Source organism: Rhinoderma darwinii, chromosome 4, assembly GCF_050947455.1.
Source record: "Rhinoderma darwinii isolate aRhiDar2 chromosome 4, aRhiDar2.hap1, whole genome shotgun sequence".
Lineage (NCBI taxonomy): Eukaryota > Metazoa > Chordata > Amphibia > Anura > Rhinodermatidae > Rhinoderma > Rhinoderma darwinii.
The window spans coordinates 282,272,828-282,344,916 of record NC_134690.1 but is presented as its reverse complement, the minus strand read 5'-3'; the positions used below and the strand labels follow the sequence as shown (position 1 = coordinate 282,344,916).

The window sequence follows — 72,089 nt, the reverse complement described above, 5'->3', positions numbered from 1 at the left end:
CGCCTCCCACATGGTTGCTGCCTTAAAATCTTCTGTCCCCTTTACCTGGGCATTAGCCCTACTGATGACGTGCACACATTGAGTATGGCGAACTACCCACACTACTTCGGAGACTTAGACCTATGCTGGAAGATTGGGGAAAATATCATATTTCATGGCAAGGCCAGGTGCATCCACTGAAAATGGTATTTCTTCTCTAACTTCTTTATCTTTTTAGTGTGCTCCCGGTCCCCATTCCTAACCATTACCTCCGAATCCCCCAGCGGTTTATCAACAAATTTGTATTGCAGGGGCCAGAAGGGTATTCCCAGGGTCAATTGTGTTCTCTATACCGACATAAAACAAAAGGTGGGTTAGGAGTTCCCAATGTGACAAAATATTACCAGGCGGCCCATATAGCCCAGCAGGCTCTATACCACTCCACTACAGAACCATGCTTGTGGCTAACGCTTGAAGTCCCTGAATGCCATCCTGAATGGACTTTTATGGCTTCTGCCCTCTCAGAGATCTTTTATTTCCAACCCCATCTTGACACATTCCCTATGAATCTGGGACTTGGGTAAGTATTCAGTCAAACCGGAAGTCAGGCCCTCAATGCATTCCTAGGAGAGCCATAACGAAGCTCCCATAGAAATTCATTGAGAGCCTGAGTCCTGGTTTACTGAAAAGCACAGTGATTCCAGACAGAGTGAATATCATGTGGGCAGCGCTGGACACGAAAACGACACAATGCAGGGATCGGTAAGTATTTCTGCACACAGCACCCCACTGAAACACCAATGTACAAATGGAGGGGGCAATAATAGAAAAAAGTGGAATGCTTCCTTAATTTCCCATGCATTAGCGCTGCAGGGAAAATTAACATTTTTGGCCAGGTTTCCCCGCAGATAACACCTGATTGCTGGGTGCCCCAGCAGAGGGGTACATTGCAATCCTTTAAGCAAATTCTCTGGCATTAATTAGTTATGTTTAAAAAAATTATCAATTAACAGTAACTGCTGAAATTTTGATCTGCCACAATAAATTTTCTTGACCCTTCATCAACCATTACTGTATGATTAGTAAATTAACGACTGATCATTCCATGTACAAATAGAGGTTTTATTTTTTGTTATGGATTTTAACCTTCTGCCCAGGATTGGGAACCATTGATAACAATTCCTGGCTTAATGGGAGCCTCACTGCTCTGTTCACTTTCAGGTTCCTATTTGAGACCAAATGTAATGTCATTTGGTTGAACTATGCAGACAGTAGGGCTTCATTTAGAGGAGACGGGGGCATCACACAGTTTGTTGATCAAGTCATTCTTTCAAGGCCTGCAAGGGCTCTATGGCATTTATGGGAAGGAATTATTGAAATTACATAGTTACATAGGTTAAAAAAAAGACCATGTCCATCAAGTTCAAACTTTCACAGATCAATTACACATAATTAATCACTAAATTATTTAGAACCATCAATGCTATTTGTTAAGCATCTAGCCCTAAATGCAGTCATTGTATCTGCCATTACTACCTCTTCCATAGTTTAATTGCTCTAACTGTAAGGAAGCCTTTCATGAATCCCCATAAGTTTAGAAAGTCCCCTGGTCCTTTGTACTGTTCAATTGGTGCCTGCAAATTTTTCCCATATAGGGAATCATTGAGGTTCTGTTTGTACTTTAACCATTGCCAACCAAAAGTTGCAGTGGATCCCTGGAATAATTCACATTGCATTCAGATCGGTACTGTCTGTAAAGTTTCATACACATTAAATTGTTGGACAAGCCTGCCAAAAGTGATAGTATGGAGATCTTAAGTCCACTTAAACAATATAAAGAATGAACTACTGCAAAAACTAGAAAAAAAACTGTTAACATAGGAGGATTAACTATTTCTGACATGTCGCATTGCCATTGTAATAATATTAGAGTGGATGTCCTGTTCACAGTTCTACAGGTATCTGTCAAGAGCATATCACTTTCGCAACATATCCCAATCGGACTATACTTGCCATATTTAGTACAGACCAGAAACAAGAAGAATACATGTACGTTTTTAAAAACTAAAAGGTTACCTCCAGGATGGTCAACATGCAGCTGAGCACACAAGGGCACATGTGGCTTCGTGAACTGTTTAAGGGTTAATTGGATAGACGTTGTTTCATTTAGATAATGGTTGTTCTCACATAGGAGCAAAATCTAAACAGATGTAATGGAAGCAGAAAAGTTATTGCTGTTGTGGGGTGTAAGAAGTAAACAGCTGCCTTGTGCACCACGTGACATCCTGCCAGAGGACTTTCTTCTCTTTAAGTAACTGATTTACTATAGCAAACATTATTTTTAAGACACACTTATGGATAAAAGGTAGGTTGTTATATGGGCTATAATATTTGTGACACTCACACAGGTGTCAGTACAGAAGATGTGCTTTCAACAAGAACACTTTCTCTATGTTCCGAGGAAACAGGCCTTCTATACATGATAACAACATTAGTTCACATGTTTCGGTCCTTTATCTGGTAAGACTATGAAGTACAGATCATAAGTTCCCAGTAGTCAATGCACAATAAAAAAAGAAGAAGGGCAGAGTACGGCCTCATGCACATGACTGTAGTTTTTATCCGTAATTACAAATCTGACACATTCATTTCTATCGACCACAGAGACCTTCCCGTATATTTACGGGTGTGTGTCTCCTCAACTCGCCGAGGACTCTCCGGGCACAGCGCTGCTTTAAGTGCTGTGCTCGGGGAAGCCATTGACGTCATTGTCCATATATGGACAGTGACGTCAGTGTCTACTCCTTGAGCTGAATCCCCATTGCCGATGATCTGGCTGGGGATTCCGCTTCTAGAGGAAACCCCTGAGGTCACTGTCCATATATGGACATTGACGTCAGGGGCTCCTCCTGGAGTGGAATGCCCGGCATGAGTCGGGAATGTGGATTCCGCGCAAGTTGGCACTGACGTCACTGTCCATATATAGACAGTGACATCAGGACTTCGGTATCCCCGGCCTATGCTCTGGCTGGGGATTCTGCTTCTAGAGGCAGTCCCAATGGTGCTATCTACAGGAAGGTGGCACTATCTTCGAGGGGGGTGTGGCACTATTTATATGGACATTGTGGCACTATATAGGGGCACAATCTACAGGGAACACCATGGTGCTATCAACATGGGTACTATCTACATGGGAAGTGTGACACTATCTACAAGGGCACTGGCACTAGGGGCAGCTACGGGGGCATTATACTGTACAAGGGCAGCTAAGGGAGGTATTGTACTGTATGGGGCAGCTTTGGGGGCATTAAGCTGTATGGGGCAGCTATGGGGCATTATACTGTATGGGGGCAACCTGTGTGGGCATTATACTATATGGCGCAGCTATGGGGGCATTATGCCGCATGGGGGCAGCTATGGGGAATTATGCTGTATTTTGTTTGGGCATTATACTGCATGAGGGCACCTGCATGGGCATTATACTGAATGGGGCATCTGTATGGGCATTATACTGCATGGGGGAATCTGTGTGGGCATTATACCATATGGGGCATCTGTGTGGGCATTATACTGTATGGGGGCATCTGTGTTAGCTTTATACGGTATGGGTGCATGTATGGGGCAGTATATTGTATGATGGCAGCTATGTTGGCAGTGTACTGTATGGTGGCAGCTATGGGGGTATTATACTGTATGTTGGCAGCTATGGGAGCGTTATACTGTGTTGGGATAGCTATTTGATATTATACTGTCTGGGAGGCATTATAGGAGCATGATACTGTGTGGGCTAAACCGCGTGTGTATGGGCGGGAATTGGGTGGGATTAGAGGCATGGCTTAATTAAAATCGCTGCGCTGTGCGCGCCACATCTGAAATCTCTCTTTATGATGCCTTAAAGTTGGGAGGTATGTAACTACTGCGGAAAAACGTTTCTCGTACACTGCTGAAAAAACCCAGCAGAAAAGACATGCGAAAATCAACATTTTCTACAGAATTTCATTCCTCAGCATGTCAATTTATGTCACAAAAATGCAGTGAAATTACCCTTCTGATGCAGAATCCCTTGGATAGAAAATTAAAGCTACTGTCCAGTATTATGTTAATAAAGCTTAATCCTTGTATAAAAACAACCTTTCCAACTTCCTAATACAGTATACTGTATACAGTGTGTGTGTGTATATATATATATATATATATATATATATACTGTACATATATATTTATTTATTTATGTATATACTGTACATATATGTTTATATACACACACACACACACACACACACACACACTTGTTTTCCCTTTGTTTGACCAAGGCTATAACATAACTGCTGTGCGTACAGTTAATTCCCTGTGTATGTCTTTAACAGTGTGACCTGATGTCCAGTGTTGGCGAGGCATGATTCCAGACTAAATTACAGTAAGTTGGTATCATCAGAAGATTGTTTGTTGTCTTTAACAAATAAAAATACAGCTGTATTTGCACGCCATGTAAACAAGTGCCGATCAGCGATTGCTTATGTATAGGGACGAGCAATCTTTGCTCCGTTCGCTCGTCCCCATACATTTTCATCATGTCGGCAGCTCATCTCCCTGATTACACAGGGAGATGTGCTGCCGACAACGATTATTTTTAATGCTGCATAAAAAAGCAGATCATCGGATGAATGAGTGTTTTCTCATTCATCGGCTGATCATTGCCCGGATAAAACAGGGCAATGATCAGGAACGAGCGTTCATATGAACACTCGTTTTCCCGATCATTGGCCCGTGTAATAGGGCCTTTATTTATGCTTCAGCCTTTAGACCATGGAGGGCACAAACTGCGGCCCACGATGCTGTTCTGTGTGGCCCCCTGTCTAAAAGACACAGATACTTGTTTGTGTCCTGATACTGTAGTTCAGAAAGACAAAGCATCCTATGGAGGTACTGTATGGCTGACACAGTTAAGGGGGTACTGTGTGGCTGTATGATTTCTATTTTAGGCAACTTAAAGTAGCAATCCAGGTACAACTGTTAGGGTATGTGCACACGACCTATTTTCAGACGTAATTCAGGCGTTTTATGCCTCGAATTATGCCTGAAAAGACGGCTCCAATACGTCTGCAAACATCTGCCCATTGCTTGCAATGGGTCTTACGATGTGCTGTTCAGACGAGGTGTAATTTTACGCGTCGCTGTCAAAAGACGGCGTGTAAAATTACGCCCGCGTCAATGAAGTGCGGGACACTTCTTGGGACGTTTCAGATGTATTTTGCGTTTGCGTGTGATCTTACCCTTACTGTGCTAAGCCTTGTGCAGACCATGGCCATCAGTTTTACCCAGATTTCTTCTTTAAAGTGGTATTCCCATCTAAGACAGCCTATTGATAAACCATAGATGTCTGCTAGGTTCAGCACTCCATAGAGGAGGAAATAAGGTGTATAGGTGGCTATCCATGTGTGCGTGTGTGTGTTTTACCATTGTTCTTTATGCAAGTTGTGAAATGCTCAGCTGTTACTGTAAATCCCATCCCTTTTCGCCTCTCTGGAGTCAGGGGAGCCCTATTCTACTATTACAAGTGGAACCCCCACCCTTTAAGAGACATTTATAACATATACTGTCGATATGTGATATAGATATATCTTATGAGAATACCATTTTATTACAGCACTTAGAAAAGGTATATATCTCACAATGGCAAAACAAGAGGAAAAAAAGGAGTCGTAAACTATCAATAATACGAAAATGAAAAAGTCTCAATCTTTATTAGTACAAAAAAGTACACAATACAAAAATATACAATTAAAAAATTGTAGAGGATCCAATATGACATTGGACTGTATAAGAGCCACAAAGGACCAATGTAGTTAGCAGGCTATTTATGAGACTAATATATAGAACAGGTATGGTCCAAAAATTTGTAGTGTAATAGTGCCATGAACTTTTCTGGAGAATACAAGGTATAAGGATGCAGCAAATGCCAGATGACAACAATGAAAATACACAAGTACCTATATAGGTATGAAGTACACTAGGAACACGGTAAGTAGGTAAGTAGGTAAATAGCATGTTCACAAAAAAAAGGGAATGAGCAATGAATTTCCCCAGAAGGAAAATTATGTACGACACAAAGTCCCATTACAGAGTCAGAAGCAAAATGCCTTACCCATAAGTGAAGTGTAGTTCAAATAGCTCAAGGAAACGCCCTGACGCGCGTTTCGCATGTAGCTTTATCAAGGCTACACGCGAAAGGCGCGTCGGGGCGCTTCCTTCAGCCATTTGGACTGCACTAATATGACATTGGATCCTCTACAGTTTTTTAATTGTGTATTTTTGTATTGAGTACTTTTTTGTACTAATAAAGATTGAGACTTTTTCATTTTCATATTATTGATAGTTTATAACTCCTTTTTTTCCTCTTGTTTTGCCATTGTGAGATATATACCTTTTCTAAGTGCTGTAATAAAATGGTATTCTCATAAGATATATGTATATTACATATCGACAGTATATGTTATAAATGTCTTAAAGGGTGGGGGTTCCACTTTTTTTCTCTTGTTTTGCTTATGTTATTTTGGAGTTTCTATCTCTTTGATTTTTGTGGAGGTGGTATGCCATACTTAGGAACAACCTAACCCGTGACTTATTGTTCTGTGAGACTAATTGTTTATCATATATCTGACAATGTGGTCCATGGACCAGAAAGGGCTGTGCAACCTGCTTTAGACTCATTTGCTTCAAAGTAAAAATTACTTGAAAATGTGAGACTAAAACACCCAGAGATTTCAGTTAACTGGACATTCCTATGAAAATAAATTGTTATATATTATGCATTTTAGTCATCTTTATTGTCTGTCTTTTTTTACAGGTGGAATAATAAAAAAAAAAGCTTTGCACATCCAGATTTTTACAAAAATACTTAGCTTGGTAGTAGTGTCAGTCTACGTTTTTGGAGTAAAGCCCTGAACCTGTAAAAATTGGCCCTGTTAAAAGGGGATTTTTTTTTTAACATTTAAATAAAGGTTTAAAAGGAATTAAAATACTAAAATATAAAACTATAATTTACTTACATTTTCGATTTTCCTCCATTCCTGGGATATTGGTCTCCATGGTCCCCAGTATTCTTGACCGAGGCAGCAAATTGCATTTGCGGGATGTGTTATTAAAATATATGTGCAAGGGAACGTAAGTTAATTGGTAAGGCAAGCATACTAGAATGTTTATTATCTTACTACATTTAAGCCCATTTAAATCTTTTTTTATACATTGGAATAACTCCATAAGTTGTTTTTTTTTTTTTCATTCTTTCAGCATTCGTTTGCTAGTTATGAAAAATTTTATTACGTTATAAATTTTCTATAAAATTGACAATAAGCTTAACATCATTAGACGTTACAGATCCAATAAATCATCAAGTCTAGTAGTGTTTTCCACAAAGTTACCCATAAATTTTCTTCCAAAGTTGAAGAATTTTCTAACCTTCAACCTGGGTTCACACGACCTATTTTCAGGCGTAAACAAGGCGTATTATGCCTCGATTTACGCCTGAAAATACGGCTCCAATACGTCGGCAAACATCTGCCCATTCATTTGAATGGGTTTGCCGACGTACTGTGCCGACGACCTGTAATTTACTCGTCGTCGTTTGACAGCTGTCAAAAGACGACGCGTAAAATTACAGCCTCGTCAAAAGAAGTGCAGGACACTTCTTGGGACGTTTTTGGAGCCGTTTTCTCATAGACTGTATTGAAAACAGCTCCAAAAACGGCCGAAAAAACGGCACGAAAACGGCGCGAAAAACGCCGCGAAAAACGTGAGTTGCTCAAAAAACTTCTGAAAATCAGGTGCTGTTTTCCCTTGAAAACAGCTCCGTATTTTCAGACGTTTTTGGCGTGTGAACATACCCTTACAGTAGAGGCAAAACTATGGGACCAATATCTAAGGAGTTATTATCATCCACTATTACCACTGTACAATCCTGTACAGCCCTTTTAACAACAATAATGCTCCAGAGGTAAGGAAACAAAGTATTATATGCCAGGGTTTGCATTTCAGCCCTGGCATTTTACTTGGGTACTAATTGCATAGTAATAGTCTAAATGCACAAAAACATCATCAATACATTTTATTGGTGATAAAAGATGGTACATGTAAATGTTTCCCATCTCATGGCATCATATGGACAATCGTTGTACTGATTAAAATAATTTGTGGTTTAAAAATTTAGAAAATGGGCCTTTACTAAAGCAACAGATGATCGATGTGCCTTCAGACTGTGTGCCTATGTGCATTCTGGATCCTTTTCCCTGGCAATATTAGACATAACCAGAGTCTAGTGAATGCAGGGCGAAAAAGACTCATGTGACATCAGTTACACCAGTTTGGTACCTGTTCCATAGCATGGTAGGCATAAAGCATTTATCATGTAAAGTGTCAGTCAGCAGCCCCTCTAATCATTGTTGCTACTAGTTTCAGGTTGTGAACTGTTTTAATCCTTTATGAGCATCTTATAGGTGTTCTTATTTTATCCCTTACTGACATTTGACATATCTGTACATATCTGTACGTCATAGTCAGTAGAGGGGGTAGTATGGAGTGGACTGAAGAACCGGCCTCAGAATCAAAGGAGCACCTAGAGGATTTTGGGGCCTCCTTTATATTAGAATATATTTTAGGCACCATGTCTGGTTTGAAGAGGTCTTGTGGTGCCAAAACAGTGGAAACTACCCAAAAGTGAACATTTGGCAAACTGCACCCCCCAAGAAATTTATCTAGGGGTATAGTTAGCATTTTTACCCTACAGGTTTGTTGCTGAACTTAGTGAAATTAGACCATGAAAATGAAAATGAAAATGATTTCCAATAAAACTTAGGCATAAAAGAGACAAAAAACAACAACATTTGTAAAGCAATTTCTCTTGATTACAGCAATAGCCCATATGTGGCAATAAATGGCTGTTTGAACACACGGCAGGGCTCAGAAAGGAAGAAGCACCATTTGGCTTTCGGAGCTCAAGTTTGCTGGAATGGTTTTCAGCTGCCATGTCACATTTGCAAAGCCCCTGAGGGACCAAAACAGTTAAAACCCCAAAAAGTGACCCCATTTTTGGGAAACTACAGCCCAAAAAAGGATCTAGGGGTATAGTGAGCATTTTGTCCCCACAGGTTCTTTTCTGAATTTAGTCGAATTAGTCCGTGAAAACTTCTATTGTCTTTTATTCTTTTTTTTTGCGGTGTTCATCATGCTCTATAAATTACATATGTAATTTATTCTGCGGGTCGATGCTATTACAGCGATACCATATGTATATAGTTTTTTTATGTTTTACGGTGTCTGCGCGATAAAATCATGGTTTTAAAAAAATGATTTCGTTTATGTGTTGCCATATTCTAAGAGCCATAACTTTTTTATTTTTCTATCAAGGAAGCCGTGTGAGGGCTTGTTTTTTGCGGAACAAACTGTAGTTTTTAAATTTTTGGGTACATGCGACTTTTTGATCCTTATTTATTACATTTTTGGGGGGCTGAAGGGACTAAAAAACAGCGATTCTGGTATTGGTTTTTTTATTATTTTTTTATGGCGTTCACCGTGCGGGATAAATAACATTATATTTTTATAGTTTGGGCTGTTACAGCCTCGAGGATACCAATTATGCATAGTTTATTTTTTTCACTTTTTTCTAATAATAAAGGACTTTATAGTGGGGGAAAAAGGGCAATTTTTTATTTTATTGCTTGGAAATGTTACTTTTTTTATTTTTATACATTTTTTTCCTTTTTTTTATTTTTAAATCCCATTAGAGACCTGAAGATCCAACTGTTGAATCGTTGTTATAATACCCTGCAATATTTATGTATTTCAGGGTATTATACCTGACAGTTCGACACTGACAGGCAGCGTATTAGGTCCTGCCTCTAGCAGGACCTAATCGTCTTCCATAGATGGCAGACTCGGAGGCGTTTGTTAGGCCTCCAGTTACCATAGCAACCATTGGCATCCCGCAATCGTGAGGCAGGGTGCCGATGTTGTTGTAACTCCTTAAATGTGGCGGTCACTAAGGGGTTAATCGGCGGGCATCACGGCTGTGATCCCACCCGATGTCTTCCCTCAGTACTAAAGCTGCTAGTAGCAACCAGTACTGAGAAATGCCGGGCTACGGTGAATGCCTGTGCGCTCCGTTGGGAGCACACGTAAATTAACGGGCTGCAGGCACAAGGACCAGCGCTGCAGCCCGTTAATCTACGGCGGGTGGTCGAGTAGGGGTTAAAAAGTAAAACAAATTTTTAATAAACGTCAATTTAACTGTTGTTTTAAATCACCTCAAACATTGATTTATGAAAATAACAGTTTGGATTCACGGATTTACAAAGCCTTTAAAGCACACTTTTTTTGAAGTGAGTAGTGATTAGAAAGGCTAGAGAGCTTGCCTCAAAGAAGTAAATACAGCATCAAAACAAAATACATTAATATAAAATTATTGAAACATAAAAACAATGAATTAAAACTTAAAAAAAAAATTTGGTGTAAAAAAATTACATACAGTTTAAATTAATTTTTTTCATTCACTGCGAAACATGCCAGGGGGGCATTGTATGTTTTAATTTCCGGGTTAGCTTAGTAGACGCATCCACTAAATGTACTTAATACTTTGACATTCGATAGCCAATAGCCATAATGTCTCCTGTCCCTAGTTAATCAATAGAAGGATTTATGTCATTCTGGTATATGTTTTTAAACGTGCGTTTTTGAATTATAAATAAAGATTAAATTTTATGTGAGAGTAACCCCCTTCTGACATATGACATACAGTTATGTCACAGCCGGGTAGGGGTTGTATGGAGCGGGCTCATGGGCTTAGCCCGCTCCATACAAAATGGGTGTCGGCTGTATGTTACAGTGGACACTTCACTTTAACGAGCGGGATCTCGCTCCAGCGCGATCCTGCTCGGTTAACCCATTAAATGCCGGGGTCAATAGCAATCGCGACACTTAAATCGTAAGAAATAATGGGGCAACCCCCTCTAGCAGCCCAACGACCCCCAACAACATGATCGCAGGGTGCCGATGGTTGTTAAGGTAGCCTGGGTGGCCTAATAAAAGCCCCCATGTCTACCCTCTTTGTGCTCCTATTAAGACCTCTGACAGGGCTTAATAGAAGCCTCTCAGAAAGACGATATACTGCAATACGTTAGCATTGCAGTATATAGTGCAAGCGATCGCTGGTTGAAGTCCCCTAGGGCAACTAGTAAAAATACGTTAAATAAAGTTTTTTTTATGTACAATTTTTTTTTTTTGAAATTAAAGGTTCAAAAACAAACCCTTTTCCCATTTCCCCCTAAAGCATTGTAAATAAATAAATAAACATAATTGGTATCACCGTGTCAGTAAAAGTCGGAACTATTACAATATATCATTATTAACCCGGACTGTGAACGCCGTAAGAAAAATATGTCCTCATGCCGCTTAATCGATAGATTAAGTTATAAAAAAGTTATAGCTCTCAGAATTTGGCAACACAAAATACATTTTAATTTTTACAGTTAGATATTTCCTTGTAAAATTAGTAAAATATAAAAAAAACTATATAAATTTTGTATCGCCATAATCATATTGACCCGCAGAATAAAGTTAACATGTCGTTGTAATTGCACGGTGAATGCTGTAAAAACAATGCCCAATAAACAATGAAGGAATCACAGTTTTTTAATTTTCTACCCTGCAAATCAGTTTTTTCCATTTCCTAGTACATTATATGGTACAATAAATGGTGCCATGAAAAACTACAACTCGTCCCGCAAAAATCAAGCCCTCATAGGACTATATAGACGGAAAAATTAAAAAAGTTATGGTTTTTGTAAGGTGGGGAAGAGAAAATGAAAATAAAAATCTGAAAAATGGTTGCAGCGGGAAGGGGTTAAAGTTAGGGTATTATATTTCCTTTGGGCAGGTAGCAGCTTATTCTTCTCTCCTAATTGAGAACACATGCTCAGCTAATCGTTCATGTACATGGAGGGGTCAGGAGGAATAGCTTTAGGCCGAACTAGTGTTCAGCCTACAGCTAAAGTATATGGCCAAATTTAGGCTGAGTTAGGACGGGACGAATACGCTGCGTAAAAGCACACAGTGTATCTGTCCTGTGCGCCTCAGGTAATTCCAGGCGAATAAACACACAAAACTGTGGTGCAGTTTTTCACGCGGGAAGGTCCGCTGCGAAAAACTGCAGCACTTAGCCGGCCTCTTGCTAGCAGGCCGGCCTCTTGAATGACGTTTCATCCCAGGAGACCGCTGCAGCCTGTGATTGGCTGCAGCCACGGTCACATGAGATAAAGTGTCATCACAGGAGGCCAGCCCACTTACGTCATCCAGGCCGGCTTCCTGGGATAATGTTTCATCCCATGTGACCGCCGCAACAGCCTTTGATTGGCTGTAGCGTTCACATGTGATTAAACGTCATCCCAGGAGACCGGCCTGGAGGGAGAAACACAGACTCCTAGGTAAGTATAAGATTTATTTTTTCTGAGATGCGTTTTTTGCAGCAGAATCGTTGCGAACCCGCCGCAAAAAAAATGCAACAGCTGCTATTTGTTGCAGGTTTTACCTCCCCATTGATTTCAATGGGGAAAACCTGCAATAAATAAGCAGCGTTTACGCCAATATAATTGACATGCCGCGGAATAAAATTCTGCACCACAGGTCAATTTCTAAAAAAAAATTCCGCTCAGTATTTACGCAGCGTGTGGATGAGATTTGTTTTACCTCATCCACTTTGCTGCTTCTGTATTTGCTGAGAATGTTCCGCAACGAATTCCGTTGAGAAAAATCTGCAGTATTTACGCAACGTGTGAACTGACCCTTTCTATTTTGTAAAGAACACTTTTCAGCTTGTGATGTATACACTAGGTGCAGGGTGAACAGTAATCTCATTATCATCAGGGAAGGATTATAAGAAAAAAAAAAACACTTCTATTATAAAGCTGGAGGCAGACAACGCAGGATTACAGCACTGACACTTTCAGATGAAGACAGCTCACCTCCTCCTCCCTGCACACTGACCCCTGCGCATGACACAGAGCATGCCTACAATATACTCACATAGAGGTTAATGAGTTATTTTCTAAACTGTTAAGTCCTGTTTACATACTCCAGTGTTGCCGTTGCTCTGCTCCGTTAGGTGAGCAGAATAACGAAAATACTGGAAGTGCCGGTTCCGTTGCATGACGGACACCATCGGCGCCTGACAGAACCCATCGACTCTAATGGGTTCTATCTGGTTTCCGTCATGGTGTCCCTCATTTTACTGGTGTCCCTTGTTTTACTAGAAACAATAGCGCAGCATGTTGCACTATTGTTTATGGTATTTTGAGCCGGATCTGTGATGGAAGCCCCTAACGGAGCCTCCAACGCAGATGTGAACAGGCCCTAACCTGTTTTCTTATGACAAGGTGCCTGCTGTAAATATCTGTAGCAATGTGTCCTTTTGGCATACTTTTGACAGGTTTGACCTGCATACCTTATTTTTACAGCACTGGAAAGTGTAGGCTACTATGATTTTCGAAACTACAAAAAATTTACATGCGTTAACATTTTTAAATTGAAGCCAGTCCAATAAATGATAGGTGGGGTCCAGGTCTGTTTCCCCCATAGACTTGAACTATACTTGCCAAATCTCCCAGGTGCCCTGCTTTCTCACAACATACTTACTCCATGCACCGCTGCATTGTCTACAGCAGCGCTAAGGAATGACGACGACTGCAGGTACGGGGAGAGGTATCAACTGGTCTGAGGTCTATATTTAGGGGGAAAGGGTACAGATTAATTTCTGGTGGTCTTTCTGCTCTAAGATCTGTATTTAGGAGCTCTGTATGTAGGGGTCTGGTCTGGAGCCGGTATTTGTTTAAGTAGTCTGGAGTCTGTATTTCTGGGTCTAGGGATCTGTATTTGTCTAGAGGGTCTGTATTTGTTTAGGTGATTTGTAATAGTATGGAATGTCTGGGGTCTGTGTTCATAAATGCCGTAGTTTGGGGGCATATCTTATGTAATTGGGAAGGTTATAAAAATAAAAAAAATGTTCCCTGACATCTCCCTGATGTCCCTTCTCAAAAGTTGGGCCCCAATTTATCAGACATTTTTTTTTCCAACAATCTGTTTTTTATTGTTTACAAGAAATACAAAACACAAGTAGGACAAGCAGATTGAAAATGAAATAAGTAAACGCACGGGTCGTGGCAAATATTCAGGTAAAAAACAAAATATACATGTTAGCTGAAGAAATATAGAAAATAAAAGTACATAGAAAACATCTAGCATAATGCAGATAGGGGTATCAAGCATGAATGAACATCCAAGCCTGTAAGAAACCACATAAAAACCTCATGAGTGCGATGTGGCCACTTGGAACTTCAAATGACCAATACAATAGCACCAAATACACAAATATAGAAAAGAAGAGAAAAAGAGAAAAGGAAAGAAGAGAGGTAAGAAAAAAAAATAGTGGGATGCGAGGGGGGATCTAGGAATGAGGTAAATATAAGAAAAAGGGGTCACCGATGTGTCATATCACATTATCTCCCTAATGTCAGGGACAGCGTAAAATAGCAGTTCTATCAATGTATAGTTTTACTGTCTATTGCATGAATTGTGCAAATCTGGGGCTCCTCTTGAAATCGAACCATGGTAGCCAGACAAGTATTACAACGCCAACACAATTCAGATACCGTAGGATAAGCTTTATTGAGGATCTCCGTGCATCGATACCATCTGGTCAAGATTTTTAAATTCTTCTCCTGGCCATGACATGCCATAGGCATCTTGTGAGTCAGAAGAAAAATCTGTGACCTTTCCGCCACTGACAAACTTTCACCCAATTCCCTCTCCCAAGAACGCACATAAGCCAGCGGCGGGTCAGGTAGGCCCCTAAATGGAGACCATAGAGAGTGGAAATTACCTGTGTTGGAGCAGGGGATTGCAGGAGATTTGTTTGGAAAGGCGTAGCACTGAAAGAGGGGAACCCCTCCGGACATCTAGCGGGAAGAAAGGTGTGGAGCTGGGTATATTCAAACCAGCTCAGTGACCTATCAGGATAAGTCTCCCTCAATTTGGCTAGAGAAGGGAGATGCGGGGACTCCGTCATCACCTTGGCCAGTTTTGTGTTGTCTACTGCATTCCATCCCAGAAAGTGTTCCCTCTGTAATGTCGGGGGGGGGGGACAGGATTATCAAAAAGGGGTGTCATGACTCCTGTGTGTTGTGACAGGCCTGACCTAACCATTACCCTGTCCCACAGTGTAAGGATCTGCTGAGTGAAAAAGGGAAAATCAGTCAAGGGAGAGTAATCTCTGGGGAATATCCAAAGTAATGATCTAAGGGAGAAGGGAGTAAGAAATCCCTCAAGGGTCCCCCATTGCTTACTACCGCTGCTGTCTAAACAGTCGACCACCCAAAGGAGAAGAGCAGGCCTGTGATACAGGGCACAATCAGGTAAACTTGCCCCCTCCCCCTCTATTTTGGAACAAGTATAAAAACCTTGGAAGAATATTCATTTTGACCGCATTAATTCGATCAAACCAGGACAGCTGTGGACGATCATACTTTTTTAAATCCTGGAGTGTCCGCTGCAGTAGGGGGAGATAGCTCAAGTTATACAGATTGGGTAGGTGCCTGGAAATATGGACTCCCTAATATGTGAGGGACTGAGACTGCAATTTGAATGAAAATGTCTGCTGTAGATGTTCTAAACTGAGGAAGGGGAAGGGAAATGTTGAGCGCCTCTGTTTTAGCATAATTAACTTTAAAGTTACTGACGTGTCCAAAGAGCTCAAACTCCCTAATCAAGGTCGGGAAGGTAATTATAGAATTGGAAACACATAACAAAAAGTCATCAGTGTAAAGTGCTAACTTATATTGCCTGTCATTGATGGTAATCCCCAGTACATCAGGGCAAGCATGAAGGGACACCGCTAAGTGTTTCATAGCGATGACACATATGAGGGGAGAAAGGTGACATCCCTGCCTCGTACCGTTCCATATGGAGAAAGAAGAAGATAACAAACCATTGACACGAACCCTTGCATTAGGACAGCTATAAAGTGAGAGAATGCGGTTAAGCATAGTAGGGCCCACACCCAATTGGGTCAATGCAGAACGCAAAAACGTCCAGTGAACACGATGGACTGCTTTCTCCGCGTTACGATACCAAGCACCCCGGAATGGCGTGTCTACGCATAAGCGATATCATCAACATTGTCTTGTTTCTGTTATCTTGTGCTTCACGTTTTTGGACAAATCCGTCTTGATCAGCATGGATCAAATCAGGCAAAAGGGGGCCAGCCTGTTAGTTATAATCTTAGAGAACAATTTAACGTGGATATAGGGTCGATAATTAGCACATAAAGTCAAGTCAAGTCCTTCCCTCGTTTGGGTATAACTGTCACAGTCGCTGACATAGTCTGAAGAGTGAGAGGGGAGCTGTCTGATACTACATTAAATACCCTGACCAGAAACGGGGAGAGATGAGAGGAGGATAATTTATAGAAGCGAGCAGAAGACCTGTCAGGTCCAGGTCTTTTGCCTCCAGGGGAGGACTTGATAGCTTCCATCAATTCAGATTCCGTAAACCGTTCCACTGGAGAGGTTAAATTATCTTCAGAGAGAGTGGGAAGGGCCGTTTTAATGATATATTCGTCAACCTTACGTTTGAAGTCAGATTGTAGCATGTCTACAAGAGGGCCTCTCAGGTTATAAAGGGAGTTATATTAGTCCCTGAAAGCCTCTACAATCTCCTCTGAACTATGTTTGGGAGGGCCTAATGGCGGTTGAATAACCGGGATGAAGATATTTAGATTACGCGGATGGAGAAAGTTAGCTAATGCTCTACCACTCTTGTTTGAGAATTCATAGAAAAATCTACGAGTACGTTCTCTCAGACTTTCACGTACCTGGTCTAACCATTTAGGAAGGTCAGTTCTGGCTACTAAAAGATCGGCTAGGGTTTGGGAGCCTTGGTCCTCTTTGTGAGATATTTCCAGATCATGAATTTGAGAAAGAAGATTTGTGATAGCCAACGATCTTTCTTTTTTAAGGCGAGTGCCTTGTTGGATAAAAATTCCTCTTAAGGCACTTTTCATGGCTTCCCATTGAATGGGTAAGGATGTGGTGTCATGAGTGTGATGGGAAAGGAACTCTGATATAGCTCCCTCCACTGTAGACAGACACATAGAGACCTTTAGGAGGTTAGGATTCAATGTCCAATTCCATTCACGTGGGGTAGTGTCAGGCAGGGTCAAGGACAGGAATACTGGAGCATGGTCAGACCATATCATAGGACCTATTCTGGAGGTGGGCTACCAAGATAAAAGCTGCTGACTAAGGAGAAAAAAAATTATCAGACATTTAAGGCATATCCACAGGATAAAATATCTTTGGTGGGAAACCCCTTTAACTTTTTCATTTTTGTTTATTCAAGCAATTTCTGTTACACAACTTCCGTGAATATTAACTTTAATATAAAATAATAACAAAAAAGTTTTCAATAAAATGTTAATGTGAATGTTGATATACTCTAGTGTTTATTAGTCTCAATTCCCACCAATCTCCCAATGTATACACAACATGGCAATAGATATTAATAGCCAAATCTATGCCAAAAGAATGTAAATACAGTGGGAAAATAGGTATACCAATATATACCTGCTCAGCACATGGAAAAGGGACACGGTTTTGGTATCTATAGTGGTATATGGAAGTGTTTGGCATATGCACTGGTGCATAACATTGAATGTACACAGCAAACACTGCAGTGTAAACAAAGCCTATTATATTACATTGTAAAAAACACACACACTTACAAAGCCTAATATTTTGCAAAACAGAAAACACAAATAAATTAAATGGTACCACAACCTCTGCTCTATAGAAAATGTAAGGCAATTACTTAAGTAACAATACAGAGTTTTGGGCAGAAAGGAATTGTTCCCTTTGGGGAGGTGTATTAAGCAGGGGCGTAGCTAAGCGGCAGGCGGGGCATGTGCCCTGGGCGAAACTAAGACGGAAGGTGGGGGCACCAGGGCTGCACCGTCCATGACGGCGGCCCGCTGACTCTCTGAGGGGGCGGCTGCGCCACTGAAACCCGCCGCCGCAACCGCCTCCTGCACTATAGGTGATGAATGGCCGGGTACATTCCGTGCCTGGCCATTCAGCGCCTTTCAAACGGCACGATTACTTATTTGCGACACTTGCATCATTGAAAGGCGCTGAATGACAGGGTAAGTCATAGTGCCCTGCCAACCAGCGCCTTTCATAGACAAAAACGGCAAGATGACGTCATCGTGCCGCTTGCATCTATGAAAGGCGCTGATTGGCAAGGCAGAATGATTTGCCCTGTCAATCAGCGCCTTTCAACGATGCTGCATCGTTCAACCCCAGCAGACCTGCTCAGAAGAGAGCAGGTCTGTGTTGACACCGGACAGAGCGGGAATGGGATTAAGGTGAGTATGTAAAGTTTTTTTTTATCCTAATAAAAATGAGTGACATTATCTACAGGGGGGGGGCTCTATCTACGGGAGTCGGCTCTATCTACAGGGAGCTATATACAGGGGTGGGCTATATGTGGAGCACTATAGGAGGAGCTATATGTAGGGCACTACATACAGGCGTGGGCTATATGTGGAGCACTATTGTTAGGTGAGATATTTGCAGTGCTCTATCTACAGGGGTGGGCTATATGTTGGACACTATACAGGGGTGGGCTATATCTACATGGGGCTATATACAGGGCTGGGCCATATATGGAGCACTATATGGGCAGCTATATATGAGGCACTGTATACAGTGATAGGGGCTATATGTTGAGCACTATATATAGGGGAGATATATGTAGGGTACTATATACAGGGGTGGGCTATATGTTGGACACTATATACTGGGGTGGGCTATATTTAGACAAAAAAGTCTCACAGGACACATAAATATCTGGGTGGGAAGCGAGAGTCTCAACCACCCACTACGTTTATTAGAGATAAGGACTCCAAACAATGGTATATAGAAACTAGAGAAAAGAGTCTGTAATTATCAAATTTGAAAAAATAGAATATCTTTATTATTAACCAAAAATAGAGACTCTAAAACAAGTCTGTTTCTGGATCGACGTTTACATGTACAATTATCAAAAATATGTACAGACAGTATATAGCATGAGAAGTCACATAGTTGTTATATCCCAAATCAGGGATATATCCACACAGGTAGGTATATGTCAGGACAGAAAGGGGGAAGTAAAGAGCTCAAAATAAAAGATTACACCTGGTTGCGTGACCCAGTAGGTAAGGTAGCGCCCCGACGCGTGTTTTGCATGTAGCTTTTTCAAGGGGTGGGCTATATGTTGGACACTATCTACAGGGGGCTATATGTGGAGCACTGTCTACAGGGGGGCTATATGTGGGGCACTATCTACAGGGCGGCTACATGTGGGGCACTATTTTCAGAGGGGCTATATGTGGGGCACCATATACAGGAGGGGCTATATGGTGACACTACCTACAGGGGTGGCTGTATGTTGGACACTATCTACAGTGGGCTGTATGTGGGGCACTATCTACAGGGGCTCTATAGGGGTCACAATCTACAGGGGGATCTATGTAGGACACTATCTACAGGGGGCTCCAAGGGGGGCACTTTCTACAGGGGCACAGTGTGTGTGGGACACAGTGTATGGTGCTATTATAATTAGAGTTGCAGTGTATAGTGCTATTATATTTGTTTATACTGTAGGTGCAGAAATGTTTGGAAAGTGAAAAGCTGAAGACATCTGAGTTGCAAACTGCAGAAATGGGCTGTGGCCGGGAGAAGTTGTCATTGAGGACCGGACGGAGAAGAAAAGAGAAAAAGAACAACTAGAATCTGACATCACCTGTGAGTCACTTACTGTAAATGTTTATTCTGCCTCTAATCAGCACTGCAGTCACTGTATAATCTGCAGCGAGATGATGGGTGGTGTGATATTTCTTTTTGTGAAACATCATCTCCCAGCATATCCTTACCATTGTTCAGGCCATGCTGGGAGCTGTATACAATTTACCGCAAACCTATACGGCAGGGGTTGCACTAAATTGAGCTGTATTTGTGTTGGTGCTGTATATATGTACTGAGCTAGGTTCTGGTGCTGTATATATGTGCTGAGCTAGGTTCTGGTGCTGTATATATGTACTGAGCTTGCTTCTGGCACTGTATATATGTACTGTGCTTTGTTCTGACGCTGTATATATATGTACTGAGCTTGGTTCTGGTACTGTATATATGTACTGAGCTTGGTTCTGGCACTGTATATATGCACTGATCTTGGTTCTGATGCTGTATATAGAGCTTTGTTCTGATGCTGTACATATGTACTGAACTTTTTTCTGATGCTGTATATGTGTAATGAACTTTTTTCTGGTGCTGTATATATGTAATGAGCTTTGCTCTGGTGCTGTACATATGTATGGAGCTTGGTTTGCCACTGTAAATATGTACTGAGCTTGGTTCTGTGGCTGTATATATGTACTGATCTTGGTTCTAATGCTGTATATATGCACTGAGCATGGTTCTGGTGCTCTATATATACTGAGCTTTGTTCTGGTGCTGTATATATGTAATGAGCTTTGTTCTGGTGCTGTATATATGTAATCACCTTGGTTCTGGTGTTGTATATATGTGAAAAATGTTGAATAAATGTGTAAAAATAAGTAAGACTTTTATTATAGGGAAAAAATGAAAATGTTACAAAAAGTACACATATTTGGGATCACCACGTTCGTAATAACCCAAACTATAGAACTGTAAAGTTTTTTTTCCAGCACGGTGAACACTCAAATAAAAAAACTACAAGAACCGCTATTTTTTAGTCACCACCCCTCCCAAAACATAGAATAAAAAGTGAACAAAAGTCGCATGTACCCCAAAATAGTCACATTTTTTTCCTGCAAAATAACAAGGTATTGGCTCTCAGAATATGGTGACACAAAAAATGTATTATTAAAAAAAAACAACATTTTATTGTGCAAACGCGGCAAAACATTAAAAAAACTATATACATTTGGTATTGCCGTAATCGTATAGACTCGCAGAATAAAGTAAAATTGCCACTTATAGCCCACAATGAATAATGTAAAAAAAAAAAAGAATAAAAAATGTCATAATTGCTGGTTTTTAGTCACCTTGCTTGCCAGAAAATGGAATAAAGAGTGGTTAAAAAATCGCATGTACCCCAAAATGGTACCAACTACAGATTGTCCCGCAACAAATAAGCCTTAACACAGCTCCGTTGGATAAAAAGTATAGAAGTTCTGGCTCTCAGAATATGGCGACACAAAATGTGCAGAGTGTGTTCCATAAGCGGATAACATTGGGCACCATTTGTCTGTGCGACACTGGCCACAGATCTATGGACAATTATTTATTTAGCCAATTAATATACCCTCTTATTATGCCCTGATGTACTACGCAAATCTTACATGTGCCCCGACATTATAAACTGAAATACCAGTAAACCCCAAACAGAATTATTACCAAGCAAAATCTGCACTCCAAAAGCCAAATGGCGATCTCTCCATACAGCGTACCAAAACAGTAGTTTACGTCCACATATATGGCATCACCAACAGTTTATGATGTATTTGTCTTCAGTGGCACAAACTGGGCACAACATATTGTGAACTAAAATGGCATATCAGCGCATTTTTCACTTTGCACCATCTGCTGTGCATTAATTTCTTATGAAAAAAACACCTGTGGGGTCAAAATGCTTACTACACTACACCCCTTAAAATGTCCTAAGGGGTGTAGTTTCCAAAATAGGGGTCACTACTATTTTAGCTCCAAAAGCCAAATAGCTCTCCTTCCCTTCTAAGCCCTGCTGTGTGTTCAAATAGCAGTTTATTACCACGTATGTAGTATTCAGAAGAGTTTGCTTTACAAATGTTGGGGTGCTGTTTCTCCTTTATCTAATGTGAAAATGGAAGAATCTGAGCTAAAACTATATTTTATTGGAAAAACTTAGATTTTGGTTCCTCAGGAGCTTTGCAAAACCATTTCAATAAAAGTTGAGCTGCAAAAGCCAAATGGCACTCCTTCCCTTCTGAGCCCTGCCTTGTGTCCAAATAGAAGTTTATGGCCACATTTGGGGTATTGCCGTAATCGGGAGAAATTTCATTTAAAATGTTGGGGTGTTTTTCTCCTATATGCATTAAAATTTCTACGTTTTATTGGCAAAAATTTTGATTTTAATTTTTACGACCTAATTCCAGTAACTTCATCAAAAATAATGTGGGGCTAAAATGCCCACTATACCCCTTGATAAATTCCTTAAGGGGTGTAGTTTGCCAAATGGTGTCTTTTTGGGGTGTTTCCACTATTTTAGCATCACAAGACCTCTTCAAAAAAAGGCCCCAAAATCCACTAGGCGCTTCTTTTGCTTCTGAGGCCTGTGTTTCAGTCCATTACCACACTAGGGCCACATGTGGGATATTTCTAAAAACTGCAGAATCTGGGCAATAAATATTGAGTTGTGTTTCTCTGGTAAAACCTTCTGTGTTACAGAAAAAATGGATTAAATCAGATTTTCTGCAAAATTTGTACATTTCACCTCCACTTTGTGAAACGCCTAAAGGGTTAAGAAACTTTCTAAATGCTGTTTTGAATACGTTGAGGGGTGCAGTTTTTACAATTGGGTGATTTATGGGGGTTTCTAATATATAGGGCTCTCAAAGTCACTTCAAAACTGAATTGGTCTCTAAAAAAATAGGCTTTTGAAATTTTCTTGAAAATATGTGAAATTGCTGCTTAAGTTCTAAGCCTTGTAACGACCTGGAAAAATAAAAGAATGTTCAAAAAAACAATGCCAACATAAAGCAGACATATGGGATATGTGAGCTAGTAACAAACTTGTGTGGTATTACTATCTGTCTTACAAGCAAATACATTTAAATGTATAAAATTGAAAATTTTCACAAATAAACACTGAATGCATCGACCAAATTTTACCACTAACTTAAAGTACAATGTGTCACAAGTAAACAGTCTCAGAATTGCTTAAAGAGGCACTGTCACCAGATTCTCAAATCCCTATCTCCTATTGTATGTGATCGGCGCTGCAATGTAGATAACAGTAACGTTTTTTGTTTTTTTTTAAACGTTAATTTTTGGCCAAGTTATGAGCTATTTTATATATATGCAAATGAGCTTTGAAATGGACAATTGGGCGTTTTTTGTTTCATTATGTACAACTGGGCGTGTATTGTGTTTACGTGTATGACGCTGACCAATCAGTGACCAGTTAGCGTCATACACTCCTCTCCATTCATTTACACAGCAGCGATGTGCAGCCACATACACAGAGATTAACGTTAATCAAGTGTCCTGATAATGAATACACATGAAATCCAGCCTGGACGTCATGTGTATTCAGAATCCTGACACTTCTGAATCTTTTCTGTGAGATTACAGCAAGCCACACGTAATCTCGCGAGATTACGGAGGTAAACAAGATTTTGTTTCCCTTGCTGGAAATCTCAAAGAAAAGAGTCAGAAGTGTCAGGATTCTGAATACACATGACATCCAGGCTGGATGATCATGTGTATTCATTATCAGGACACTTGATTAACGTTAATCTCTGTTTATGTGGCTGCACACGCTGCTGTGTAAATGAATGGAGAGGAGTGTATGACGCTGACTGGTCACTGATTGGTCAGCGTCATACACGTCAGCACGCCCAGTTAAAAACACAATACACGCCCAGTTGGACATAACGAAAAAAAAACGCCCCATTGTCCATTTCAAAGCTCATTTGCATATATATAAAATAGCTCATAACTTGGCCAAAAATGAACGTTTTTTTTAAAAAAACAACGTTACTGTTATCTACATTGCAGCGCCGATCACATGCAATAGGAGATAGGGATTTGAGAATCTGGTGACAGAGCCTCTTTAAAACAATAAAAGCATTCAAAAGTTATTACCACATAAAGTGACACATATCAGATTTGAAAAAAATGGCCTGGTCCATTAGACGAAAAAAGGCTGTGTCCTTAAGGGGTTAATGGGATTAAAAAACAATGCAAAAAAAAAACAATAATAAAAAAAATGTCCCACCCGAATAAAGTCATTACTTAGCATAAAATATAGTTTATTGCCCATACACTACTTAACAACAAAAAAAACTACAGATATTCGGTATCTACACGACCGTAATGACCTGAAGAATTAGTTTGATAGGTAATTTAGCGTGAAATGAACAGGATAAAAAAGAAAAAAGAAAAAAACGATGGAAAAAAATCGCTTTTTCTTTTTTTTCTTGCAGCAAAAAGAAATTACATAACTTACACGCTAAATTTTTTGTACCCCCAAATTGCGCAGGAAAGGAAATACAATTTGTCCCACATAAAACAAGGCCTCCTATAGCCACGTGGCTGCTGAAAAGAAAGAGCCAAAAATGAAAAATTTTAGCTGGTCATTAAAAAGGACCTGTCACTAGATCATATAAGTTGAACTGGTTTACTAACCTGAATAGCACTGTCTCTTCTTATTTTCCTGGACATCCCGTTCCAGCGATATGGCCCACATTTGTGTTGGCTTCCTCTATGCTATTTTGCTGTAGTTAGCAAACATGGCATGAACTACAGTACCCTCAAGCTGCCTCGTGTTCTGATGGTCAGGGAAGCTAGCTCCACCCCGTTGGCTAACTGCAACAAATTAGCATATAAACAACAAAACAGTGCACCATATCTCTGAAATGGAGGGGGGTCCGGGAAAAATAGAATTAGGGTGGCAGCGCTATTCAGGTCAGTTAACCAGTTCAACTTGTATGAACTATTGACAGGTCCTCTTTACGGTCTTTTCAGGCCTGGTCATTAAGAGGTTAATGACTCCTGATGTATACCTTTGACTTAAGCCTGCAACGTATCCCACTGTAACTGCATACTGTGGGACACATCATCCGAAGACACTGACCCCCTCACAACGAGCCCTGGAATTCTGATCCTGGGGAACTTCTGACATCACTGTCCATATGTGAACAGAGACATCAGGAGCTTCACCAGGGCCGGAGTCCCTAGGCAAAGTTGTTCCTTAGGACAACAGTGCTTCCTGCGACCCTGTGCAAGATGCTCTAGTGACATAAATGTCCATGTATGGACAGTTGTCTCTTTGTAACATTCCAACTCATTAGTTTAACGTATATCTGTGACGGATGCCATACAGTAAAAAGAAAATTGAGTCATGAACAGCACTAGATGATCTATTGTGTGGTCAAATGCAGCCTTAAATGCAGATCCATACCATTGAGTTTGCTCTCACCCATACAATAAATGTAGCAAAAAAAGAAGATTGGACGTTGCTGCAAAAAGTTCCACATTTATTCCGTGCACAGTACACCTCACAAAGTTTCGGCTCAACAGAAGACTTTCTCTTGTACAGTGGTATCCGTTATTTTCTCAATTTGTGCAATGTAGTGGAGACATAATAGTAGTTAGGTTCCACCCACCAGTTCAGGGAAAACTGAAAATTAGAGCCTGGAGAGGAAAAAAACGCTAAAAAATGCAGGATACAAGTCACATAATGGACACAAATAGTATTATTCCTCTTGTACACCCATATGACCGCTTATTCTGAAAAGTCATTAACACCTATAGTACCTTTCGGGCATAAGTTTAAGCATAAGACATGATCCAAACAATAATAACCCTATATATGTCTTAAACACACAAAAATAGTTCTAGACATGTATTTGTCCAAAAAATATAAATTTTATTGTTTCATAAATATGGATATCCCCCAGAACTCACACAAATATACATACATAATTAAAACATACTTAGAAATAATCGCTCTAAGACCACCAGCGAAATACCAGCATAACCGTAAAGGTATATTACATGCATGATGTGAAACAGGTGAACACTGAAAGCATATGGTGTGCCTCTATCCCAAATCCCCCTAGCACAATACACAGTCTATACAATAATACACTGCTAACAGTATTATACACACATTGGTGAGGGACGTGGTATAATCTCAATTAACTGTAGCTGGCATGATGGCTGTCAGTGGTCTCAGGAAAAAAACACCTTGACGCGCGTTTCGCACCCTTCGTCAGGAGAATTCTGAAAAGTCCCTTGAAAAGTTAGGTACGCTTAAAAGAAAGCACATTAAAAAAGTGTACAAAACAATAATTTAAAAAATGCACAGAAAAAACCCTATAAGAAATGCTTACAACTTTAGAAAACGGCAGGTGTTTGTTTAGACGCAAAATAAAAACCTCATTGAGAGCTCGGTCTTTAATATTTTCCCATTTAAAATTTTCTGTGCTTTTTTATGCATTCATCAACAAGCTGTATATTGGTATGAAAGCGATATATAGGCGACGTTCACATTCAAAAAGGTCATTAAAAAAACAGCTCTTCAACCCCTTAAGGATCTAGCCAATTTTGGCCTTGAGGACGCTGGGAATGTTTTCATTTTGCCTCACTGAGTTCAAACAGCCATAACTTTTTAATTTTTCTGGTTTACAATATTGTTTTTTGTGAGACGAGTTGTATTATCTCATGCACCATTTTGGAGTACATAGAGCTTAGTGATAAAAAAAATAATTGGTGGGGGTAATGCAACAAAAAAAGCAATTCCACCATTGTTCATTTCAGTTTTCTTTTTTTATGTCGTTCATCGTTTTAATAATTCTTCTGTGGGTCATTACGGTTACGGCCCAACTTTATTAAACTTTTGTCTTTTTTCTTGTATGATTTTTACTTTTTTTTACACAAATAATACATTGGAATTCAGCAAAGAAGCAAAAGTCACCTATTTGTCTACTGAATAAATTAGTGAAGAACCTTAGAGCTCCTGCAGTTATTCAGATATTATGCACATAAGAAATTAATATATTTCCTGTCTCGCTTTCTAGTCTGAATAGTACCCACAGTTGATAATCTATCAATCTCCGATATATCTGTCTCTCATATCTATCTCATTTATCTATCTATCTATCTATCTATCTATCTATCTATCTATCTATCTATCTATCTATCTATCTATCTATCTCATATCTAAATATTCATCGATCTATGTTTTCAAAAAACATGAGAAATGTTCCATATTAGGAACCGAAACGTAGCGCATGGAATAAACCCATTAGATTTATTTTCATTTTTTGGAGTGCTGCCTCTTTTTTTGAAAACATATTGACATAGGACTCTGGCCAGACTCCTGCAGCATGCACCCTAAAGTTTGTTAAATTTCCACTGTACTGCTTTGGACTTTCCTTTTATATTCATCGATCTAGCTATCTCATATCTATCTACCTATCTCATATCTATCTACCTATCTCATATCTAATAGAGAAATAGTTAAATCCAGCACTTGAAAAATAAAATGTCAGATTTTATTGAAACATATTAACCGCTTCCCGACCGCCCACTGTAAATTCACGTCCGTGCTTGCTGGGCTCTGTGCAGCGTCGACGTGAATTCACGGTGGGTGTTAAAAGCGCGATCCGGGTGTCTCAGAGTAGTGCTGATACCCGGATCGCGCTGTTATCCCCTGCCTCTAGTCCCGGAGACATAACCGGGACCTAATTGGTTCAGGTCCCGGTCATGTGATCGCAGGGAAAGTTTGTTGTAGCAACGAACTGGAAAGTTTGTTACTACAACTTAGGGTATGTTCACACACTAGCTGTCATTTATGGCTGAAATGACAGCCTGTTTTCAGAAGAAAAAAGCTGCGTCGTTTCAGCCGTAAATGCTCCTCCTCGTAATATACGAGGCGTCTGTGACGCTCGTATATCTTGAGCTGCTCTTCATTGAGTTCAATGAAGAACGGCTCAAATTACGTGGCAAAGAATTGCCCTGCACTTCTTTGCCGAGGCAGTCAATTTACGCGTCGTCGTTTGCCAGCTGTCAAACGACGACGCGTAAATTACAGGTCGTCTGCACAATACGTCGGCAAACCCATTCAAATGAATGGGCAGATGTTTGCCGACGTATTGTAGCCCTATTTTCAGGCGTAAAACGAGGCATAATACGCCTCGTTTACGCCTGAAAATAGGTCGTGTGAACCCAGCCTAACTGGAAAGTTTGTTGCTACAACAAACTTTCCTGGGGACCGATTGCGGGTGCTGCAGTCGGTAATAAGGCAAAACCAGAGGCCATACAACAGCCCCCGGGTCTGCCATGCACAGCAGCCTATGAGAACCAGCCGGAGGCCGGTCCTCATAAGCTTCCTGTCAGTGTGACTCTCAGCGTCACACTGACAGTTTATAATACGTTACACTACCTAGGTAGTGTAATGTATTATAGCAGCTACCAGTGCTGCAGGTCTTCAAGTAAAACAAGTAAAAAGTAAAGAAAAAAAAGTAATAAAAATGTTTTATAAAAGTGTAAATACAAGTTATAAGTTACAAAAACCAAAAATGCTTTTTTTCCTATAATAAGTCTTTTATTATAGGAAAAAAATGAAAATGTTAAAAAAAAGTACACATATTTGGTATGACCGCGTTCACATCGACCCAAACTATAAAACTATAATATTATATTTCCCGCACGGTGAACACTGCAAAAAAAATAATTAAAAAACAATGTCAGAATCACTATTTTTTTGGTCATCAACTCTGCAAAAAAATAGAATAAAAAGTGATCAAAAAGTTGCATGTACCCTAAAATAGTACCAATAAAAACTACAACCCGTCCCGCAAAAAACAAGCCCTTACACAGCTTTTATGACTGAAAAATAAAAAAGTTATGGCTCTCAGAATATGGCGACACAAAAAATAAATAATTTTATCGAAAAGTGATTTTATTGCGCAAACGCCACAAAACATAAAAAAACGATATACATCTGGTATCACCGTAATCGTATCGACCCGCAGAATAAAGTAAAATGTCATTTATAGCGCAAGGTGAAAAGTGTAAAAAAAAAAGACAAAAAACATTGTCAGAATTTGTTTTTTTGTCACTTTGCTTGCCCAAAAAAATCTAATAAAAAGTGATAAAAAAAATCACATATACCCTAAAATGTTACCAATGAAAACTACAGATTGTTCCGCAACAAATAAGCCCTCACACAGCTCCGGTGAAGAAAAAATAAAAAAAGTTCTGGCTCTCAGAATATAGCGACAGAAATTGAGTGTCCAAAAGCGGATAAGATCGGGTGCCATTTATCAGTGTGATTTCGGCCACATATCTGCGGATTATTATTTATTTACCGAATTATTATACCCTCTTATTATGTCCTGATGTACTCTGCCCAATTTACACATACCCCCACATCATAAACGGAAATACCAGCAAAACCCCAAACAGAACAGTTACCAAGCAAAATCTGCACTCCAAAAGCCAAATGGCGCTCCGTCCCTTCTGAGCCCCACAGCGTGCCCAAACACCAGCTTACGTCCACATATATTATATTTTATATCCGGGAGAACCCGCTCAACATTGTACGAGGTATTTGTCTTCAGTGGCACAAACTGGGCACAACATATTGTGCATTAAAATGGCATATCAGTGGAAAATTTTAATTTTCACTTTGCACCATCCGCTGCGCATTAACGCCTTCGCGCTCCACGACTTAATAGCATTTCGTGGTGCGGGGGGTTATATATGGAGCGGGCTCATGCGCTGTGCCCGCTCCATATTCTGCAGGTGTCAACTATGTATTACACCCGGGACTAATGGACAGGAACAGGAGTCTGTAAAAATGATATTATACTGCAATACATTAGTATTGCAGTGTATTGTACCAGCGACCTAATGATCGCTCGTTCCAGTCCCCATAAGGGACTTTTGGGAGGTTTCCACTGTTTTGGTACCTCAGGGGCTTTGCAAATGCGACATGACACCCGAAAACCATTCCAGCTAAATTTGAGCTTCAAAAGCCTAATATTGTTCCTTCCGTTCTGAGTCTTGCCGTGGTTCCAAACAGCAGTTTATTACCACATATGGCATATTGCTGTAATCAGGAGAAATTGCTTTACAAATTTTGGGGTGATTTTTCTCCTTTATTCATTGTAAAAATTAAACATTTCTATGTTTTTTCAGAAAAAAGTAGATTTTCATTTTCACGGCCTAATTCCACTAAATTCAGCAAAAAAACTGTGGGGTCAAAATGCTAACTATACCCCTAGAAAAATTCCTTGAGGGGTGTAGTCTTCAAAATGGGGTCACTTTTGCTGGGTTTCCACTGTTTTGCTCCCTCCAGGGCGTTGCAAACGCGACATGGCACTGAAAACCAATCCAGCAAAATCTGAGCTTCAAAATCCAAATGGCGCTCCTTCCCTTCTGAGCTCTGCCGGGGTCCAAACAGTAGTTTAGTACCACATATGGGGTATTGCTGTAATCAGGAGAAGTAGCTTTACAAGTTTTGGGGTGCTTTTTATTCTTTATTCCTTGCAAATATTATTATTTTTTATATTTTTTCAGAAAAAAAGTAGATTTTCACTTCCACAGGCAAACTCCAATAAATATAGCAGAAGACCTGTGGGGTCAAGATGCTCACTATACCCCTAGATAAATTCCTTGAGGTGTGCATTTTCCAAAACCGTGTCACTTTGGGGGGATTTCCACTGTTTTGGCACTACAAGACCTCTTCAAACCTGACATGGTGCCTAAAATATATTCTAAAAAAAGGAGACCACAAAATCCGCTAGGTGCTCCTTTGCTTCTGAGGCCAGTATTTCAGTCCATTATCACACTAGGGCCACATGTGGGATATTTCTAAAAACTGCAGAATCTGGGCAATAAATATTGAGTTGCATTTCTCGGGTAAAACCTTCTGTGTTACAGAAAAAAATGTATTACAAATTAATTTCAGCAAAAAAAAAAAAAATTGTCAATTTCCCCTCTACATTGCTTTCATTCTTGTGAAACGCCTAAAGAGTTAAGAAACTTTCTGAATGCTGTTTTGAATACTTTGAGGGGTGCAGTTTTTAATATGGGGTGATTTATGGGGTCTATCTAGTACATAAGGTCCTCAAAGCCGCTTTAGAACTGAACTGGTCCCTGTAAAAATAGCCTTTTGAAACTTTCTTGAAAATGTGAGAAATTGCTGCTAAAGTACAAGTACTAAGCCTTGTAACATCCTAGAAAAATAAAATAATGTTCAAAAAACTATGCAAATATAAAGTAGACATATGGAATATGTGAAATAGTAACTATTTTGTGTGGTATTATGATCTGTTTTACAAGCAGATACATTTAAAATTAGAAAAATCATAATTTTTGCAAATTTTCTCTAAATTTTGATGTTTTTCACAAATAAGCAATTAATTTATTGACCAAATTTTTCCACTGACATAAAGTACAATATGTCACAAGAAAACAATTTCAGAATCGCTTGGATAGGCAAAAGCATTCCAGAGTTATTACCACATAAATTGACAAATGTCAGATTTGAAAAAATGGGGCTGGTCCTGAAGGCCAAAATGAGCACGGTCTTCAAAGGGTTAAAAGTCAGAAGCAGGGGTTTCCCAAGTCTTACGTGTTTTGAGCACTAAAACGCTCTTAGTCGTAAGCTACGACTAATTGCCTTTTAGCTCTCGAAACGCGTAAGATTGGGAATGCCCGTTTCTGACTTTTAATATGGTTCAATAAAATCTGAAGTTTTATTTTTCAAGTTCTGGATTCAACTATTTCTTTATTGGAAATACCCTACGCCAGACAGTCCAGCGTGTTCATCCATGCAGTCTCCACAATTCCTTGATGTCGGTCGGGGTGAGCTGTTCAATTATTCTGTTTTGTTACTATCTCATATCTATCTATGTACTATTTATCTATCTCATATCTATCTATCTATCTATCTAGTAGAAAAAGGAAAAGCAGCACATATAAACGCAAAGTATGCGTAGTTGCGTGTGCACAAAGCTTAGGACCTCAAACTCCAGTCCCACATATATATTTCCAAACAAATAGGCAGCACAACACAGGTTCCAATTCAGTGAAAAAAGGTTTATTCACCCATATGTCAGTGCAACGTTTCAGCCCACATGGGCCTTTCTCAAGCATGTTCACAAGCATCCTCACTCCAAGGTATAAGCAAAAAAGAATGGTGGTGTTTTATTGGTCCATCAGTGCAACGTTTCAGCTCAACACAAGAGCCTATCTATCTATCATCTATCTATCTATCTATCTATCTATTTTATACCTATCTATCTACCTATCAATTTATTTGCCTATCTCATATCTCTCTATCTGTCTAATATCTATCTATCTAATATCTATCTATCTAGCTATGGTGTTATATTGATCCATCAGTGCAACAATTCAGCTCAACACAAGAGCCTTTCTCAAGCAAAAAAAATATCTATCTATCCATCCTTCTATTTACCTATCTTGTATCTATCTATCTATCTATCTATCTATCTATCTATCTATCTATCTATCTATCTATCTATCTATCTATCTATCTATCTATCTATCTATCTATCATATATATCTATCTAATATCTATCTATTCACCATTTTAATGTTCCAAGATTTCCCAGAAATGACTGCAGTTTTTTGTCTTTTGATGACTTTAGGAAAAGGAAGAGAATTATTTCCTGTTTTTCCCAGGTGTTAGAAGACACCAGGGCACACATTCACCTAGACGCCTCTGCTAGATTTAAAATTGTAATTCTGCCGGGTGTTAATTCCTAATGAAGGCTATTACTCTGAAAGAAGGTTATGGTGGCTTGTGACACACCTCTTCCTCATGGCACCTGTGGTCTTCCTTGTAGGTGCAAACATTTCGATATTTACATACACTCTCACTTAATCTGATGGGTAATCAATGTGAGAATTGGGTGAGATGCTGCATTCACCAATCACAAAAGAGAATGACCAAGATCAAACGAAACCCTGCACCAATCCTGGCAATCTCTGCAGGGCAATTGATGTCTTCTGTAGTATGTCAGTGTGATTACAGCCTCAGCAGACCTAAGTGTATTCAGGGCTTGGGCAGGCACTAGTCTTGTCACTGTACTGTGCACTCTGGCAACCATGAGTACTAGTGGCCCTGAAAACTTTACTAAAAGTTTACCATGTAGGACTGATCATCTTCTTACTGCTGTAGAAAATGAGCTTCAGGCTGGTAGTGAGAAAGGAGACCCTACAGAAAGGGACCTTAAGGTTAACCTGGAGGAAACAGACTTATGGAAACGCTTCAAAGAGCTGACAAATGAAATGATAGTCACCAAAAATGGCAGGTAAGTGTATTCTACAGGCCTGTATGTGTAATTGGTGAGCTATAGATTTTTTTACACATAACATATATAGACATGAATATAGTATGCTATTAACTTCTTTGTTATAGTCTGGTAATTCTAAGGATTATAGGCAAATTTTTCACAGTATTTTATGCAGTTGTACTATATTAATTTTTCACATCTTTACATCTTTGGATAGTTATTAATACAGTTGGGGCAATAGCGGGGATTGCCCTTTCAGTAGCTGTTAAAAATGTTAAAATAGTCGCCCATTTTATATACTGAGATCTAATGTCAAATAAGTGTAGATAATAACCTCTAATATCACCTTAAATGTAGTATCATACTCTACATCCTTCTGGGTGACCACCTCCTCATGCAACAATGCCCTTACTGTTCGGCTTGTCAAAATATTATATTGCAATTCTATTCTTTAAAATGTAACATTTAAAGCTTATATTACAATTATAAGATGTGTGGTTCTTCTTCATGTGGGGAACTCTTCAAGAATAGTGTGCATAGGAAAGGTGGTTATCCAAAAGCGGAAATATCACACATCTTTTATCATTAGTTAGATATTATGCTAAGGGGAACTGGGATTGTATAACTAGTTATTACTAGATTTCTCTCATTTATTATACTACAGAAACGTAAAAAATTCTGTACCTTTTATAATTAGAAAGTTGGGTAACAGTATAATCCTAATGGGATTTGACGGACTTTTGAATTGACGGGAACTTGAATGTAGTTTGGCTTAGGAAAATCAGCCTTTGCTTTTATGATTTAACCAGAGCATGTTATGACACTCTTGTGTTGCACAGACTCATTCAGCAAAATGCTAAATTTCCATTATTTTACCTTCTAATTATTGTCAAAAATATGGTATTTATAGATGAAAGTTCAATTTGCACAAAGCAATTATTGCTAAGATCTGAACAATTACAATCATTTGTAAAAATTGCCCAGCGAACAATTAATAATGTTGATTAAATTGATCTTTTATACACGACAATTGAAACACCTTGACATGTATGCAGTTTTAAAGAATTGGACACTATCACACGATCATACTTAGTGATCGCTTATTGGCAAACTTTTCTCGTGATCATGTAAATATCTTTCTCTGTGTGCATATATATATATATATATATATATATATATATATATATACATAAATATATATTTGTGTGTGTGTGTGTGTTTGTGTGTGTGTGTGTGCGTGTGTGCATGTGTGCGTGCGTGTGTGTGTGTGTGTTTGTGTGTGTGTGTGTCTAATAACATATTTGTACCAATAGTTGTGTAGCAAATAATATTTTTTTTTGTTTGTTTCAATAAAACATTTTTTTACTTTAGGAGAATGTTTCCTGTCTTAAAAATAAGTGTCACTGGTCTAGACCCTAATGCCATGTACTCCTTCTTGATGGATTTTGTGACTGCTGATAACAACCGGTGGAAGTATGTGAATGGAGAGTGGGTGCCAGGTGGCAAACCTGAGCCACAGGCTCCAAGTTGCGTCTATATTCACCCAGACTCGCCCAACTTTGGAGCCCACTGGATGAAAGCACCTGTTTCCTTCAGCAAAGTCAAACTGACCAATAAAATGAATGGGGAAGGACAGGTAACATTTACTTTTTATGTATATATTGTTGTTACTTTTTTTTCCAGAAAAACAAACTGCAAAAGAAAATATATATAATTTGGTATTTATTTTATGTGATATCTTATGTTTTCATTTTATTAGTTATTAGTTCATATTATAACCAGACACTTTATTTTTCTATTTGCTAAGGTACAAGGGCTATTGTCGTCTTTAAGCCATAAAACCTGTTCCATGGTAATGGTCACAACAGAGTAATCATATGGAATTTCCATTTATGTTGTTTTTCATAGGACAGAAAGGATATACCTATCAATACATGATATGGATTTCTATCAATCTTAAAGTGATTTCTATATATTTGCATTGGGATTTGGTTGGGGGCTCCTATGTAATGCCGCAATTAGATCAATATAACATACACTGAAGGGTATTAAGTAGTGCAATTTGTAAAATGAGCTGTGTAGAAAAGGTGAGAAGATCACCTACGGAAATAATGCAATAGGGTAGATATGTAAATGTACTCTGGATATTTATAAAGTTGAGTCACACCATGTTAGGTTCATCCGATTAGGTTTTGTTTTCAGCATGCATCATATTAGGAGAGTATTAATAAATCTCCCCCCTGCTATTTGAGTATTAACAATGTTCATATATAAGAATGTGTTATCTTTATTTTAGATTATGTTGAATTCACTGCATAAATATGAGCCCAGAATTCATATAGTACGTGTTGGAGGCCCACAGAAAATGATCACCAGCCATTCATTTCCAGAAACACAATTTATTGCTGTGACAGCTTACCAGAATGAGGAGGTATGGATATAAATTTATCAATGTTGTTGTTTTTTTTTTATAGTAAATACTGTCGCTGTATTAAGCATTCCTTTACCTATACAATAAGTCTGTGGGAGATATGTATTAAGACAGCGCCAGTCTTACTACAAAACTAGATAGATTATGATGCAACAGATTTAGTAAAAGCCACACTCCTCTTAATAAATTTGTCACCTCTTCGGCTGCCTGTGCGACACTGAAAGAAACCTACGCCAGCGAGAAGCTGTTATAGATTTCTGCTACAATTTATGCCAGTTTCTGGCATAAACTATAGTAAAAGCGTCGAGCTTCGGATGCCCAAGCTTCCTTTTGCTAAGCTGTGTCTAAATTTTTGTTTAAAAAATAGCTAGAGTGGGGGAAATGGCCCAAAAGTCGAAATTTGTGCAACTTTTGGGCTGTTTGCAACATTTCTTCGCCAGAAAACTGGTGTAGGAATGTTGTTAACGTTCCTCATGTGTGTTTTTTCTAGTGATTAATTACATTTGATCATATGCGGCAGAATGATTTTGACGTCCACCCATTTTGTGCACTTTATGATTTTTGTTTAAAGACAGTTACTTGCACAGTTTTCTGGTGAATCTGCGTCAAATTTTAGCCAGCAATATATACTCCCTTCAGATCTTTGTAAGGAAAATGTTTCCTAAGACCTGTCTGTCTGGACATATCTTTACAAGCGATTTTTTAAAAAACTGTTAGAAGCAAGACATGGGATTACTCACAGTTCTTCATTCTCTTTTTTTCTGACGGTGTAGTTTATGAGAAGCTACACCCCTAAATCCTCACCTACTTCTGAAAAGTCACACATATGTGCTGGAAAAACAGAAATCTCACCATAACAATTTTTCCACCTAAGAGATCTATTTATTAGTCCTCTTTAAGTAATTTCAGATGTCAGACTATTAAAAGCTCATAATTTATTTTTTCTAATGCTTGGCATTTTCTGTAACTTAAAGGGGTTATATGAGATTAGAGAAATATGATTGCTTCCTTCCATAAACAGTGCTACTCTTGGGCTGTCTAGTGTTGCATCTCAGACCAATTTCTTGAATAAGGCTGAGTTGCAATGCCAGACACAGCCTATGGACATTAGTGGTGCTGTTTCTGGAAGAGAAAGTAAAAAACATTGATCTTACACATTTCAATTACAGTCTTTGAAACCATGAAGCAATGTTATTTTTCAGTTTCTTTTTATTTTATTGTTCCCTAATAGAACTAAGTTAGTAGATGCAATTGGCTGAGATTACCTGAATGGCTCACGAGCATATTTCCTGTAGACTAGTCAGAGAGACATTCTGGTGATCCCCGTCAACCTATCTACAAAATTGGCGCACGTTTGACAAACTGTGCAGGCTTCTTTATGGCCCCCGGATTGGCAGTTTAAGTGACTATTTTGTGGGTTGTGTTACACAAGTTAACTAATAGATGATAGATCCTCTGTAACTATGGTGTTTTTTCTTTCGAGGGGGGGTGTATTAGAAATATAGGGTGTACAAAATATATATAAAATATTGCAAATGTTCTCACCAATATTTAAGTGATAAGATATAAAATATCTAAATAGTTTGTTGCTGTTTTATGTTTGTTTCAGATAACAGCCCTTAAAATTAAGCATAATCCCTTTGCTAAGGCATTCCTTGACGCAAAAGATAGGTAAGTGTGTATGACCTTGATATTCTGCATTTTAATATGTTAACTTAAATGAAATACATAAATAGTTGATTTATTCTTTGTTTGGAAATTGGCAGGAGCGATCACAAAGACTTCATTGATGATGCAGAAAACAATCAGCAATCTGGATATACTCAATGTAAGTAGAAAGACTATTTCATTAATAATTGTTACTCAAGATAATTTTTCATAACTGGATTATTCTAATAGCATTACAGTGACATGAGTTGGCTTTGTTTTCCAGTGGGCAGCTGGTTGATTCCTGGTTCCAGCTCATTGTGCTCCTCTACCAATCACCATTCTCAGTTTGGAACTCCATTGCCCCTTCCCTCAGCCCATGGCTGTGATAGATATACCACGCTGAGAAATCATAGAGCGTCACCATATCCAAGTCCATATACACACAGAAATAACTCCCCTCGTAAGTAACAATTTAGTTTCTGGAAAAAATAAATAAATGCGGGAGATCCATTATTACTGTTTTACAGGGTAACTAAATGTTCAACAAACTTCTGACATGTCCAAGCACCGAGACTCCCACCAATCGCTAAAACGAAGCAGAAGTGTTCGTGTGAGCGCTCAGCCGCTTTGTTTCTGTTTGAGTACAGGTTTTATCGGAGTACAGGCTCATAGACTTTGTATTGAGCCCGTACTCCGCTACATTGATTACTGGAAAAAGCCGAACAGAAACGAAGCAGCTAAGCACTCACGCGGGCACTTCTGCCGCTTCGTTTTAGCAATTGGTGGGGTCTCAGTGCTTGGACATGTCAGAAGTTTGTTGAACGTTTAGTTACCCTTTAACTTTAGACAGTTTAAACTAGACCAGGCAGGCAGAAGACGCGCCAAATTTACCCCATTGGCGCATGCTGTGCGATAGATTTGGAGCATCCTAGAGAACTTTCTCTTCTATATGCCACCTGTTGGTTGACTTACTTGAGACAAATATTTTGGCGCAACTTTAGGTGCATTTTAAGACTCCTCTGAGCCACTCGAACTTTTGGTGCATTTTAAGTCTCCTCTGAGCCCCTCAAACCTTTTGGTACATTTAGCTATGGAGATCTCCCCCCCCAATACGTTTGAATTGTAACAATTAAAAGTAGGTTATGAACATGTTAGAGCACAGCAAGATAACATCAGAAGGGTTGGACATTTCAAGATGCTCAATTGTTTTGTTCGTTAGTAGATAAGTCGCTGCCAAACTCCTCTGACAACGGCTTTCTCCCTTCTCCCTATTAAAAACACATGCACGCCAGGCTGAGCCGAGTGAGCATGTGTATGGGGTAGTCGGGAGGAATAGCTGACAGATATCTAAAAAGACTGTCAAGCTTTAGAAGAGCGTGGCAAAGAAATACATGAACACAATAATTGCAGTCATACACAGCTGGGTGTCAACGGCATTGACTGAGCAAATAAAAGTGACCGTACGGTCCCAGGTCAAAATAATAAATGTGATGGGGTATATGGAGTTATATTACATGGTGCCTTCCAGTTGCACCCCTCTGCTGTGGTTCCGACGCTTTGGGGTCCCATCCGTGTTGTCCTAAAATGGCCACAGCGCTTCCCAAACTGAGTCTGAGACACTTCATTTGTTCTTGGATTGGCCAGAACAGCTCAGGTGAGCAGCTCTGGTCAATCCTAGAACAGTGGGAGTGTCTCAGATTTATAGTCTAAAAAGCGCTGCAGCCATGTTGGGACAACACAGAGGGGACCACAAAGCAGCAGATCCATGGCAGAGGGTGCAGCTGGAGGGCACGAGGTAATATAACCCCATATACCCCATCATATTTAAAATATTGTCGCGGGACCGGAGGGTCGCTTTAACAAACAATAAAATGACCCTTGTATTATTTTGTTTTAATGCATTGCATTCTTAATTGTTTTTAAATACCATTTTCCTAGCAAGTTACACAGAGAATTCATCAGCATGTCTTCCCGTATTTCAGTCAAATGAGCACTGGCCTAGCTTACAAATGCAAACTCATAATGGAATGTTATCACTAAACCACACAAACGGCAGTCCATCCAGTTCTTGGTAAGTATTAGTATGTTAACAATAAAATGAGTTATCCAGAAATTACAATTAGTAAAATTTCTGAAACTGTTCCACAGCTTTGGGGAAAGTCGTCATTAAAAGAATCTCCACAAGTTGGAATATATGTGTCATGAGTATGTGGTATTTGGTAAATTACAACAGTGATAGGCCTTAATGACCCCATAGAACATAATTTTATTCATGCTTATAAGGGAGTTGTTCTTTATTTCACTTTATAAAAATCTGTTTGGTTTGCATGGCTGTAGTAATTACTATTCACTGTCCTTAGATGAGCTAGGATGTACCAATCATGACAAACAATCGACTTGTACTTTCTAGGAAGCAGGTATTGTTACATCAAAGTATAGATTTCCATGCTTCTTTTCATTCTCTAGATTATTACACTACCTAGAAATTAATCCCCCTTACTTTAATATTACATAATTAGTGGGAAAGTATTTATTTATACAAAAGCAAAGGAAGATCATAATATAATTTTTGCAACAGGGGCGTGATCCAGAGTTAGTAAAAAAAAATACACTCCTCAACATTGAAATTGCAACCCCATGAAGGGCAAGCCGTAAGATTATGCAAATCGAGAAAGTAGCAGGTATTTATTCTATTTTTTTCCTTAGGGCCCATCAAGAGACATTGTGGAGTAGCCCCACCAGTTGTTTTTTTTGCCCCTTGTCGTCATAGTACTATCCTCCTTATTTTTCTTTGGCATTATTTGTAAAGAATAATGAATACAATTATGCGCTTTCTTAATTTTAACACAGATTAATGACAGTACCTTTTTCCTGAAAGTATATGGAATTGACTATCTGGAGTTCACCCGCCAAGGATCCTTTGGTTCATAAATGTGAATATACACTCCTCAACATTGAAATTACAACACCAAGAAGGGCAAGCCGTAAGGGTATGCAAATTGAGGAAGCAGCAGGTGTCACCAAGGGAGGAGCGTAAAAGCCAGATTTAAAGCAACGTTTTTTAACCACATGAAAATCTGAAAAATCATCGGACGGATCATCTGATTGGAAGAATGGTGCACATTGATCGATTCTGTACTGCAAGTGAAATTGGATGTCACATCCCAAGCCTAGGGCAGCAACCAATGTTGACACAAACCATCAAAACGCATTTGCAGGACATTGGACTATGAGCCAGACGTCCAGCTTCAGGTGTTCCATTGACCACACGCCACCGCTCTCAAAGGCTATCATGGTGCACAGCAAGACGGCAATGGAGGCTGGAATGGAGGTCTATACTCTTCTCCGATGAGTTTCGCTTTTGTCTCGGCTGCAATGATAGCTGGAGATTGGTCTAGTGACCACGTAGGCAACGCCATGAAGAGGCCTTCATAAGGGAACATCACACGAGTCCTACTCCCGGGATTATGGTGTGGCGTGGCATAAAGTATGGTAGCCGGACGCCACTAGTCCTCATTTCAGGTGCACTAACAGCTCGGCGTTACATTGATTTGGTCGTTGAACCAGTGGTATGGCCATTTCACCAAAGTGTCCCAGAAGCCATTTTTCAACAGGTCAATGCCAGACCGCATGTTGCTCTTGCTACTGCGATCAGCCTGCATGACCTAAACATGTTACCATGGCCTGCAACATCTCCGGACTTGTCTCCGATCGTGCACATCTGGGACGTCATTGGTCGGCAATAGCAAAGGGAGCTGCCAGCAGCGCATCTTGATGATATTCATGCCCAATTCCTCACACAACCATTAATAGCCTCATTGATAGCATGCCTAGGCGTGCAAGTGCGTGTATTTCTGTGTGTGGTGCTCATACTTGATACTGAATAAATCAAGTTGTTTGGATTATTTTTTTTAGCATTTGCATATCATTAACATGTCTATCAATCCTGTGATTTCCACAATTCCAAAACCTTTCCTTCTTGGTGTTGCAATTTCAATGTTGAGGAGGATAGATAGATAGATGATAGATAGATAGATAGATAGATAGATAGATAGATAGATAGATAGATAGATAGATAGATAGATAGATAGATAGATAGATAGATAGATAGATAGATAGATAGATAAGGGTATTGTGTCATAACACTGTATAATTTGTTTCTACTTCGTATATTTTAAACTTAATTTGTAACATATATGTCAATAAAGCTCCTCATTCTATTTTGCAGTCAGTATCCAAGTTTATGGTCTGTGAGTAACAGTACTATTGGATCATTAACGCAAGCTGGAGGAATTGCCAATGGTCTTGGATCTCAATACATAAGAAGTTCATCTGCTCACTATACACCATACAATCAAATAGTTCCGTCACCCTCTCTGGGATCTCCTTTATATGATGGTGGAAGCACAGACATAGAAGACAATCAGTATGACGTCTCAGCACATGACAGATTGGCGCCATCATGGGCACCAGTGACACCACCCTCGTTATAGTTACATAGGACAATATTTTATGGACACTGAAAAAGATTAATAGCTGTTGGCTGTTATGAACATTTTTCTATCACTAATATACTGATTTGATTTTAAAGCAGTTGCAGAAAGTCAAGAGGGTGTGTGTGCCATCTCTTGAGAAAATGCACTGCAATGTTCAAGGTATAAGGATCAGTTAAAATGCATAATGTTCAGAATACTTTATCAAATTCTCAACAAGTCTTCCCTTCACAGCTTATTTGCAATTATTTATAAAAATTGGGCATGTGTTTTCAAAGTTGAATTTCTTTGTCAGGCAGAAGATACCAAGCGGGTTATAAATATAATTCTCTCTGTTTTATTTCTTTCAAGATATGCTTGCCCTGCTTCTGTTTTTTGTAAATACAAAATACAAATACAGCCAAGTGAAGTTGCTACTAAGGCTTCGTTCACACCTGCGTCGGTGTGTTCCGTTGTTCTGCTCCGTCAGAGGAGCAGAACAAGGGAATAAAGGAAGCAACGGGTCCGTTGCACAGCGGACATCGCTGGCGGCTGAAGGAACTCTTTGACTAAAATGGGTTCCGTCTGCTTTCCACAGGTAATCTCCTGTAATCTCAGCCGGATCTGCGACCGGGGCCCCTAACAGAGCCTCCAACTCAAGTGTGAGCGAGGCCTAACGGCCAGAATTACCATTAGGCACAAGAGGCCTTTACCAAGGGCAGCCCTGTGGGAAAGTGCTCCTGCTACGAAGTGTCAAGACCAGATTATGGTTCATGCAGTACTTATATACATGTGATATAACTCTATGTATCCAATACTGTTTAAATTTGTAGAAATAATATACAATGAATCGTGTAAATTAGAAATTGTGCTCCTTTTATATAAAAAACTGTATTTTATTTGTATTGCTGACACTTGCAAGCTTGTTGCTTATACATGTCGTATAAAGTTCCTCTAAAAATTACACCTTTACTTGCTTACTGTTATTGCTTTGACAAAAAAGTAACATAAATTCAAAAACCTGTATATTCACAGTAACATATCTTTAGTCATTTTTGTTATGATCCTCATTTGACTTTTTAATGGGGAATGTGGCTGCAACCCACCTCCCAAGAGTCACAGCAATTACAGTATGGGCTCCATTTAACACGTTATTGAACGCTAATACGCCTTAAAACAGCGGTCACTAATGGCCTCATCGGCCTAGTCCATTTCCTGCATTGGTGTCCCGTGTGGGCTAGAACAGGTGATCTGGTGTTTACTGACAGCCTGGCCCTTGTTATAGCAGTTGGGATCAGAGTTACTTCTGATCCCGGCCGCTTAACCCTTTAGATGATGCGGTCAATAGCGACCATGGCATCTAAGTGGTTTGAGAGGGAGGGGGCTCCTTCTGGCATCCATCATCGGCCTGCAAATGTGATCGCAAGCCGCCGATGGTTTGTAATAGCAGCTGGGGGCCTAACAAAGGCCCCCAAGCCCGTCATGGCTGTATGCCTGTGAGGCCATGTCAGAGACATGGCCTAATAGATTGCCTGTCAGTTTTACAGTTTTGCTAGCAAAGTTTTACTAAGTATACCAAAGCATTATATAAGCGATCGGAAGATAAATGTGAAATAAGGATTATTTTTTTTTTAAAAAAGATGAACAGTAAAAAGAATAATAGAACCATTTTTTCATCAAAAGTGGTTTTATTTTGTAATAGTGTAAAAAAATAAAAATACATATATATGGTATCGCCACGATCGTAATGATCCAATCAATAATGTTAACATGTTATTTAAACTGCAAGGTGAAGAGCAGAATTGCATTTTTTTTTCTATTCACGTACACCAAAATGAAAACTACATCTTGTCCCACAAAAAACAAGCCCTCACATGGCTATATCAACAGAAAAAAAAAAAAGTTATGGCTCTTGGAATACGGCAATACAAAGAATTTACAGATGAGGGGCTGGCAGAATACAGGCATTTATCTCACTGAATGCAGCCACAGATTCTTCCAGTCAGCAGAACCTGGGTTAGACACTGTCATGCATGACACAGATACGTGTAATCTGCCACTTTATCACACAGGTGAATAATATCCTGAAGTAACATTACCTTTCCCCCTTCCCAATATTTGTCAGTCCGTGCACTGCTCTGCCTATGTTTATGTCCATCCTAAAGAATTGGGTTATGTTAATTGGAGGAAACCATATCTGTTATTGGCAGTTTTAGATACATCAGACTGCACAGTCAGTATTAAATAGGACTAATCTACATGCCATTCTACTATGAGGAGACATAGGTCCTACTGCACTGGTATAAAGGTATGTGAGCAAAATTTTAGATACAGTAGATGCATATTAGAAAATTATAGAAATCCCGATTCCATGAATAAATAAGAAAAATTCAAAGCAGGCTACTCCTTTAACCCCTTAACGACCAAGGACGAAAATGAACGTCATGGTCGGCTGCTAGTTCCCGCACCATGACGTTCATTTTCGTCCGCATTTCAAACTGTCACTCTGTGTAAACACAGAGTGACAGACCCACGCTGACAGCTGTCCTAGACAGCTGAGACATCAGTCTCGCCGGACAGCGGACCATCGCCGCTGCTTTCGGCAGTTAACCCCTTAAGTGCGGCGACGGATTGCCGTCGCCGCATTTAAGTGGTTTGAAGCACATCAGCAGCCCCCACGAAGTGATCGTGGGGGCTACCGATGCTTGTCACGGCAATCGGAGGTCAGATAATGACCTCCGGGTTGCCATGTACGGAAGCCTCGGAGGAACAGCCTCGGGCCGTTCCTCCTCTGCTTCCTGTCAGTGTGACAGTCACGTCACAATGACAGTTAGAGTACATTACACTACGTGTGTAGTGTAATGTACTCTAGCAGCGATCAAAGCTGCAAGACTAAGTGTCCCCTAGTGGGACAAGTTAAAATGGTAAAAAAAAGTAATAAAAATGTTTTAAAAAAAGTGTAAAAATAAAAGTTATAAGTTCTATAAACACAAAATGCTTTTTTTCCCTATAATAAGACTTTTATTATAGAAAAAAAATGAACACGTTAAAAAAGTACACATATTTGGTATCACCGCGTTCGTAACGAACCCAACTATAAAACTATAATGTTATTTTTCCCACACGATGAACACCCCAAAAAAAATCAATAAAAAACTACGACAGAATCGCAATTTTTTTGGTCACCACGGCTCCCTAAATAAAGAATAAAAAGTGATCAAAAAGTCGCATGTACCCGAAAATAGTACCAATAAAAACTTCTATCCGTCCCGCAAAAAACAAGCCCTTACACAGCTTTTTTGACTAAAAAATTAAAAAATTACGGCTCTCAGAATATGGCGACACAGAATTTTTTTTTTATAAATAAGTCATTTTATTGTGCAAACGCTAAAAAAAAGGACCAAACCTATATACATATGGTATCGCCGTAACCGTATCAACCCGCAGAATAAAGTAAAAATGTCATTTATAGCGTACGGTGAGCGCCGCAAAAAGAAAACCTAAAAAAACGGTGTCAGAATTCCTGTTTTTTGCTCAGGATTGCAAAAAAATTGAATAAAAAGTGATAAAAAAAAAATCGCATGTACCCCAAAATGGTACCAATGAAAACGACAGATTGTCCCACAACAAATAAGCCCTCACACCGCTCTATTGATGGAAAAATAACGAAGTTATGGCTCTTGGAAAGCGGGGAGTGAAAATCTAAAATAAGAAGGCAAAAAATGGATCAGTCCTGAAAGGGTTAATTAATTTCTAATGAAAAAACGTATGACCCCATGTGGGGTATTTCCGTACTCGGGAGAAATTGCTTTATAAAAAATGGTTGTTTTTTTCCTCCTTTATCCCTTGTGAAAATGAGAAAATGCAACATTTTAGTGGAAAAAAATGTTGATATTAATTTTCGCGCCCTAATTCCAGTAAACTCTGCAAAAGACCCGTGGGGTGTAAATGCTCACTATACCCCTAGAAAAATTCCTTGAAGGTTTTTCCAAAATGGGGTAACTTTTGATGGGTTTCCACTGTTTTGGTCCCTCCAGTGCATTGCAAATGCGACATGGCACCGAAAACCATTCCAGCAAAATCATAAATCCAAATGGCGCTCCTTCCCTTCTGAGCCTTGCTGTTGGTCCAAACAGCAGTTTATTACCACATATGGGGTATTGTCGTAATCGGGAGACATTGCTTTACAAATGTTGGGGTGCATTTTCTTTGTTATTCCTTGTAAATAATAAAAATTTCTATGTTGTTTCAGAAAAAAAGTACATTTTAATTTTTACAGACTAATTACAATATATTTAGCAAAAAACCTGTGTGGTCAAAATGCTAACTATACCCCTAGATAAATACCTTAAGGGGTCTAGTTTTCTAAATGGAGTCGTTTATGGGGAGTTTCTATCGTTCTGGCAGCTCAAAGCCTCTCCAAATGTACAGTGGGGCCTAAAACATTTTCAAGCAAAATATGAGTCCTGAAAGCCTCCGGGTGTTCCCTTCCTTTTGGGTCCTGCCGTGTGTCCAGGCAGCGCATTAGGGCCACAATGTGGGTATTTTTGAAAACAGGAGAAAGAGGGTGATAGATTTTGGGGTGTGTTTCTTCATTTTCATGTTCGCTTTACAAAGAAATCGGTCTTCAAACTAATACTTTTATGAAAAAAGTGAAATTATTTTTTTTTTCACCTGATATGCATTAAATTTAGCAAAGAACTGTGGCGTCAAAACACTTACTATACACCTAAATAATTACGTTATGGGGTCTAGTTTTCTAAATGGGGTCGTTTATGGGGAGTTTCTATCGTTCTGGCAGCTCAAAGCCTCTCCAAATGTACAGTGGGGCCTAAAACATTTTCAAGCAAAATATGAGTCCTGAAAGCCTCCGGGTGTTCCCTTCCTTTTGGGTCCTGCCGTGTGTCCAGGCAGCGCATTAGGGCCACAATGTGGGTATTTTTGAAAACAGGAGAAAGAGGGTGATAGATTTTGTGGTGTGTTTCTTCATTCTCATGGTCGCTTTACAAAGAAATTGGTCTTCAAACGGATACTTTTATGAAAAAAAGTGAAATTATTTTTTTTTTCACCTGCTATGTATTAAATTTAGCAAAAAACTGTGGGGTCAAAATACTTACTATACCCTTAGGTAAATACCTTAAGGGGTCTAGTTTTCTAAATGGGGTCATTTGTGGGGGTTTCCATCACTCTGAGACCTATGAGCCTCTGAAAACCTGGTTTGGTGCAGGAAAACAAAATGTACTTCAAAATTTATAAAATTATTATTCAATTTGTAAGTCCTCTAAATTGCTGAAAATTTATTTTATTTTTTCAAAAGTGCTGCCAAAATAGAGTAAAGAGATAGAAATATATATTTAATTAAAAAAAATTGTACAGTATGTGTGTACATATGTGACATATTGCAGTTAAAAATAGGGGAAAATGGTAATTTTTACAAAATTTCTTCCATTTTTCTATTTTTTAATTAATTAACCGTATCAGTCTACTTTTACCACTAAAATAAAGTACAACATGTGACGAAAAAACAATGTCATAATTACTTGGATATTCAAAACTTTCACAGAGTTATTCTCTGATAAAGTCAGACATACCAGATTTGACAAATCTGGCTTGGTCATTAAGGTACAAACATGCCCGGTCATTAAGGGGTTAAGCAAACATGGCAAGATTTACTAGGCAGAAAGAATTAGATAAAAATAATTAAATACAAAACTGGAGTTTCTATCATGTGCCAAATTTGTTATGTATATTTCACACTTTTACACCTACATCGGCAGTTTTTAAAAATGAAAAATTAGTTGAATTTATTTAAGACGTGAGCCATAAGGTGGAATAACGAAAATAAATGAGAGATTTGCCAAATTTATGAATTAATGCATGCTACAACACTATTGAAAAATCTCCTCCATGCCTATTGCAAAATACACCAAACATATGGTGTGTACCAAATGTATTATTTTTCAACTATTTTATGTATGTCTACCACAACAGTTTTGAGACTAGAAAATGAGTGTTGGGAAAAAGAACCATGGCTTAGAGGAGTCGTAAAATAGGCCAAATTTATGAAAGATGTGAGACATTTTTTTAAAGCAAACTATTGCAATAAATATGCCAGCCATGAGATGTATGCCATGAGAAACAAAAGTGTGTCTAACATGCCTAGCAAGTTGCATCACATGTGCCATTTTATTCGATTTTAATGTAAATTAAAAATAAAACGACTTCACAGCAAATGAATGACCTAAGAATACCTTTGTTATTAATGATGATGGTATGATCTATAACATCCTTGCCAACTTGTACAGTGTATTGCTTGTCCATTGCCTTATTCGTTTATATTTACGGATTGGCCTCTTTTTTGTTTTATTGGGTAACCTTTTGTTAGATGTGTTAACATAAAAATCTGTTAAATAAAACTAAATTATTTAAAAAATAATTGTGTTTATTCTTTTATTTACGTGCGTGTGTTTTTTTCCACAAATGATTTTATTAAACATTGTTTAATATTCATTTTTTTTGTCCCACAAGGGGACTGAGAACCTTTCACTAGCCCATACATGTGCAGCATGTTCTAGGTGCTGCATGGACCCTGGGGCACATTAAACTACCTGAAAAGACTCTGTTTTTGAGTTATCGGTGCCGTTATATTTGGTGTTACTTTTTATGGAAAGGGCAGGCGGGCATGATACTTAGCGCTCCGATACTGTCCAATCAGCTACGGACAGTGTCAAAGCGGCTTGTGCTGTGTGATCTCTCTCGCGAGATCACACAGTCTTGTCATCACTGTCTGAGAAGAGCTGGAGAGAGGGGGAGAGCGTGCACGCGCATACGCACACTTAGCTCCGATGCCGCCTCTGGCACGGAATAGAAGAGAAGAAGAATGTGAATGTGAATTCTTCTTCTCCTCTTCTGCTCCGTAGCGGCGGCGGCGGAGCTGTGCGCGTTCTCTCGTGCATGCTCTCCTTCTCTTGCCAGACAGTGATGACAACAGTGTGTGATCTCGCGAGAGAGATCACACAGCACAAGCTGCTCTGACGCTGTCCGTAGCTGATTGGACTGAGTCAGAGCGCTAAGTATCACGCAACCCTGCCCTTTCCATGAAAAGAAACACCCCACTGACAGTACAGGGGGTAATTTACATATCTAGGAAGCTAGACAGGTAGTTTAAAGAGCCCCAGGGTCTGTGCAGCAGTGCCTATAACATGGTACACTCAGCTGCACATGTACGGGCTAGTGAAAGGTTCTCTTTATAAACTTTTGTATGTACTGGCGATCAGAGGGCAAAGGCTACCCTCTTCTCATGTGATGTAGCAATCAATATTGATCAAACATCACAAGGGTTTAACAGCTGGGATCTGCGTTTTCTCCGTTGCCCGGGTAGGTAGGGGTTAAAAGATTTTGCCTTTATACTAAATTATTGCATATCATTAGGATATGCATTAAATATCTGATTATAGGGATTTGACTGTTGTTCGAAGGGAAAATACCTTCTTTCTATGGATCCTCATGGTCCCAAGCAGTCAGATATAAACCAAAGGAACTAGTGCTAGAAATATGCTATCACAATATGTAGCCTAACCAGAATTTTAGTGTTGTATTTATCTTGGTGACATCGCTGTTGTTAAAACAAAGAACATTTGGTATTATTCGCTAGCCCAAAAAAAGTAGGTAAAAAAGTTACGTTGATTAAAACCTTTACCATAGTTGGAGACATAGTACCTATAGCAACCGCTGGAAGTGTATTGATAATTGTTTAGTGTAAAATAGCACATATTTAAACACACTGCTAACCACAAAGTTTTAACAGGAACCCAGGAGAAATCTTATATGGCCAGAAGATATTACATCTTACATTCATTGCTAAATCATATATGTATGTTGACTATGGTAGGACTGGACCTTTGCTGACACATCAATCCCCACATTGGGGAACATTCAGATGTGTCCTTCCTTAACTTTCCACCAGGTTCGAGTTCTGCCAAGATGAGTGGCGCCAGATGACCAGCTATAAATAAAAATACATTTGTGCTACTCTGTCGGGGGTTGCAAGTAACGCACTCATATCGGCATAACTCGAACCAGGAGTAAAGGTAAGGAAGGAAACATCTGCAGTGCACTTACAGGTTTGCAGAAACGGTCTAAATTATGCTGAACATTTTAAGATGATGAACCCTTTTACTACTTATGCCCCCTCATCGCTGGCATGTTTACACAAATATTTTAAACCTAAAATTTTTGGTCAAACTTCCACAGCCGTTGCAGAGTACAATGCCATTTTTACAAATTTACACCATTGTTCTTTCCTTTGATAACTGTGCTAGTAATCAGTTTGTTTTTATCGTGCACTGTTTTTCGTGCGCTAGTAATTATTGGTATATTTGGGTACTACTATGCTTTTGTATGCTTGTACACATTACATTTCTAGACTTTGTAACTCCATTTATAAATGCTTGTCTTCTATTGCTTCCACTACTTTGCACCTGAAAAAAGTGATACTTAAAGAGCAAAAAGCAAAATAAAACTAAAAAAAACAGTAGAAACCGTAGTGAAAGTTACATTTAAAGTAGTTCGAAAAAATAACAGGTGGATATAAAGAAAATGTCACCTGAAATGTATTATGTCCATGTACACTGAACATTTTTTGTGCATCTCAACAAACTACTGATTCTCAGTACCGTGCTGACTGAAACTCATTTTGTCAGCTATATCATACAAGTAATTTGTTTTATTGTGTCACAGCGCCACCTAGCGAATAATCTGTGCAAAAGCAAGATTAACAAATGTACGTGTGGGGAGGTACGTGTGTGTGTGTGTGTGTGTGTGTGTATGTGTGGGTGTGTGTGTGGGGGGGCCGTTGCGTTGGGGGGTTGTGTAGGTTGTTTTTTTGGGGGGGTTTGTGTGTGGGGGGAGTGTGTACGGGGTTGCGTGTGGGGGGGGGGGAGTGGGTTTTTTTATTTGGAGTGGGTGCATGTATGGGGAGGTTTGTGAGGGGGAGCTCCATGATGCGCCAGAATTATTAATAACTCTTAATATTTCTGCTGTATCTGTTGTTTTTTTTAAAGGTAAGACCTCATAGCAAACAGTGGCAGAGAAACAAAAGTACAAAATAATGATGCATAGAATAAGTAGTACAATAGTACCAAGTGTATAAGGTCAATTATTAACAAAAAGCATGCAAAAACCATACATATTGCTATTCATGTGGAGGAATGGGGACCACAAAGAGACATCAGCAAAGATCAGGCCCAGGCAACCTGAGCAATGTCAAGGGCATACACGAGCTTTATATGTGAGTTAAAAAAGTGGCAGGGTAGAATTAGCCAACGCAATCGATGCATGCAAGTAGGAACCTTTAGATGTTTCCAATTCTGGAGTAAAGTTTTTTTTGGCATAAAACAATAGCAGTGTCATAAGAGATCTACTAGCTATAGTAGGTATAAGGTCATCTACCAATAATAAAAGACAAGTTCTGGGTTCAAGTATACGAGGAAGTCTTACTTTAGTCTCAAGAAATTTTAATACCTCAGCCTAAAAATGATTAATAATCGGACATTCCTAGAACATATGTAGGAAGGAGCCATCGGCTCCCTGGCAATGCGGGCAAAGAGGAGTAAGTATGCATCCCATTCTTAATCATTTGCAAGGGGTGTAGTACATTTGGTGGAAAAATTATAGTTGAACAAATCGATCTCTCGTAGATATCAAGGTACCTGTTAAAGCAGATAGCATTTCTTTATGATCATCTATGGAAATGGAAGAGAGAGTCTGAGACCATCGGTCCAGGGCTCTATTAGTAGAAGACACAGTCAATAATTGTCTGTAAAGTGTGGATTATGGCCTAGCCAACGTCTCCTGCATCACCCAATCCTTCACCGGGGATGTACATAGTCTAGCACTATATCCCGCAAATTGCGACCGCAGAGCGTGTCTAAGCTGGAAGTAACGGAACCTAAGATTGGTCGGGATCAGGTGTTTAGTTCTAAGTTGTACAAAAGTAGCTACTTTATCGTCTACAACCACATCTTCCAAGGTCAATATACCCAGTGTTGTGCATTCACCAGGCTTATTGAAGTCTCCGTAAGTGTGGCAGAAGTGGGTTATACCAAAGCAGTGTCCTGGGTGACCAGGACTGCTCCCCTGAGTTAAAGAGCAGCATTGATCTCTGCCAAACCTTCAAAGTAGTCTGTATTGGGACTGTCAGTGTGTGTCCCGGAGGGGGGGCCTGTCTATAAATAGAGTTTACCAGGGCTTTATAGGAGCCGAGACGTGAAGCCTCTAGCTCAATACAGGAATTAAAGTGTCTATGAGTGAACCACCACCACACATAAACCAGTTGGCTAGAAAGAAATTAGAGATATAAATTCGGGAGGGCCAGCCCACCCTGTTTGGTGGGTAGTTGTAGTGTGCTCAGAGCCATTCTAGGAGTAACCCCTGCCCAAATAATTGATCAAATATCTTTGTCAATATTGGAGTAGAGCGATAATGGTAGCCATACCGGAGAATTGTGAAAAATTCATAGAAATCCTGGAAGAGACTTCATTTTAAACAAATTAATTCTGCCAGTAACTGTGAGGGGGAGGTGTTTTCATTTCTCAAAGTCCAACTTGAGACGCTGTATCAGAGGAGTGATATTGTCAGGTATAAAACTATAAATATCAGAGCTAATCCCCATGCCTAGATAGGTAATTTTGTGCGGCCATTGCAGTGGGGAAGGAAGTGCAACCTCCATAACCGCATCATCTATTGCCATCACTAAAGTTTTGGACCAGTTCACTTTCTTCTGCATCTCTAGTTCCCGCCCAAGTTCATTGATGTCTAGTTTCTATTGCGACGCAGGGGAGAAGACAGAAGACTGCTGTAGGTGAGTATTAGTATTTTTATTTTTCATACTACTAACTTTATTTTTTTTGTTTTGTAGGTTATGCTGGACCTATTGGACTACGTCGTAGATTCGTTGGACTACATCATAGTTTCGTTGGATTACTGCAATGATCTAAGGTTTTTTGGTTGTTTTTTATAAATAAATTGGATAAATGAGGGTCCTGTGGGGGAGTTTTTATTTCAATAAAAAATATTTTCTCATGTCTCTGTGTTTTTTTTAAATAATTTATTAGCGTCTTAGTAATGGCAGTTGTCTGTTGGGGCTTAGTGTTGGCCAGTAAAAAGGCTAGCAGTAAGCCCCCATTATTACCCTGGTAACCACTACCACCAGGGGTATCGGGAACAGCTGAGTACAATCCAGTATCCGACTATCTGCATTAATGGTCGGCTACCAGAGCGGTCGCAGGCTGATATTATGAGGCTGGGAAGGGCCAAAAACCGAGCTGTTATTGATCACGCCAAGTTCATGTCACGTTTGAGGAGCCCCAGTATACTGGAAATAAGTGACCCCATTTTGCAAATTACACCCCTCAAGGACTATAGGAGTGTAGTGAGAATTTGGACTCCACAGATGTTTCATAGAAGTTATAAACAGTGGGCCGTGAAAATGAACAATTGCATTTTTTCCCATAAAATGTTGCTTTACCCCCAAAATTTCATTTATACAAGGAGTAATAGGAGAAAAAGCACCCCACAATTTGTTGCACAATTTATCCTGAATATGGCAATATTCCATATGTAGCCTTAAACTGCTGTATGGGCACTTGAGGGGGCTCAGAAGGGAAGGAGAACCATTTGTCACGTTTGCAGAGCCCCTGAGGTACCAGTATAGTGGAAACTGTCAAAAAGTGACCCTTAAGTGAACATTTTGGAAACTACAACCCTAAAATAATTTATTTAAGGGTGTGATCACTTTTATGACCGCATCGTTTTTTTGGTAAATTTAGAGGAAAAATTGTGCAGATCATGCACATTTATTATAGTATTAGGTATTCATCCAGGGATATAATGAGAATGTTTAGATTTGTTATAGGGATTTTTCTTGTGTCCAATTTTAAAAATGGGTAAAAGACCAGAATGATAAGGGGAGGGTTTGGTGGGGGTGTGGGATTTAAAAGTAACACATTTTTAATCCAGGAGGTGTGGAAGATGCGGAAGCAATCTTTCATGCAGAGTTTGGGTTTGGATGGACAAGTGTCGCACTGATATATGGTATCCTTTCGAATACCCCTTTTTTGTGCAGACACGGCACCAAAACACAGTCAATGTAAGTCTTTAGAAGTAGAATACCTGTATAGCAGTCCTGACAAAAACGTGGTATAGTAGACACTTTGGCACAGTAGACACTTTGCGTGACAGATGCTTGGCGTGACAGATAACACTTGGCATGACAGAAGACGCTTGGCGTGGTAGATAACACGTGGCACAGAGGATAAACTCGACTCCAACACTAGAGTTTGCTGGGTGGACACAACAACGCTCAGTCAAGGAGAGGAAGGGCAGAACCCTTTCTATAGTCCCGGGTGAAAAGGGATTGGGTAGGGAACATTTCACCTCGATTGCAGACTTGGTTTGCTGCCAGATGTGAAGAATTGGGCCGAATGAAAAATTGGCTGCAGGCACTTGAGACATAGTTGGCACTGGAAGAGGAAGTTGTGGGTGCTGACTGTAGAAAAATATAAAATGGAAAGGAAGCAGTAGACTCACTTGTATGGTTATTGTAAGAGAATTCCGTCCATGGGAGAAACTGTACCCAATTGTCATGTTTGACAGAGACATAATGACAGAGATAATTCTCTAGTATTTGGTTGATCCTTTCCACTTGACCATTAGACTGTGGGTGATAGGCAGATGAGAAGTCCAGCTTCACATCCAAAAGATTACAGAGGGCTCTCCAGAATTTAGACGTGAACTGTATACACCGGTCAGAAACAACATGAAGAGGGAGTCCATGTAGATGAAAGGTGTGTTGGATGAACAGATCTGCCAGACAAGGAGTGGAGGGAAGACCTGTTAAAGGAATAAAATGTGCAATTTTAGGGAAACGATCCACTACCACCCAGATCGTAGTACGTCCAGCAGAAGGGGGAAGATCAGTGATAAAATTCATAGCAATGTTCTGCCAGGGAGCATCAGGCACCAGCAGATGTTGGAGTAGACCAGCAGGTTTAGAATGAGAGGACTTGTTTAGGGCACAATTAGCACAGGAGGAAGAAAGTCCAAAACATCTCTAGGTAGCGAGGGCCACTAATAATGACGAGCAATAAAGTACTGAGTCTTGCGGGCACCAGGATGCCCAGTCAGTTTGGAATTATGCCCCCAGCGGAGAATTATTTTCCTGTCAGCAGGACGGACAAAAATCTTTCCAGGAGGAATGTCCTTGATCTGCAGAGGATTTACAGCAATAATCCTAGAAGGATCAATAATATGTTGAGTTTTCTCTTCTGAGTCGTCCATTTCAAATGACTGAGACAGGGCATCAGCCTTAATATTTTTGTCCGCAGGACATAAGTGGAGAAGAAATCGAAATCTGATGAAGAACAGTGACCATCTAGATTGACGAGGGTCCAGTCGCTGTGCAGACTGCAGATGTGTAAGATTTTTGTGATCGGTGTAGATAATGATGGGGTGAGCAGACCCTTCCAGCAGGTGTCTCTATTCTTCCAAGGCCAATCTGACAACGAGCAATTCCGGATCCCTATTTGAGTAGTTGCGCTCAGGAGGGGGGAAGAGTTTGGAGAAGAATCCGCAAGATACTGCCTTACCCTTAAAATTCTTTTGGAAGAGGAGTGCTCCAGCACCAATTGAAGAGGCATCAACCTCCACGGAAAACTGTTGCGTAACATCAGGATGCTGAAGAACAGAGGCAGACTTAAGGGTGCTCTTAAAGATTGGAGAATGCTGACTCTGCCTCAGGGGTCCAGTCTTTAGCGTTCACTCCCTTTCTGGTAAGAGCTGAGATGGGAGCGGTAAAGGACGAGAAATTTGGAATGAACTGAGGGTAAAAATGAGCATATCCAATAAATGTTTGTATAGCTCAAAGACCCTGAGAACGAGGCCCCTCGAAGACGGACTTCTCCTTTTCCGGATCCATTTGAAGACCATGATCGGAGACAATATAGCCCAGGAAGGGAAAGGACCTTTTTTCAAATATACACTTCTCCAATTTTGCATATAATTTATTCCCCCTTAGCCGCAACAAGACTTAGCGTACATGCTTCCGATGCGTTGTCAGATCGGGTGAGTAAATCAAGATGTCGTCCAGATACACCACCACACAGACATACAGAAGATCATGGAAGATGTTGTTCATGAACCCTTGGAATACTGCTGGAGCATTACACAGTCCAAAGGGCATGACAAGATACTCATAGTGACCGTCTCGGGTGTTAAATGCGGTTTTCCATGTGTCACCCTAGCGTATACGAATCAGGTTATAGGCCCTGTGTAGATCCAGCTAGTAAAAACCTCAGCTCCACGAATCCTGTCGAAGACCTGAGAGATAAGCGGCAAGGGGTACTTGTTTTTTTACCGTGACTTGGTTTAACCCATGGTAATCAATGCATGGTCGGAGTGACCCATCCTTTTTCTCCACGAAGAAGAATCTGGCTCCGGCTAGTGAAGAAGAATTCCTGATGAACCTTCTCAACAGGCTCTCCTTGACATACTCTGACATAGCCTGGGTTTCAGCCAGGGAAAGTGGGTAAACTCGACCAGGAGGGAGTGGGACTCCAGGGAGCAACTCTATAGGGCAGTCATATGGAGGATGAGGAGGACGAACCTCTGCCTCTTTCTTTCTGTAGACATCAGCGTAGCTGGCATACTGTGGAGGCAATCATGAGAGTGACTGAGGCAGTGGAGAAAGGATGGGATGAATCTGAGGCAGGCAGCGGTGCAGACATCGGGATACCCACTGGAGGACCTCTCCGGAATTCCAATCAAGAACTGGGGCATGCAGGCAGAGTCATTTCAATTCTAGCAGGATAGGGTTAATAGCTTTAGTTAAGACATAGAAGGCAATTAGCTCCAAATGAAAAACTCCTATCTGTAGTCTTAGTGGCTTAGTAATGGACAGAAAAGTGTCCGGCAGGGGCTGTCCATCAACTGAAGCAACCGCCAGAGGTTTTTTCATGCACACGCTCGTGTGAATCCGGCCTTAATATCAGGAGCAAGACCCTGCCAGAAAGTCGCCACCAATGCCTCATTATTCCAAGTCAGCTCCGCCACCAGCGTACAGAAAGAGATGGCATACTCCCCTACCATTCACTCCCTTTGATTGAGGGTCAGCAGTAAAGCAGCTGCAGAGGATGTTCAACCCGATTCCTCGAACACTGTACGTAAAGTTCTCGAGAAACAGTGGTAGATCAGAGAATTCCGGGCCTTCTCGTTCCAAGATGGGGTTCGCCCATGCCAGGGCTTTGCCAGCAAGAAGAGAAATAATAAAAGCTACTTTGGCCTCGTCAGAGGGGAAGAGATGGGCATGTAACTTAAAGTGGATCGTACATTGATTGGTGAAGCCTCTAGAGGCCCTGGGATCCCCATCGTAGTGAGGCAGTAGAGGCAATGAAATTGTAGACCCAGGTCAGGCAGGAGGGGTAACAGGTAGTGGAACAGTTGAAGCAGCCAGAGGAGATTCAGTAGGATTATCTAAATGAGTGATTATTGAATTTAGTGACTGTAGGAGCTGATGCTGGCGTGCCCAGAGCTCACGCATGTCAGTTTGCATCACATGGACTGCCTTCTTGGGTTGACCAGCGGGATCCATGGCCTGAGTGTACTGGCATGACTCTGGTGGTATATAGACCCACTAGGCCGCTCCGCCGTAGCGGAGTAGCAGCAGGCCAAAATACAGTCAATGTAAGGGTATGTTAACACGGCCTATGTTCGGCCGTTTATCGGGCCGTAAACGGACGAAAAACGGCCGAAAAATTGTAGGCAGATCGCCTCCAAACATCTGGCCATTGATTTTAATGGGAAAAACAGCGTTCTGTTCCGACGGGCCATTTTTTCGCGCAGATCGCCTCCAAACATCTGGCCATTGATTTTAATGGGAAAAACAGCGTTCTGTTCCGACGGGCCATTTTTTCGCGCGGCCGTTTTGAGAAACGGACGCGTAAAAAAGCGGTCGCGAAAAACAAGTGCAGATAACTTCTTGGGACTTTTTGGAGTCATTTGTCATAGACTCTATTGAAAACAGCTCCAAAAACGACCATAAAAAGGGCTGCGAAAAACGCGAGTGGCTTAAAAAACGTCTGAAAATTAGGAGCTGTTTTCCCCTGAAAACAGTTTCGTATTTTCAGATGTTTTTAGTCTAGCGTGTGAACATACCCTAAGTCTTTAGAAGCAGAGTACCTGTATAGAAGTCCTGACAGACATGTAGCATAGTAGACACTTCGGCACAGAAGACACATGGAGTAAGAGATGACGTTTGGCATGACTAACCTGATCTGTTTTTATGAAGAGGTGAGCAGAAGCCTAGATAGAGGGGCCGCTGTGGATATAGTGTTTTTGGACTTTGCAAAGGGTAAATTAAGGACTATAGGTTTAGAAAATTTAGTTTGTAATTTGATTGAGAATTGGCTCAAGGACCGTATCCAGAGAGTTGTGGTCAATGATTCCTACTCTGAATGGTCACCGGTTATAAGTGGTGTACCCCAGGGTTCAGTGCTGGGTCCACTATTATTCAACTTATTTATTAATGATATAAAGCAGGGGTCTCAAGCACGCGGCCCGCATATGAACAGCGATGTCTGGGGCTTCCCCAGAGCCGGAGTCCCGTGCAGAGCGCTGGTACAGGCACTGCTCTGGGACTCTGTGGAATTCCCTGGCATCGCTGTCCATATATGGACTGTGTGTCAGGGTCTTCCCCAGAGCGGAGTCCCATGCAGAGCGCTAGTATCGGCTCTGCTCCGGGACTCTGTGGAATTCCCTGACATCGCTGTCCATATATGGACAGTGTGTCAGGGTCTTCCCCAGAGCGGAGTCCCGAGCAGAGCGCTAGTACAGGCTCTGCTCTGGGACTCTGTGGAATTCCCTGACATCGCTGTCCATATATGGACAGTGTGTCGGGGTCTTCCCCAGAGCGGAGTCCCGAGCAGAGCGCTAATACAGGCTCTGCTCCGGGACTCTGTGGAATTCCCTGACATCGCTGTCCATATATGGACAGTGTGTCAGGGTTTTCCCCAGAGCGGAGACCCGGGCAGAGCGCTAGTATCGGCTCTGCTCCGGGACTCTGTGGAATTCCCCAGAGCAGGAGTCCCAGGGATGTCAGGACCACAGCTGTAGTCCCAGGAAGAGCCTACTAGCGCTCTGCCCGGGACTCCAGCTCTGGGGTTGCCCCTGACATCTCTGTCCATATATGGACAGTGATGTCAGGAGCAGAGCTGGAATCCCAGGCAGAGTGCTAGAAGCGGCTCTGCTCCGGGACTCCAGCTCTGGGCAAGCCCCTGACATCACTGTGGCAGAATCTGCAGAGGGCACTGTGGCAGCATCTGCAGAGGGCACTGTGGCAGCATCTACGGAGGGCACTGTGGCAGCATCTACGGAGGGCACCGTGGCAGCATCTACAGAGGGCACCATGGCAGCATCTAAGGAGGGCACTGTGGCAGCATCTACAGAGGGCACTGTGACATGACAGTATCTACAGAGGGCACTGTGGCAGCATCTACAGAGGGCACTGTGGCAGCATCTACAGAGGGCACTGTGGCAGCATCTACAGAGGGCACTGTGGCAGCATCTACAGAGGGCACTGTGGCAGCATCTACAGAGGGCACTGTGGCAGCATCTACAGAGGGCACTGTGGCAGCATCTACAGAGGGCACTGTGGCAGCATCTACAGAGGGCACTGTGGCAGCATCTACAGAGGGCACTGTGGCAGCATCTACAGAATCCTCTCTGCGGCAGCATCCACAGAGGGCACAGCGGCAGCATCCAGAGAGGGCACAGCGGCAGCATCCACAGAAGACTCTGCGGCAGCATCAACAGAGGGCACTGCGGCAGCATCCACAGAGGGCAATGCGGCAGCATCCACAGAGGGCACTGCGGCAGCATCTCCAGAGGGCACTGCGGCACTATCTAAAAAGGGGCTGCCCAATCTTGACCTGTGTGTCTGCCAAACGCTGCCAACTGAGCCGCCGGACTGCATTTAGCGACACTTAAACTGGAAAACTGGATTGTTGAAATAAGCACGTGGAGAAATATCTCAAATTTGAAACCTAGCTGTATTCTTATAGTAATGTAGTATTATTATTATAGTAATATAGTTTTATAGTAGTTCAAATAAGCAATTTATTAACAATAATTTTGTGTTGTATCAAATTTGAAAGTAATGCGGCCCGTCAACTTCCCATTTTTTCTATATGCGGCTCACTTAACCTGCCGAGTTTGAGACCCCTGATATAGAGGATGGGATTAATAACACTATTTCTATTTTTGCAGATTACACCAAGCTATGTAATATAGTTCAGTCTATGTAAGATGTTTGTGAATTGCAGGCAGATTTAAACAAACTAAGTGTTTGGGCTTCCACTTGGCAAATGAAGTTTAATGTAGATAAATGTAAAGTTATGCACCTGGGTACGAACAACCTGCATGCATCATATGTCCTAGGGGGAGCTACACTGGCGGATTCACTTGTTGAGAAGGATCTGGGTGTACTTGTAAATCATAAACTAAATAACAGCATGCAATGTCAATCAGCTACTTCAAAGGCCAGCAAGATATTGTCGTGTATTAAAAGAGGAATGGACTCGCGGAACAGGGATGTAATATTACCACTTTACAAAGCATTAGTAAGGCCTCACCTGGAGTTGGAAAAAATACAAAGAAGAGCAAGGAAGATAATAAGGGGCATGGAGAATCTAAGTTATGAGGAAAGATTAAAAGAATTAAACCTATTTAGCCTTGAAAAAAGACGACTAAGGGTGGACATGATTAATTTATATAAATATATAAATGGCACATACAAAAAATATGGTGAAATCCTGTTCCATGTAAAACCCCCTCAAAAAACAAGGGGGCACTCCCTCCGTTTGGAAAAAAAAGGTTCAATCTGCAGTGGAGACAAGCCTTCTTTACTGTGAGAATTGTGAATCTATGGAATAGTCTACCGCAGGAGCTGGTCACAGCAGGGACAGTAGATGGCTTTAAAAAAGGCTTAGATCATTTCCTAGAACAAAAAAATATTAGCTGCTATGTGTAGAAATGTTTACCTTCCCTTTTCCCATCCCTTGGTTGAACTTGATGGACATGGTTTTTTTTCAGCCGTACTAACTATGTAACTATGTAACTATGACACTTGGCGTGGCAGATGACGCTTGGTGTGGCTCAGAGCATGAACTCGACTCCAACACTAGACTTTGCTCAGGAACAAAAACAATTACTGGATACGGGATACAGTGTACGGGAACACTGGGAACAGGATACAACAAAGGGACCATTTGCTAACCAACATGGGTAGACACAACAATGCTCAGGCAAGGAGAGGAAGGACAGAGCCCTTTTTATAGTCCAGGGCGAAAAGGGATTGAGTAGGGAACATTTCACATGCCTTAAGGCTGGGGACAAGCGCGAGCACGCACCCTAGTGGAGACGGAGGAACAGTGCAGCCACGTGTGCTGTTGTCTCCGAAGAGGGAGATGCCGGCAAGCTCTCAGTCTCCTGCAGTCGCAGCTGCCGGTGAGTATAATGTACCAGCGGTCAGCGACCGTGGGCACAACATAGACAACTACCTACACAGGCTCTGATCTCTTCTACTTTACTTCAACAACTACGAGATCAGAGCCTGTCACAAGTATTTTTCACCCACCCTGGGAAAAAACGCACTATGACTAGTGAGTCTGAACAGACCCACCAATCACAGTGATCTCCGACAACAGGCCACTGCTATTGGTCCATAACATGGAACTTGGGGCAGGACATCAGGACATCGGAGTTACTGTTCCCAGACTTTACTTTACTGCAAGTACCAGGAATTATTTCAGACTTAAATGCACTGTGATTGGTGGAACTGTACAGATCCACCAATTACAGTGATCGCTGGCGTTGGACCGCTATCATGGGTACATTGCTGGTGACAGGGGAGTGCCAGCTGTTGGGAACGGGAACGGTTCAGTAACTGTACATCCTGGTGTGGCAAGTAATCTCTCGCCAGGACGTACAGTTGCGTCCTTGTACAGGTAGGGGTTAACACTGGGAGACTGATGCCAGTAAAATCCATTTACCACCAATAGCATGTATTTTTGTATGAGAAAGTGCATGCACAGATTACTTCCTATTTGTACTGGATACTCTTCCTTTTCCAGTCTACCCAGTCCTAAGAATGTCAGCAGCGTCAAGACTAGGTCATGTGTTGGACTGACGCCTGTAGGAGATTGCAGTGGTTTTAAGAACGCAGAGAACCAGAGGCACTCACATTCAGCAGCTAGACAGGCGCACACTGCCTGCCTCAACAGCAGAGGTCGGAGGATATTGACTGTGTCCAGGGGCGTAGCTAAAGGCTCATGGGCCCCGATGCAAAAGTCCTTCATGGGCCCCCCCCCCCCAGTTAATGGCTGATGGCCCACAGCTTTCAGCTCAATTGCTGGGTCTCAGGGGCGTAGTTAAAGAGACTCTGTCACCACATTATAAGTGCCCTATCTCCTACATAAGGAGATCGGCGCTGTAATGTAGGTGACAGCAGTGCTTTTTATTTAAAAAAACAATCTATTTTTACAACTTTATTAGCGATTTTGGTTTATGCTAATGAGCTTTCTTAATGCCCAAGTGGGCGTGTTTTTACTTTAGACCAAGTGGGCGTTGTACAGAGGAGTGCATGACGCTGACCAATCAGCATCATGCACTCCTCTCCATTCATTTACACTGCGCTAGCGATATAGTTATATCACTATGTGCAGCTACATACACAAACCCTAACATTACTACAGTGTCCTGATAATGAATACACATGACCATCCAGCCTGGACGTCATGTGTACTCAGAATCCTGACACTTCTGAGTCTTTTCTGTGAGATTCCAGCAACGGATACGAAATCTCGCGAGATTACGAGGTAAACGAGATTTCGTTTCCCTTGCTGGAAATCTCACAGAAAAGATTCAGAAGTGTCAGGATTCTGAGTACACATGACGTGCAGGCTGGATGGTCATGTATATTCATTATCAGGACACTAGTAATGTTAGGGCTTGTGTATGTAGCTGCACATAGTGATATAACTATATCGCTAGTGCAGTGTAAATGAATGGAGAGGAGTGCATGATGCCGATTGGTCAGCATCATGCACTCCTCTGTACAACGCCCACTTGGTCTAAAGTAAAACACGCCCACTTGGGTATTAAGAAACTTATTAGCATAAAGCTAAAAATCACTCATAAAGTGGTTTAAAATAGATAGTTTTTCTAAATAAAAAGCATTACTGTCACCTACATTATAGCGCCAATCTCCTTATGTAGGAGATAGGGTACTAATATGAATGGTGTGGTTTGCTGCAAATTTCATAATCGCGGCAAAACCGCGACATTTTTGCCGCGATTACGAAAATCGCGGCAAAACCGCGCCATTTTTGCCGCGATTACGAAAATCGCAGCAAAACGCATGGTGAATTAAAAAAATGTAACTAACCCTACAGGAGTTGGGGTCAGGAGAGACAAGTAAAGAAGAGACAATGGGGGATGCAGGGAGAGAGGGGGTTAAGGAAGCGCTCACCAGGACCTGAGAGGTGGACGTGCCTTCTCTTCTGCCGACTCTGCTGCTGCTATACTGCGATAGAAGGACCTGATCGGTGGGCGTGGCTTCTGTTCCTCAAAGGCGAATCAGGTCACATGGGCATGACATCATTAAAGGTCCTTCAGCAAACGGCATCTGTCCAACTTTAATGCTGCTTATGCAGCGTTTTTACATAAGTAACCTCACGAAAATGTGGTGGGGGGGGCCGTGGGCCCCCCAGGCTTCAGGGCCCGGTCGCAATTGCGACCGCTGCGACCCCTATAGCTACGCCACTGACTGTGTCGTTGTCTTCCTGAGACTCCCAGACCGAAGTTGCAAATCACTATCAGTGTGAAGTCACAGGCTCAAAACTATACACACTTTTTACCCATGTTAGGGGGTATTATCACTTGTTGGTTATGTGGCATTGTTTTTTTTCTTTTGATTTGCTCAAAATCGTCATAAAAAAACGCCAAAAAGCCTGCACATGCATGTATATACAGATTTCAGTCCTGGCTTCATTACATCAGAGAATCTCTTTTCCCATGGTCTGACAGTCCTGTAAGTGACTTTTGTCAAACTCCAAGCATGCTGTCATGTGCCTTTACTGAGGTGTGGCTTTTGTCTGGCCAGATTGGTGGAGTGCTGCAGAGAAGGTTCTCCCATCTCCACAGCTGAACTCTGTAGCTCCCAAAGAACACAGAAATTTGATACACCTCGTCAACCCCAACTAGAATAATAGTGCCTAATGGATAAGGAACTGGCCTCCTAAGCCAGGGATCGTGGGTTCAAGTCTCATCTGTCATAGAGATGGTATCCGGCAGAGCACTACTATCACTGTTCCTGGGACTGCAGCTCTGGGCTTGCCCCTGACATCACTGTCCATATATGGACAGTGATGTCAGGGGCAAGCCCAAAGGCGGAGTCAAGGGCAGAGTACTACTAGCACTATGCCTGGGACTCCATCTCTTCTCCTAACATCACTATCACTGTCCATATATAGACAGTGATGTCAGGGGCTTCCCGAGCCAGATTCCCAGAACAGAGCCGCTTCTAGCACTATGACTGGGACACCAGTTCTGCTCCTGAAATCACTGTCCATATATGGACAGTGATATCAGGGGCTTTCTCAGAGCAGGAGTCCCAGAGCAGAGCACTAGTATAAGCTCTGCTCTGGGACGACATGAAGGAGCACAGGCGCACCACTCCTTTGGCCTGCTCTTTCCCCTACCGAGGGAGTTATGGTGCACCGTGGGCTGCATGCGGACAGCCTCAGGGGCTGCATGCGGCCCACGTGTTTGAGACCCCTGGTCTAAGGCATCAAAGAGCAGCCAGATCACTGCTCTGCTATTATGGTGAATGTATACTCCTATCACACACACATGCATGCAGAGAGGAGCTGCAGTGTGGCAGCAGCTGCAGGTCCCCTGCGCAACCCTCTGTTTAACTGTTAGAAGGCAGCAGCCACTAGGACTTTACTGTGTGCTGGTGCAGCCAATTTGAGGAGGTAGGAAAACAGAAAAGTTGGAGCAGTGGCCGCTAATGGGAGCAGAAAAGAGGGCAAGTAAGGGGGAAGCTGAGCTCTTAATGATTTAAATGGAATGCATTATCAGAAAATCACCTATTGTTTAAATCAAGTTTTTATGTTTGTGGTATTTAAATGTTTGTGGTATTTTTTCTCAGTTTGTATGTTATTATCTATATTTTAAAATAACCTGAAATCTTGCTGTTTTTACACTGCCTCACAATAGACTGACACTTCCTGTTCTGCAGAGATCACTTCTCAGCCCTCATTTCATTATCATCACAAGTAGGATTACAATAAAATGTTCCACCTCTATTATAAAGCTAGAGACATGCTCTGTGCACAGGTCACAGAGAATGCTTAATAGACCCTATTATAAAAAGTCAATGGGTCATTAGCAGACTATTGTTTCCTATGGTCCATGTGGCTGCTGTAAAGCAAATAGCTGAATTGTTGTCGAAGAGAAGCTACTCAGGCAACATGGCTGCTCCATGATCATGTACAGAAAATAAAAAAAATATACCATAAGAAAATAAAAACAGATTAGAAAAAGGTATTACCCAGTTTGAATTAGTAAAAAAACAAATAATTGACACATTCCCTTTAATGAGCAGCAATGGGGTGTGGGGACTGGCCTGGCGGAGCTTAGGTAAATTAGTTTGGAGCTTTGTTAATAAAACATAATAACCAGATACCCTGCACAGTGTTAAAAAAAAATACTATGAGGGACCAGTTGTTATCCCGCTCTCCGCTGCCCCACATAAACAAGGAAATAAGCAAGGGACTTGTGCAGAAGCTAAGGAGGTACTGGGTTAATGAGGGGGAGGGGCATAACCACTAAAGTACAGAGCAGCCCAGGGCCAGTTGTTGGAGCATACTGAGGTAGGGGACTTTCTATATATGTGAATATAATGTATGTAGTGTGTATGTGTGTCATGTAGAGTTCGTGGACCCACTGGGCCATACCACCTTGGCGGTATGGCAGCTGGCCAACAGGGCGCAGGTCAAAGTCTATAGTTCGTATAGGGTACCTGTGGCAGCTCGGACAGTAGCAAGGCAGGCTCAGCTGGGACTAGGCAGCGGGTAGATGTCAAGCGTGGAGTAGCAGGACAGCCGTGGAATACAGCACAGCACGACTACAGCACAGCACGGCACTTGACCAGGATAGCACGGGATACAGGATACAGGAAACACTGGGTACTGGAAAACACTGGGAGACCATTTGCTTGGACAAACTAGGATACGACAAACAACGCTTAGGCATCGAAGCAAGGGGCTGGACAGAGTCTCCGGCAAGGAGAGAGGCTATATCCTACCACAGGGAAGGGATGCACCAGGAATCAGCACGATAGGACAGTCATACGCCCGGTGTGGGGCCAGTGTCTACGCCTCCCTTTTGCTGAAGATGTCCGAAAATGCAGCATAATGACCAGGCAAAGAAGGCTGAGCCGAATTAATCTGCACCAGGCATCGGCTGTGACACTCAGGGCCCCACTGGAGAACCTCTCCAGAGTTCCAGTCCAGGACTGGGGCATGTAGTCGGAGCCAAGGCAGGCCCAGCAGCACGGTGATAACGGCTTTGGATAGGACATAGAATGATAGAAGCTCGGAGTGGAGAGCCCCTTCTTGGGGTCTGTTAGGTAGGGTTCGTGGCAGTATGGCAGCTGGCCAACAGGGTGCAGGTCTATGTCTATAGTTTGTATAGGGTACCTGTGGCAGCTCGGACAGTAGCAAGGCTTGCTCGGCTAGGACTAGGCAGCGGGTAGGCGTCAGGCGTGAAGTAGCAGGACAGGGGTGGAATACAGCACAGCCCGACTACAGCACAGCACGGCACTTGACCAGTATAGCACGGGATACAGGATACAGGAAACACTGGGAACTGTAAAACACTGGGAGACCATTTGCTTAGACAAACTAGGACACGACAAACAACGCTCAGGCATGAAAGCAAGGGGCTGGGCCCCTCTTATAGTCCAGGGCACTCATGGGCTTATTATATATCAAAGTCCGGTGTTCGCGCTGCCCTTTTAAGTGCGGGCACGAGCGTGCACGGGCCCCCTGCGGGACCCGGCCGAGGTGAGTGGAAGTGAGCGCTGGCGTCTCCTGAGGAGGAGACTGGGGCCAGCGCTCGCAGACCCATGGCTGCGGCTGTCAGGAAGAGAGTAAAACTGATGGCCCACAGCCACGGACATGACAGTATCCCCCCACTTATGCCCCCTCTTCTTGGGGCCAGAGCGAGAGAGAAACTTCTTCAGAAGGGTAGGAGCATTGAGGTTCTCCTCTGGCTCCCAGGACCTCTCTTCAGGACCAAACCCATTCCAATCCACAAAAAAAAAAGTCTTTCCTCTCACTCTCTTGGTGTCCAAGATCTCCTTAACCTCGAAGGTGTCTGAAGGGCTGCTGGAGGCAAACGCAGGGCTAGGAGCCTTGGTAAAGCGGCTCAGAACCACTGGTTTCAAGAAAGAGACATGGAAGGAGTTGGGGATCCTGAGGGCAGGAGAGAGCCGAAGCTTGTAGGCAACAGGGTTGATCTGCTGCAGGATCTCGAAAGGTCCGAGGAACCTGGGAGCAAATTTGTACGACGGCACCCTCAGTCGAATATTGCTGGAAGACAGCCAGACCTTTGTGTCAGGAAGAAACTGAGGAGGTTCTCTTCTCCTTGTGTCCGCCATCCATTTCATGCGCTCGACCGCCAGCAGGATGGAAGATCAAGTCTGCTGCCAGATATAAAGAAAGTCCCAAAAGCTGTGTCAGCAGCTAGTACCTCGGACGTATCAGTCACCGGGAGAGGAATATGTAGGTGTTGGCCATAGACAATAAGGAACAGTGTCTTCTGTGTGGACTCGCTGGTGTGATTATTGTTAGAGAATTCAGCCCACGGGAGCAACTGCACCCAGTCATCATGCTGCTTGGAGATGAAGTGACGTAAGTAGTTTTCCAAGATCTGATTGATCCTCTCGACCTGACCATTGGACTGAGGATGGTAGGCCGAGGAAGTCCAACTTTATACCTAGGAGTCCGCAGAGGGCTCTCCAGAACTTTGAGGTGAACTGAACCCCCTGATCAGACACAATATGCTGCGGCAAGGCGTGCAGGCGAAAGATGTGTTGGATGAACAGCTTGGCCAGTTGAGGAGCAGAAGGAAGACCGGTTAGAGGAACGAAGTGGGCCATCATCGAAAATCGATCCACCACCACCAACCACAGTACTGTATCTCGTAGAGAGAGGCAGGTCAGTGACAAAGTCCATAGCTTTATGCTGCCAGGGAGCATCGGGCACAGGCAATGGCAGGAGCAGGCCAGCAAGTCTGGAGTGAGCGACCTTGTTAGCTGCACACACTGAGCAGGGTGAAACAAAGTCCATAATGTCCGTGGGCAGTGTGGGCCACCAGAAATGACGGGCAATCAGATCCCGGGTCATACGGTTCCCCACGTGGCCTGCCAGTCTAGAGGAGTGTCCCCAGCGGAGGAGTCTCCCTCGGTCAGTCCGGGGCACAAAAGTCCTACCTGGAGGAATGTCCCCAACTTGCAGGGAATTGACAGAGACAATGCAAGACGGATCAATAATGTTCTGTGGAATTTCCATGGTGTTTTCTGTCTCAAAAGACCTGGACAAGGCATTGGCCCTCACATGCTTGTCGGCCGGGCGATAATGGAGCTCAAACTGGAACCTGGTAAAGAACAGCGACCAACTGGCCTGACGAGGGTTCAACCGCTGAAGATAAGTGAGATTCTTGTTGTCCGTAAAAATCAGGATGGGATGAGCTGCTCCCTCTAGTAGATGTCTCCACTCCCCCAGGGCCAATTTGATGGCCAGTAACTCCCGATCCCCAATCGAGTAGTTGTGTTCTGCGGAAGAGAAGAGCTTAGAGAAATATCCACATACCCTTGACTTGCCCTGGGAACCTCTCTGGAATAGGAGTGCGCCAGCACCGACAGAGGATTCGTCCACCTCCAACAAGAACTGTAGAGGAACGTCTGGATGATGGAGGATAGAGGCTAATGTGAAGGCACTCTTCAGTCTATTGAATGCGGACTCTGCCTCAGGAGTCCACACCTTGGCGTTCATGCCCTTCTTAGTGAGGTTAGAGATAGGAGATGTCAGTGAGGAGAAGTTTGGAATAAACTGTCTGTAAAAATTGGCGAATCCCAGAAAGCACTGTATGGCCCTCAAGTCTTGAGGGCGTGGCCATTCTAGGACGGACTTTACCTTTTCAGGATCCATCTTGAGTGTAATGGCAGGGGAGTAGGGAAACAGACAGTGAGCCCTAAACTACCCACCACTCAGTCCCTGCCTACTTGCAATGACCCGCCCTAGGCTACGGGGTACAACTGGGCGACAGTCCCTACGCTCAGTAGGTGCACGACAGACAAACAGACAAGGGGACACAAGCAAAGGGAAATGGGGCAGTGAGGTGAATGAGCCGAGTCAAACCAGGAATGTACGAGGTACCAAACGCAGAGCAGTAGAGTAGTCAGAAAGCCGGGGTCAGTATGAAGCAAGGTCAAATAGCTAGGAGCTGCAGCAAAGCCAGGAAACCACACGAGAAGAATCACAAGCAAAGGAGGAACAGGAAAGGCAGGTATAAATAGACAGGGGGCGGGAGCTAGCTCCGTCTGGCCAGGCTGCGATAGGCTCTCCCACTCCTAAGCCTGCCAGTGGTGGAAGATGGAGTCAGTCTCAGAGACATGGAACCAGGTGCAGAATGATTACCCATGGGCGTATACACAGAAGTTGTGCCTGGCAGATCCTTTACAGTACCCCCCCTTTTATGAGGGGCCACCGGACCCTTTCTAAGTGGACCTGGTTTATTGGGAAAACGAAGGTGGAACTTCCTGACCAATACCCCAGCGTGAACATCCCGGGCGGGTACCCAAGTCCTCTCCTCAGGCCCGTATCCTCTCCAATGGACCAGGTACTGGAGGGAGCCTTGGACCATCTTGCTGTCCACAATCTTGGCCACCTCGAATTCCACCCCCTCAGGGGTGAGAACGAGAACAGGAGGTTTCCTTGAGGGAGCCCAGGACGGGGAGCAGCGTTTAAGGAGGGAGGCATGAAACACGTTGTGTATACGAAAAGATGGGGGCAACTCCAGTCGGAAGGAGACAGGATTGAGGACTTCAATGACCTTATACGGCCCTCTAAACCGTGGAGCAAACTTCTTGGACGGGACATTAAGGCGCAAGTTCTTAGACGATAACCACACCAGATCCCCGACCATAAACAAGGGGTTAGCAGAACGTCTTCTATCAGCCTGAGTTTTTTGTATACTCTGGGACGCCTCTAGGTTCTTCTGAACCTGGGCCCAGACTGTGCACAGTTCCCGATGAACGACCTCTACCTCGGGATTGTTGGAACTACCAGGTGAAACGGAGGAGAACCGTGGATTAAACCCAAAATTACAGAAAAAGGGGGAGACCCCTGACGAGTTATTGACCCGGTTATTAAGGGAAAATTCGGCGAGGGGAATAAATGAGACCCAATCAAATTGACAGTCAGAGATAAAACACCTTAAATATTGTTTTAGAGACTGATTAGTCCTCTCAGTTTGGCCATTAGTTTCAGGATGGAAGGCAGAGGAGAAGGACAGATCAATCTCCAACTTTTTACAGAAGGCTCTCCAAAACAATGAAACAAATTGTACCCCTCTGTCAGAAACAATATTGACAGGGACCCCATGGAGACGCAGCATGTGTTTGACAAACAAGGTAGCTAACGTCTTAGCATTGGGTAGTTTCTTGAGGGGCACAAAGTGGCACATCTTACTGAAGCGGTCTACTACCACCCACACCACCGACTTGCCTTGAGATGGAGGCAAATCGGTGATAAAATCCTTAGAGATATGGGTCCAAGGTCTCTGGGGAATGGGCAAAGAACGTAGTAAGCCCGCTGGTCGGGACCTGGGAGTCTTGGACCTAGCACAAACCTCACAAGCGGCGACGTAGGCCTTAACGTCTTTAGGCAACCCAGGCCACCAATAGTTTCTGGCAATGAGGTGTTTGGTACCCAGGATGCCTGGATGACCAGATAGTGCGGAGTCATGATTTTCCCTAAGCACCCTTAGCCAGAGTAGCAGGGGAACAAACAGCTTGTTCTCAGGAAGGTTCCCGGGAGCTGAACCCTGATCAGCCGCAATTTCAGAGACTAAATCAGAATCAATAGAAGAAACGACTATACCAGGAGGCAAAATACAAGCAGGATCTTCCTCCGAAGGAGGGCTGGCCATGAAGCTACGCGACAGCGCATCGGCCTTAATATTTTTAGACCCAGCCCTATAGGTAACCAAAAAGTTGAATCTGGTAAAAAATAGCGCCCATCGAGCTTGTCTCGGGTTAAAGGAATAGTGTCGCCAAAAATTGTTTTTTTATATCAGTTTGATTTTAGTGTTTTATAAAAAACTTTTGTATTTATTTGTGTGTTTGTGTGTTACTTTTTTTTATTTTTTTACTTTTTCTTCCCTATGGGGGCTGCCATTTTTTTTTCCATTTCTGTATGTGTCGATTAACGACACATACAGACATGGAATACGGCAGCTACAGTCCCATAGTGAATGCGAACGGGGCCCGTTCCATCCACTATGGTGTACGCCGTCTGTGTGGGAACGGCGCATGTGCCGCTCCCACACAGTCCAAGTTGAACTGAGCGCTAGCCAGGATAAAGGAGGGGGGGATTCTGAGAGCTCACTAGAGCGAGGGATTTTTTCCCAATTTTGCAGCATAAAGCAATGTGGTTGCTTTACCACATGCAATGCTGCAATTTTGGGAATTGCTCCATCTAGTGACCAGTGCTGGGAAATATTATAAAATAGAATCTAATTTATAATATTTCCTGACTCGTGAAAAAAATAAAAAAAATTAGAACAATGTTTAATCACCTACACACTAATTGTTTAACTAAAAAAAAATATACATTTTTTGCTGACAACACATTCCCTTTAAGCCTCCGGGCAGATTCTAGGAAAACCAGATTCTTGTGGTCGGTAAGGATCGTTAACTGGTGCCTAGCCCCCTCCAGGAAGTGGCGCCACTCTTCAAATTCCCATTTAATGGCTAAGAGTTCGCGGTTGCCAATATCATAGTTAATCTCAGTGAGCGAGAACTTCCTGTAGAAGTAGGCACAGGTACGGAGGTGGGTGAGGGACCTGGTACCCTGGGACAAGACAGCCCCCACTCCCACCTCGGATGCGTCAACCTCAATGATAAATGGCTCCAATTGTTTGGGCTGGACCAGCAACGGAGCCGAGATAAAGCACTTCTTAAGGACCTCAAAAGCCTGGACAGCCTCAGGAGGCCAGT

At 41.6% G+C, this 72,089-nt stretch overlaps 1 protein-coding gene across 2 annotated transcripts; it reads left to right on the top strand.

The window, feature by feature from the left end:
• Nucleotides 1–15,313: 15,313 nt before the first annotated feature.
• LOC142761131 (T-box transcription factor T-like) lies at nt 15,314–42,553 on the top strand. Of its 2 annotated transcripts, XM_075864327.1 has the most exons (9): nt 15,314–15,434; nt 33,022–33,154; nt 34,508–34,772; nt 35,433–35,567; nt 37,177–37,238; nt 37,334–37,395; nt 37,501–37,677; nt 39,156–39,288; nt 41,446–42,553. In XM_075864327.1, exons 2-9 carry the CDS (start codon nt 33,132–33,134, stop codon nt 41,708–41,710), a joined length of 1,122 nt encoding a protein of 373 aa, XP_075720442.1. In that variant the 5' UTR covers nt 15,314–15,434; nt 33,022–33,131; the 3' UTR covers nt 41,711–42,553. The 2 variants fall into 2 exon arrangements, with proteins under 2 accessions (XP_075720442.1, XP_075720441.1); XM_075864326.1 differs by lacking the exon at nt 15,314–15,434 and having other exon boundaries at nt 32,902–33,154.
• The last annotated feature ends 29,536 nt before the right edge of the window (nt 42,554–72,089 follow it).

Bases quoted from the DNA above. Each gene is read 5' to 3' on its own strand.
- LOC142761131 (XM_075864326.1), top strand. From the start codon at position 32,949: ATGAGTACTAGTGGCCCTGAAAACTTTACTAAAAGTTTACCATGTAGG. The intron at 35,568-37,176 runs GTATGGATATAA...TGTTTGTTTCAG, and splicing joins CAGCTTACCAGAATGAGGAG to ATAACAGCCCTTAAAATTAA. The intron at 37,678-39,155 runs GTAAGTAACAAT...CCATTTTCCTAG, and splicing joins ACACAGAAATAACTCCCCTC to CAAGTTACACAGAGAATTCA.